Source organism: Eleutherodactylus coqui, chromosome 7 (assembly GCF_035609145.1).
Source record: "Eleutherodactylus coqui strain aEleCoq1 chromosome 7, aEleCoq1.hap1, whole genome shotgun sequence".
NCBI classification, from domain to species: domain Eukaryota; kingdom Metazoa; phylum Chordata; class Amphibia; order Anura; family Eleutherodactylidae; genus Eleutherodactylus; species Eleutherodactylus coqui.
The window spans coordinates 107,667,602-107,739,690 of NC_089843.1; the positions used below are offsets into that span (position 1 = coordinate 107,667,602).

Sequence of the window (72,089 nt, forward strand, 5' to 3'; positions counted from 1 at the left end):
TTGGACGCTAATTCTTTTGCACTTAGAATTGAATAATCGAGTTGGGACCCATTACCTTTTCCTATTTATGACATATTCAATGCCCGTGCCAAATTTTAAGTTTCTATGTGAGAAAATTACATTCCGTACGTAAAATTGGGACGCTAATTCTTTTGCGCATAGAATTGAATAATCGAGTTGGGACCCATTAGCTTTTCCTATTTATGACATAATCAATGCTCCTGCCAAATTTCGAGTTCCTATGACACCGAAAGTGAGAGAATTAGATTCCGTACGTAAAATTTGGACGCTAATTCTTTTGCGCATAGAATTCAATAATCGAGTTGGGACCCATTAGCTTTTCCTATTTATGACATAATCAATGCTTCTGCCAAATTTCGAGTTTCTATGACACCGGGAAGTGAGAGAATTAGATTCCGTACGTAAAATTTGGACGCTAATTCTTTTGCGCATAGAATTGAATAATGGAGTTGGGACCCATTCGCTTTTCCTATTTATGACATATTCAATGCCCGTGCCAAATTTTATGTTTCTATGTGAGAAAATTACATTCCGTATGTAAAATTTGGACGCTAATTCTTTTGCGCATACAATTGAATAATCAAGTTGGGACCTATTAACTTTTCCTATTTATGACATAATCAATGCCCGTGCCAAATTTCCCGTTTCTATGACATTGGCAAGTGGGAGATTTAGATTATGTACGTAAAATTTTGACGCCAATTATTTTGCGCTAGAATTGAATAATCGAGTTGGGACCCAATTACTTTTCCTATTTTGGAGATAATCTATGCTTGTGCCAAATTTCATGTTTCTACGACATCGGGAAGTTGGAGAACTTTTGGCGAGTCAGTCAGTCAGTGAGTGAGTGAGTCAGTCAGTGAGTCAGTGAGGGCTTTCAGCTTTATATATATAGATGTGCCATTTATTTGATCGCGAGTTTAATGCACGATTGTGCAAACAATCAGGTGAAGAAACTCGTGATCAGTTAGAAGAGCAGTTCTCTCTCCTTTGCACTGCGGTCCATATGTACCATTTACTGGTGGTGAGGGCCGGCGGAAACTGCTGCTGCTTCCCCGCCTTCACCAATCAGATTCTTCCCTTTCTCCTGCCATACACAAGCACTGCTGTGACATGGAGCTCCGGTGTTTCAGACCTCTACTGCACCTTCTGCTCCGTCTCCCTGTACTGTCCCTGGGTGAGTTCAAAATATTTTTTCCCAATTTTTCCACCACTAAAACGGGGAGGGGGTGTCTTATAGTCCGGTGGGTCTTATAGAGCGAAAAGTACGGTAGTTTTACGAGATATGGAATAAAGTTGATTTTTCCTAACACCCATTGGCTTATGTCAATGCAGACCAGCTAAGTAGAATGAAGCTCCTACTATAGCCTTTTAAGGTTATTTGTGAATTAGTAACCATATAGCAGGTGACTCTTAGTTCTGTAGCCAAAACAATTCAATCCAAAATAGTATTATAGTTAATGCTGATATAACAACACGCTCTAGAATTACAATAAAAGCCTGCAAAAACTACCCCCTGATAAGAGTTTAGCGTGCTACGTTATGACCTTGAACCGACCTCTATTCTTTGAATGCCCGTCGTATGTTTACTTTTTGATTGAGAACAGCTTGTTATCAAAGAGAGTCAGGAAAATGCAGAAGGAAAGCACTTATCTTGAAGAAAAACGTCTAGTGGTTAGAAGGTGTGGCAACCGTCGTCAATTTGATTGAACAGTCTGTCCTAAAATGCTTCACGTCTCTGCTCAGAATGTACTGGTGTGAACCTACCATTGTTTAGAGAAGAAGCAAGGAGAACATTTGACGGGTATGAACGCAGAGAATATCATTAGTAGGGAAAATTGGTGGTTGTGGGATTTTATGTAAATACTCTTAATTGTTTTCTGCACGCTTTGTACGCCTGGAATCAGAATTCCTAGAGGACTGAGGTAATTGTTCTATTACACATTAGGCCGGACTGTGTCATTTCAAGCTTCCCTATTTATTCCACAGCTCAGTATCTCATTACGTTCAGGGAATGTTCTTTTAATGTGCCAGTTGTACAAGCTAGATATTCTACTTCTGAAGAACATGAGAGAACAGGAAAGGCAATACTGTTCAGCCCCTGTGACTACTAGTGCGAACTGTTCCAGCAAAAGGGAAATTTACACACCAGATTGTGCTCAACAATCCGGTGAAAGTCCAAAGAAATGAAGATTGGCAAATTTGTTCTGGTTTTTTTTCACATTGGGAACAAGTTCCACAGGAAAAAATATTTTCCATTGTAGCAATGTAAATTCCGTCATGGTCTGTAATCGGGGTCTTTCCTGAGGTCGTCAGCTAAATGTTGGATACAAAATAATGGCGTTATTGCCAATAGAAAAAAATTAAAGTCAAATACATTTTCTAACTTATTGAACAGATTGAACGTTCTTTTCCATTATGACCTGTTGTTCTGACAGTGCAGCAATAACCACATTTACTGTGTGTGGATAGTGCGCTTTAACCATTTAAAGTGCACCCACACTTTCAGGGCTTAGTCACACGGGCGCATCCGGGCACTGATGCGCCTGTCTTCCTGCAGGATAAGACGGCCGCACTGCAGGTGCGGAGAAAGAACACATGACTGGCTCCATTGCCGGTCATGTGTTCTTTCTTCCGGCGCTGCGGAGAGTCATACGCACCTGCAGTGCGGCTGTCTTCTTCTTGCAGGAAGACGGGCACATCGGCGCCCGGATGCGCCGGTGTGACTTAGCCCTCAGGTAACTTTAGAAAAAGCTGCTATGTTTGTACACAAGTACTAGGGCCGGCTTCACACGGGCGATAAAATCGTGCAAAATTTGTGGGTTGCGAGACGCACAAATATGAACCCCATTCTCTTGAATGGGGCCATACACATGATGCTATGCGGGAAACAAATTGCGGCATGTTCTGTCCTTCTGCGTGCTCTTGCGGTGCCTATTTGTTCAATGTCCCGTCTGAACCATTTTTATGCTGCCCATGGTTTAGGTAGCATGAACCTGGTGACAGGTTCATTTTAAGAATGTGGCTAATTTTGGCCTTCAGCATCCAAGTTTCTTCTTTTATTTGACTGCTTGTGATTTGCACTTTGAGGTGCATTTTTATGGTACAGTTTGCCGCCATGACAATTTGACCTTGCAGCAGAACTGGCATGAGCCGCCTGCTGAGTATAAAATAGTAGCACTAAGGTGGACAGTTGTAGCATTACTATTGTTGTCTTCCAAGTGGCTCATAGCAGTGCTGTTCAGTGGTCAAGTGGTCTTAGCAAGTAGAGGACAAGAGGTCATCTCTGAAAATATGGATACTCATGATGTAATTTCGATATCATGAGCCCATCACATCAACCAAAATGTGAAAGTTTTCCTGAATTTGGGCTGCAACTCTATACTTATTAGGGAGGACTTATAAAGGGCCGTGAGACAGAATTCTAATGTAAAACAGTTGCATATTTTTGTGCATAAAACAGTGTCATTTTTGTTTTATTTTATAAAAAGTGGGCAGTGCTTACCTAATGGGCAGAGACATTCACGTCCTGACAAATTTACAATAATTTACATAATAAATTGCCCGCAAATCCATGCCACTTCATAGCAGGAGTAGATTTAGCTATTTGGCACATGGACATCCAGTGATGCACCAAATTTACTAAGAAGTGGGTGCCTCTTAATAACTTGTTGCATCTTGCTCCAGCAGGCATTGCACAAAGCCCTGTATATGAGCCACCAGTCTTATTAAAGGGGTTGTCTCGCGAAAGCAAGTGGGGTTCAGCACTTCTGTGTGGCCATATTAATGCACTTTGTAATGTACATCGTGCATTAAATATGAGCCATACAGAAGTTATTCACTTACCTGCTCCGTTGCTAGCGTCCACGTCTCCATGGCTCCGTCTAATTCTGATGTCTTCTGGTGTTTTTAGACGCGCTTGCGCAGTCCCTGCTTCTGCCTGGTGAATGGGGCCGCTCGTGCCGGAGAGCTGGTCACCGCGTCGTCATCGTAGCTCCGCCCGTCACGTGTGCCGATTCCAGCCAATCAGGAGGCTAGAATCGGCAATGGACCGCACAGAGCCCATGGTGCACCATGGGAGAAGACCCGCGGTGCACCATGGGAGAAAACCGCAGTGCATCCCTGGGAAAGGACCGGCGGCCATCTTAGGGAGAAGATTTTTAAAACTTCATATTTCGTCAGATCGGTAAGTAGCAAGCGGTTTAAAAATCGCTTTAAATTGCTATTTTATGCCAGGGGGGTGACAGGGGGAATGGGCTAATGTTAAATTTTGATGTTTGCCGCGAGACAACCCCTTTAAGTGTGCACCATTATCCATACTGTACATGGTTTTCAGTACATTTTGTGACATAGAGCTGATCATTTTAGACAAACCAGGTCAACCGAACCTCTTTAATGGCACTTATGTATGTTTTCGTTTCTATTTTGTTCCATTGGAGTTACGTAAATAGCTAAGTAAGGGCGCTTGGTTGTTTTTTCCATAGAAGTTAACACAGAGGACAGGGAACGGAAAAGCCACACATTCATTTTCCACCTGGATGCAGTGCCTGGCTGCCACCTCATCAGGTGGGAGAGGATCAAGGGACCCCCATTCTTATCATAGGTGTAAGTTCTAGCGGTATGACATCCGTCATTTTTGACATATCCTGTGGCCACTAGATGACTATTACCTGATCTGTATGCATATTCCATTGAGATAACCATGCATGATCAGGAGAGCCAAGCATTCCTGTTAATAGTAGAATTGGGAGAAATTGCTGTCAGCTGAAAGTATACATGGCCAGCTTTAAGGCTTCTGACCATGGATGGTTATTTGCTGCGGAATCTGTGTTGGGCGTCCGCACCGTGGGTCCACAGCGGATAGCACTCATAGCATGCTATAGGAAATCAATTCTTCCTGCATACTTGCAGAAACCACTTGAGGTTTCTGCAAGCGGAGAAAAAATCACAGCATGCTCCTTTTTTTCCACGGATTCCACACAAACGGCTTCTGTTGAAGTCAATGGAAGCTGTCCGATCTGTGGCCCTTCCACAATGCATTTGTGGAAAGGTCGCAGATTCCACGGGAAAAGCAGGAATTTAAAAAAAAATCTGTACTGCGCATGTCCGATGGTGAGCCGTGTGGACCATCCACAATACAGATGAAAAGAGAAGACAACAGGTACATGCGGGTGCCTCTGCTGGCAGAGTCGGATTCTGCATACCGTGTGCAGGGGGCCTAGGGAAAAAGTGTCAAATAACTCATCTCTGTTGGTGAAACTTATTAGGTATGAGGCAAAAGCAGACGAGAAAGGAGCACTTTGGAAGACAAGCTATTTTTATTTACATGGAGCAATCATATACATATACAGCTGAATAATCATTGGCAGTCCATCTATGTTGACAAAGGGCGATGCAGTGGGGATAACAGACTTATGCGCAACAAAAAATAAAGATGTGACCACCAAACCACCAAGTTAATTTGTAGGTTGGCCAATCCCATCTTCACATGGGGCAATAAATGGGTGAATGAACATTTGTTGCTGATTCAGCCCACATAAATGGGCCATTAAGGTTTCTGATTAATTACCAACTGTCTAAGTGGTCTCAAATGTTACCGTACATGTTCACCTGCATACTGAGAGCAAATGGGCACAGCTTACACTGGTAATAAAACTGATATCATGCAAAGCGTAGTAGAAAGGTTGGGTATAACTATTTTTACGCGTAGTAAGAACTTCACAAGACCTAATTCCAGGGCTTATCTCTGGATATGCATGTCTACATTACATAAAGTAATACATCTTATATCATTGTTACAATAGACCATCCTGATGATAGGATAACCTAAGGTTTCCTTCACAACAACAGATTGTCAGGATGGGAACAGACCTCAAATCTGCACACTATGCTATTACTAACAACTACTGTACTGATGACAGTAGCTGACTGAACAATCAAACATTTTAGGACATCCAGTACATTCCAACCAAGAATATGTTGGAAAAATTAGAGAACGAAAGCAGACATTTTTATTACATTAAAGGGCCACTCCAGCAAAAACACATTTTTGTATCCCTGCCCTCCTCACCTGATTACCTGTCACACTCTGAAGGTTTCCTCTGTATATCACAGCGACTTCCATGCAATGCAGCTGCCTGACTGATGCTTATCAGGCACCATCTTCTTAATGAGATTTTTAACTTTCATGTTCACATTAATTCCAGGATGCATCAGCACAAAATTAGCTAGAGTTTATACCATTTCTGCCTGCTGGGGGGAACAGTTTAAGTATCATTAATTACTATATTCACCTGAATACAACATTGTAAGACCATAAGCACACAGTCAGGAGGCTGAGCTGTGATTTCCTCCATTATAACTGCATGACAGGAACTATGTAATCATCAGTAACTGTGATAGGCGTGCCTGTGTCCCCCTCTAGGCAGTTTCTGCGGTAGATTCCCTGTAACAGCATAATACACACTGTGAAATTGACTAGTTTCAGAACACATGAGCCCAAGTAGATCTAAGCTGGTCAGCACTCAGAACACATGCCCATCTGAGGAAAAAGAGGTGAGGAGTTTCAGATAGAAAGGAATAACTAACCAAGGCAACACCAGCTCACTTATATATACTGAGGGGATAGCTGTGTGAAGAATGAAAAAAAAATCTGAATGGCTCTTGAAGTGCATTTCCCCCTTCTTGACATGTGAGCATTATACTTTTGTCAGAAGCCACTGTTTCCCACTGATTCGTCCTTCAGTTAAGTCTTAACTTTACCCTACAGCTGACGATGGGGAACAACTCCTGCACTTTTTATACCAGTATGACAGTATGCTTTTTTGTAAACCAATCATGATGGGGCTGATTGAACAAGATCAGGTTTTTTAATAAATATTTCATTTAATCTATTTTCATTATATACAGTTTCACTGGACCAAACCCTTTCCATATGTCCTAATAGTGTAAATATGTATGTATATATAGTATCTATGAGTGAGAGCCAAGATCTGCTCAGTACCAGCAACCCTCGCCCTCGTGAACTCAGCCACCTGTTTTTATGCAGATGCAGTGACATTTGCAAGGAAAATCTACTGTATGACTGGCCACAACTTCCCCCACAATAGCAGCTGACCCAACTTCTTAATTTCAAAAAGGGACTTTCAGTAGCACGAGAAGAAAAAAGTAAAGGCCAATTTTGAAGGACATTTTACAATATTCAACAGTTTTAAACTACATACAAAGTTGAGTAACTTTATGAACACTTTGCCTTAACTGCTCTTGTGCAACTATTTAATTACATGATGTTTTACTAGCTATTCGCAGAAAAAGTCAATTCAGAATTCTGCTAAATTCCTGATACCAAAGAGCAGTACATTATGGTAGCTTAGATTGCACAGATAACTTTGTTATTGATAGGGATGGTTCACTGGAGTTAAAGTTTGAAGCCTCCATTGAAGATCTTTAGTAAAGGGATTCTATAATCAGGTTCATGCTGTTCTAACCATGGGCAGCATGAATCCAGCACAGGTATGCCCATTACCATAGTGTATATTTTATTCTGAAATGCTCTACTTTTCCAAGTCATACTTTAAAGTGTGTTTTTCTGAGACACCACAGCATTTCAGAATAACACATACACAAGGACATTAGACATACCTCTCCGGCGTCCATGCTGCCAATAGTTTAGGCAGTATGAACCTGCTGACGGAATTCCTTTATAATTCAGGATGGAATGGCACAACATGCCGCGCTATTACCTCCAGGAGAATCGCAGAGAGCAGAAATGGAAGTCAAATGGACTGAATAAAGTCAACGGGGTCAATTCAGTGCCATTCGTTTCTGTCTTGAGATGGAAAGGGCTTAACATTTACATACTCTCTTGATGGAACAGGAAAGCGGAAACTCTAGGGCTGAATGCACACGGGCGGAAATTCCACAGTGAGATTTCACGCAGAATTTCCACCATTGCACACTGCCATAGGATTGCATTGGTTTATGCAATGCTATGCAGACAGCTGCAATTATGATTGTGGAAAACTTGCGTGATAACAAGATCGCGGCATGTCCTATTTCAGTGGCCCTAATCTTATGTCTGGATGCACAATGGGGCCCAAACCGAAAGGAGCCCTTGAGTAGCCAAAATGACAGAAGACCCCCACAAATGACCCCATTTTGAAAACTAGACACCTTAACGAATTCATCTAGGGGTGTACTGCGTATTTTGACCCCACAGTTTTTGAATGAATCTAAGCAAAGCAGAAGGAAAAAATTATGATTTTCATTTTAAAAAGTTTTTTTGTACAGCACACATATGAATGAAGACTTGTGCCCTGTTTGTTCAGAGACATACCCATTGTGGCCCTAATTTTCTGCCTGTATGCACAGCAGGACCCAAGCAAAAAAGAGCAACCGATAGCTTTCAGAAAATAAATTTTTCTCGAAGGTATTTTAGGCCCCATTGCCCACTTGTAGAGTCCTTGAGTCCCCAAAACGACAGAAAACCCTCACAAATGACCCCATTTTGAAAACTAGACCCCTTAATGAATTTATCTAGGGGTGTACTGACCCTACAGTCTTTGAATCAATTTAAGCAAAGCAGAAGGAAAAAATTACAACTTTAATGTTTTCAACTATGTTGTTTAAATAACAAGTTTTTTTGTACAACACACACATGAATGAAAACTTGCGCACCATAATGGATACCCCCGTTTATCTTGAGTTCAGAAACATACCTATTGTGGCCCTAATCTTCTGTCTGTATGCACAACAGGGCCCAAACTGAAAGCTTTCATGTGGTTGCCATTATCCATTGGATAACGGTGATCACGTGATCGAAGACCGCTCAACACTGCCCTCGGTCACTGCTCCAAGCTCTCGGCTACCTTTAATAGCGAGGAGATTTTAGATTTCCCGGATTCTCTCAAGCTTCTGCGCTTATGTCCACCATTTTGCCAACAGGCCCATGTGCCGAAGTTGGAGAAAGGTCCGTGAGTAAAGATCCTGTCAGGGGACATCATCAGAGGCCTTAGATAAGTAATTTCATGTCCGCTCATGAATTGGATCCATGATGGAAGGTAAAACTTTAACTTTTTTTTACTTTTATGTGATCGCCATTATCCAATGGATAGCAGCGGTCATGTGACCAGGGACCACGTACTGCTGACCCCCGTGAAATCTTCAGACTTCTGGCTACATTTGGTACCCAGGAGCAGGGAGATTTTTAATTACCCGGGCAATCCGTGGTTTTTGCGCATGCGCCCGGCACTTTGGCCAAGGGGCGTGTGTGCTAATCTGGGGTAAGGTCTGCAGATAAATGCAGGGGACTTAGGCACATAATTTCATCCTCCCTCATGGATATGATCTGTGAGGGGAGATGAAATGTAAACTTTTTTTTTCTTTTTTTTTTCCCACTTTTTTTTTACTTTACATATTTGCTGCTATCCACTGGATAACAGTGATCATGTGACCGGGAACCGCATACAGTGGTTCCCGGTGATATCTCTCTACTCCCAGCTACACATTCTAGCCAGGAGCAGAAGGATTTTAAATCTTCCAGGGCACGAGCCCTCCTGTACACGCGCCCAACAGAAGACAACGTGAGGGCCTGGAAGGACCAGATCTCCACGGGACATCACAGAGGACGGGGGTGAGTATTTTCACCTCCCCTCATGGATTCAGTCTATGAGGGGAGCTAAAACTTTAACTTTATTTTACCTATTTTAACTTTTCCAATGGATAGCGGCGATCACGGGCCTGAGGACCGTCCCCGGTGAAATCTCCTGCCTCCTGGCTACTGAAGGTAGCCAGGAGCCAGGAGATTTCAAATGTCCCATGACAATTTGGTCTTCTGCTCATGCATCGCAATTTTGCCTTTGGCGCGCATGCACAGAAGACGGCCAAAGGTACTTTTGGGACCAGATCATCGCGGGAAATTGCGAAAAATGGGGGTGAGTAGTTTCAGTGCCCCTCATGGATGCGATCTTTAACTTTTTATTCACTTTTTGCTTACTTTCATGCATGACGGGGGTCACATATCCCGGCCCCCCATGACAGCTGCAGGTTGTCGGCTACCTCCGGCAGCTGGCAGCATGGAGCTGTCACGTCCTCAGCCCGTGTGGTTGTAATTCTCAGAGGAAGCATGTTTTTACGTTACTGTATATAATAGGCCATTTTCTGATAACACTTCCCCTTTAAGTTATAAATATTTTAATTTAAAGACAGCAGGATCAGGCATTTCTGCGATCTCCCAGTCAATTCGTTTATGATGATACATGCTTTCATTTTGTGATTAATTACTCTTTGCAATGTTCTATTAGAGGCTCTTGATGTATAGAGTTGTTATGTGTTCCAAGCTACAATATCAGCATACTACTGATTCAGCAAATTTTAACTTAATTGCTGCGTCGAGTGTTAATTTAAAGTTTACTAAATTACGGTATGTAACAGCTTAACTGTCAAATTGAAGTTTTCAACATCTGTATTAGCAAATTGCTGTTTTGAATATAAAAAAGTGCAAGAATTTGAAATAAATGAAGTTTGTTTATTAGCATCATATTGTTAATTGATTTATATTAAACATTTCAGTAATTCATGCTAGGGTTTTAGGGTTACATGCTCAGTGATGAATATAAATTAAACATTAAGATGTTTGGCCAGAGAGGGACAAGCTTACTTGATGCTCAAGAAAGCCCCCTCCCCCCCCCCCCCCCCCACACACATAGTCCTCATCTCGACCTTGTGGTTTCAGATATTATAAAACTGAATTTTATGACCCAAGATTCTGTTCGCCTTAAGAGGAATATCTGCTACTTTGTTGATAATCAATCATTTTGATAATGACTTAATGCTTTAAAAGACACCTAAAAAGTAGATACTCCATCGTATACATAAATCAGTGTTAGTTCTGACATTCATCTTCCATCTTTAATGTTACCAATAGCTTCTAATAAGTCACACAATTCCACCAATGCAATATCATTCAAGGGGCGTTGATAATAAAACCAAAACTTTATTCTTCTATTATAAAAATAACTATCCTCCAGCTGAATGTGACCTTGCTAGACTTTCACAACAATTTCTGGAATGGATGACCTTTGCAACTAAAGGTACCTTTAAACGGGACGACTATCGGGTGCATTATTTTCCCTGCCCTCCAAACAAAGCTTCTAAAAGTTATGCAATATATTATATGTACCCCCAAAAATCACACCGATAAAAACTACGGCTCACCACATGAAAAACAAGCCCTCATATGGCCATGTTAACAGAAAAATAGAAAAAGTTATGGCTTTTGAAAAGTGAAGATGAAAATCCACCCAAAATTGTGACGTTTTTAGGTACAAAATAGAGGAAGTGAAGGATGGAAAAATCCGGCGCTGCTGTGGAGGAGCAGTTCAGACCCCTAAGGCTCCAGGGCCCAGGTGCAGCCACATCCCCTGCATCCTCTATAGTTATGCCAGTGGGAACAAGGGACCAAGCACCAATGCTGGACACAACAGGAGGGCGCAGAGGTGAGTATATCACTATTTATTACTGCATGGGGAAGGGGTTGTACTAAGATCTTACAACTCAGACAACCACTTTAAAGGGATTTTAAGATTAAAATGTATTTTTATTTTTAAATTGTGCTGATCATGCTGAAAAATAATAAAAAGGTGTACTCACCCCTCCCAGACCCCCACAGCTCCAGTACCTCATCTCTATTCTCTCTGCCAGTCGGTTTACAGCCTACAGTCATCCTGTTTACAGAACATTGTAGGCTGCTGTAGCCAAACACTGAACTCAGTGGTCCATCTCATTGGCTGCAGCAGTCTGTGATATTCCATTCGCACACTGAGGGCCCGTTCAGACGAGCGTGTTTTCGCGCGCATATACGCGCGCACAAAACTGCGCTCCTATATAAAACTATGGAGTTCCTATGAAGTGTTCACATGGGCGTGTTTTTAGTGCGTGCGAACGCGCGCAGCAACGAATAAAGGACATGCGTGGCAGTTTGGTCCGTACTGCGCTGCTCTTAACATTGGCTCCTATGGGACACGCTGCACGCGAGTCCGCTCATGTGAACGACCCAATAGACAGCATTGTAAATTTTTTTTTTTTTATGCTAAAGCTAAATGCTTTTGTGTCTTTCCCTTTGCATAAAGCACTCCATGTTGTGTTCCGGATGTGTTTGGTTGTGAACACCAATAAACGATGTGCAGCCTGTTATATAAAGGAAGAAACTTAGTAATCCAAAGTCCGCTGGGGCGCCAAAGAAATCGTGTGTCTCACAACTATCAATACTTAAAATACTGCCGCCGTGTATATTGGCTGGGATGCTGATACAGCTCAAGGTATGAAGAGCATCTACATGCGCTCCATGCAGCCAACATCACATTTGCTAACACGCATATGTAAAGCACGGACCTTCGTTCACGCGCATTTTTGCGCGCACGTTCAAACGCGCGCATGTGCGCGCGCATTAGCGCATACGCTCGTCTGAATGGGCCCTGACTCTGCAGTTTGAAAACAGATCCAATGAGGTGAACAGAGATATGGTGCTCAAGTTGCAGGAACCCTGGATGGGTAGTCATAAGCTGTTATTATTAAATACACAGAAAATCCCTATCAAATAACAAAAAAAAAACAGTAAAGAGAAAAGGATAAACAGGACAAGCAGACATGTTACACAGACATTTAAATGCATAGCAAATTGTGATAAGGTGTCCAAATGCATTATTACAATTTGTTTCAATAGTGAAAAAATCAGGATATGCCAAGTTTAACAAGAATAGACTTTTAGTTATGAACCCCCTCACCTAAACTAGACTACGAAAAAAGGATGTACTACCATAGATTGTCAGTGATACTGGTATCCAGTTGATCCAGGGATAATTCTGATTGCCAGACATGAAGACAAGCAGGAATTTTTCCCTAAGGCCTCTTTCAGACAAGCGTGGTTTACACGCTGCTACAGCAACATGTAAACCACGCTTCTATAGCAACCAATAGGTTGCTATGGAAGCGCTTACATGGAGATTCTGCGCTGGTAAAAAAGATGGGATAGCAAGTGCCTACTAGCCTGTCTGCTCCGTGCTGCGGCACTGTCCATGGTCCTGACAACAGGCGCCCATGGGAGCCGCGGCAGCACTCTGCCCTCAGCACGCACATGTAAACAGGCTGCTCCATGGAGCATGGAGCAGCTCGTTCACTGCAGAATTCCTGCATGTCAACAGCGTGGTTTGCACGCTGCTGTAGCAACGTGTAAACCACGCTCGTCTGAACGAGCCCTTAAATGAAGAAAATTGGTTTTTACGTCATTAGGTTTTTTTGCCTCTTTCTGGATCAACATTAGGGGTTAATAGGCTGAACTAGAATGACATGTGTCTTTTTTCGACCTGCATGCTATGTTACTATGCCCCTTTCACTTCCTTAGACCAACGGTGAAATTTTAATTAGTGTGATATATTTTTTCCTACATTTTGAACCTGGGGTTCATCTTATAGTCAGGTGCATCTTATAATCCGAAATACATTGCACAATAATACTTTTATGAATGTTCTATACCAATTTGTGATGTGTACCTGTATTTGCATGTAATATTCTGCATACAACATAAACAATCACCTTCACATCTGGAACCTGGCTTAGCATATAAAGTTTAACAGATTAGTCTACGTGTCGTATTATAAATCTCAAGAGCGCACAATGACTTACAGCACACAACAATTGAACAGCATATTTACAATCATCTTCATTCATAACATCCTTCATATTTCTACTTCAAGACGGAAAACACAGTAATTCATCACTGAAATAAATTACAGACATAAAATAGATGCAGTATTTCTTGGCAATACAGGATATAAATACTCCCAGTGAGATATGAGTCATGTCTGAAGCGTGCAGAATATTTCTATATTAATATTAAAATGCATATTAAACATTTCTACGTTCCCACTGCATACACGGAGTATACAACAGAAAATAATTTGTACTATCATGATACTGCATAATTCATTCACATTCTCAGAACTTATAGTATATGAATCACATCCTGAATGGGACACTTGATGCACAATATGTTCCTAAACTGTCAAAATGAACCAGGACACAGCACAGCTATATGGCAATCGCAGCTCCATGCTCACTTTAGGTACCCTCTAGCGATGGCACGAAGAACCAGTCATCCTTCCAAGCAGTGTACATGAATGTATTTTACATTCATATAAGCTGTGCATCGAGTTTGTAAAACAGACTGCACCTGCCGCTACGGGCGATTCCGATGATTATGTTTTATAAATAATTTAGAAATACACAAAGCTAGAAACAATATGAATGTTCTAAGTACTAGAAATGCTGAGTTACTTCTGCAGCAAAACGATGACTTTTTAATATATATATATTTTTTTAATTCATTCCCTGAAGTGATCATGACCCCATGACTATACAGTTGTTTTTGCTTAGACATGTATTAAAATGCAACTTGACCACCACTAAATCGACAGCTAGGTTTTAAATATAGTAGTCTCAATATACTGTCAATAGCCTGAAAAATCCCAGCCACAAGACCTCACTAGTTAATGATCATTGGTAGAATCTAGGGTGTAACTGGGGGGGGGGGGGGGGGCAGGCGGGGAATGTGCCCTGGGCATAATGAGGAAGGATGACAGATAAGCATCGGACCAAGCAACAGTCAAGAGAGGCAATCAGCTGATTCTTGCAGGAGAGAGCAGAGGAAGACACTGCCTTTAAAGATGCATTTACATGCAAAGATAATCGCTTAAACGGTAAAACAACTTAACAAACTGCCAACATTTTTGCATAAAATAACACATCCCGTTAATCGCTGTAATCATCTGTGTTTTCCTCCTCGAGTTGTTTGCTCAGCTGGGCATGTGTTAAGGCGATTGTTATTACATAAATACTTTGTCCAGCTGAGCAAACATCTGGTTGGCAGATTACATTGTTCTCCTGGAGGCAAGGTAAATATTGTACTCATTGAATATGAAAAGCAAACAAAGCCATCACTTAGCTGCTGGAAAAACAGAATGAACTGCATTTACACTGAACAAATTTCGAGCGGGCAAACAATGGATTTTATGCCAGCCCAAAAATCTTGGCTAACGATAGCTGAAGGAATAGTGCACAGCTGCCAGCGTTTATGTGTAACAATTACTGCTCATTTTTGGCCGTTTGACCGAATTTTTAGCAATAACCGTTGCGTGTAAAAGGGCCTTTAGGCTGAAGGAGCTACCATGTGATTATCATGTCACCAGTCACATGTGTTTGGAAGGAGCCAGAGTAAAAGCTGTGCTGTCAGGAGAGTTTCTTGCAATTTCCTTTTGAATGCAGAAAATGAGGATGTACCTGTGAGCAGGTAAGAGAAATCGAACAGTGTGGGAGCACTAGTATTATTGAGAGGGCAAAAAGGAGGACACTATTAGAGTAGGAGGCACAAAAGAAGACACTATTACATTGGGGAACAGAAATGAGAACACAATTACTGTGAGGGGCACAAATGGGGGATTATTACTCAGTGGGAGAAGGAGGGGTTACATCCATATTAGGGATTGTGACCATGATTTTTTAAGACCCTAGCAATACCCCTGTCTGCCAGCGCTGTGCTAATGGGTCACATAAGACCATGATCACATGACATTTTTCACCACAGATATAATATAGAATCCACACCATTTCCACATCAAATCCACTCCGAAATCCACATCGGAAATTTCTCATTAATCTTAATGGGAATCCATGCATGCAGAAAAGAAAGACACAACATGTTACTTCTTAACGTGGATGGCATGTCAGACAATCTGCATGCTGATTGTGCCCACTGACTGCGGTAAATCCAAGTGTAGATCTGCAACTCTCGCAAATGAAGATTTATGTCAGAATCAGAATCACTTACAGAAACCAGTGAGTGACAACAAGACCAATAGTGACAGAGAGCACTAAAGTAGACCTCATAACAGCTTTATTACAAATGTCAATCAGGCGGCCTCCAGATGCAGAGAGATTGCTTCTCATAGTCCTTATACTGCCAGTGTGTATACAATTCACAGGTCCAGGTTAACCATAGTGCAAATATTGTCCCACATGATGCTCTCGTATTCCAGGAGGATTGACATTTAACCCTTTCCAATCAGAACATATCCAGCAGGGTATTCTTACTGTATATTACTGGCCGCTCTATTGTCGGAGGCCTCTCCAGCAGGTCCCATACCGCAGCACTGGCTCTAGCCAGCAGATGGTGCTGTTGTATAAGGGCAGAAAGAGAAAAAAAACCTAGGAAACCCTGAATCCAAAATTGGATTGCAAAGGGTTTATTGAAAAAAGAAAATTCAACTTCTCTTTTAATCACCAAATCAAAAATTTCACTAGCATGCGTTCACACGTCGCTGATTTTTTCTTGAATTTTGGTGCAGTTCTGAAGCAGCTTTTTTATCAATACAATTTGAATTCAATTGAAAGTGTGAAATCTGCTGCAGGTCTGCACCAAAATCTGAAGCAAAGGGTGTGAATACAGAATGCCATTCCATCAGCTTGCACCACTCTAGTGCCACAATACTGCAGGTATGTAAGAATTGGCCTCCATTTCTATAATAGATAGATTTAGTTCTGTCTAGCACTTTCCCACATTGAGGCCTTATTCACATGACTGTATATATGCAGCTAATTTACAAAATCGCGACCATCTGAAGCATCGGTAATAATGGGATATCGGTGACCAAAAATGGCAACCGATTTTATATGGAGCATGAAAAGATAGGTCTTGCCCTATCTTTTGCCGAGATATGCTGGAGGCTCCCATAGGGTTCTATGGGAGATGGAAAAAAAGAGAGGAGCATGGAGCTTAGCTGCGTCCAACACTGGGAAACGAAGACAGCTGCCTCTGTTTAAGCATTAGCAGTGATTCTGAGGATTTCTGCCAAATGAGGGATTTCCGCACTGCAGCGCATTTTTCTGCCGATACCCCACAGCTGCTCGTGTGAATGGATGAGAAAACGCAGCTAAAGCATGGAACTTGATCGCAGCTATTCTTTATTCATGCAATTTTCAGCCGCGATCAGCTGAGCGTAAAAACACATACGGTCATGTTAAAGGGGCCTTATACTCTGCACATTCATGTCCTGTGTGATCCATATTATGCTCTGTGCTTTATTTTCAAGACAACTAGAATATAATCACTAATTCCCCTGACTACTAATCTATAGATACTGATCTATCTTATAACTAATCCAAACCATTTAGACATGTTTGGTAATGTTTGCATTCTTTAGTTGAAAGTATCTGTAATTTCTCCCTGTAATTGTGGTTGTAATCCTATACTGCCACCTAGTGGTAGAATCTGAGAATAAACTCAAATTACAAGTGCAATATAAATGTGTAGGATTATTGTCCCCTAATTGAATTATAGGCATATTATAAATCACAAGGGGGTCTAAAAGTATAATGTAAAAAGAGGCAAACTGTTAGGTATACAGTAGTGACACGTTCTGATACTAGAATGTGCCAGTTATATAAGGGATTGTTCCATAGAGAAAATCCTTATCCATAAGTCTTAGATAATATGGATATCAAAGAAGGGGGTCCAGTATGATCCAGAATGGAGAACTCCGACAGAATGGTCGGCAGGAATTAACCCTTTTAAAGGGAACATGTCGTCACTTTTGTGCGCAAAACAGCTTTACCGGTAAAATAAAGTGTTGTAGTTTACAAAATGCATTTTGATAAATGTTTTGCTCAACCTTGAAAAATAGGGCATAAACTGTTCCTGCACTGCATGTAAATTCACAGTAAGCGGTCTAGTGGGCTGAGAAACAGTCCAATCAGCCCCCTGGAGACAATATGGCCCACCCGCTGGACTATTCACTGGGATTTTACATGTGGTGCTGGGAAAGTTTCTAACATCTTTCTCAAGATGTGAGTTGATCAAATCTTTTACCAAAATACATTTTGTAAAGTACAATATTTCATTATTTTACCGGCATATCCTGTGTTTCATTTTCAGAGTAGGCTGCCATGTGTGTACATGAGGAATAGCACTATATCTAGGCATTATATGACTTGTATCCTGCATTTTCCCCATTTTACCCTCTGCAGGGTGTATGTGTGATTCTCCGTTCTTTCAGGACTGGCGGGAGGAGCCTGGCTACTATGTTCTATTTACTGCGACAAAGAGAACTGCAGATCCTGCTCTCTGTCTGTAACACACTTAAAGAGACATTACATCGTCATGTAGGAGTGTACGGCGTTACTGAGCAGTATGTATGTGAATAAACTGCAGCAGATCTGTGTGCGTCTCCTCCTCATCCTAGTCTCTGCTGGTTATACAGTTCAATGAGGATGATAGTTCATCCCCCTCCTGCATATCCTGCCTGTGGTTCTGTTTCTTGCCAAACATGTGACAGCAGGCAGTAGCTAGCAGGAAGGGAGACCCCTAGTGGCCAGCACTTTAGAAGGACTGTCTCAACACATAAAAACTATTTTAGGTAAATAAAGAAAATAGCAGTTTTGCTAGTTATCACACTGACTATTATATAAGCACAAGTTGTTTAAAACGTTATTGGCCATTTCATCTACACCTAAAATATTCAGTCATTAAAGCATTAAATTGGTTTCAGTTCATGGTCATTACAGGGTAAAAATACGCCAGTCATGAAGTGCTCAAGGCCGTTTTCACAGGGGCATTGCGATTTTCGGCCGCCCACATCACGGCCGAAAATGGCATGCACGGGTGAAAGCCACGACCAAGTCACAGCTAAATCTCCCATTTTCTCGCCTGTTCACATGGCCAGGCTGCAGAGTATATAAGCCACAGCCCAGAATTCTGGGGGGAAAAGAGACCCTTAGTGTTGCTAAAGTCTCTCCCCCCTCCTTGCTGGTTGATAGTGGCAATAGAAGCTCCCATAGAAGCCTGTAGGAGCTGCTGGCAAGGGGAGGGGGAGGGACTTTAGCAGCGCTTGCCATGCTAAATTCCCTCCCCCTTCCCTTTTCTGACAGCTCTCATAGGCTCCCATAGGAGTCTATGAGAATGGCTGGCATATTCCCACAAAACATTGTACTATCTTTTCCAGCGGAGCGTAAAAGTGGCCAGCCGGAATGCGCACCATATGTGCTATCTTTTCCGGCCCAGCGGATTTTACGCTCCGGACAATCGCCCATCTGAACAGATGCATGGGAATCCAATGCTTTAAATGGTTGTGATTTTCAGCCGGCATTTTATCATGGCAAAATAGTTGCGATAAAACGCTGGTGTGAAATAGGCCTAAAGGGGTTTTCAGCCAGACAGTCATTATAAAAAAAGTGTCCACCATCTTTTTGCCCAACTCTCTCCCCCCCAAGATACTTTATGAGTTCTCCACTGCTCCTGCTACATACAAAAGAATGGGGTTCATATTCATGTGAAATAGGTGCGTCTCGCAACATACAAATCTCACGCAATTTTCTCAGTTGTGTGAAAGCAACCTTAGAAGCGGCCTTGAATCTTTCGCGCAATGAGCGATATTTTCCCACAAACAAATCGCAGCATGTCCTATCGCTTCACCTTCCTTGAAACACATTGCCCATTGATTTCAATGGAGCCTTTAAAGGGGTTGTCCCGCGCCGAAACTGGGTTTTTTTTTTTTCAACCCCCCCCCCCCCCCCCCCCCGTTCAGCGCGAGACAACCCCGATGCAGGGGTTAAAAAAGAACACCGGACAGCGCTTACCTGAATCCCCGCGCTCCGGTGACTTCTTACTTACTGGTTGAAGATGGCCGCCAGGATCTTCTTCCTCGGTGGACCGCAGGGCTTCTGTGCGGTCCATTGCCGATTCCAGCCTCCTGATTGGCTGGAATCGGCACGTGACGGGGCGGAACTACACGAAGCCCCATTGAGAAAAGAAGAAGACCCGGACTGCGCAAGCGCGTCTAATTTGGCCATTAGACGGCGAAAATTAGACGGCCTCCATGGAAACGAGGACGCTAGCAATGGAGCAGGTAAGTGAAAAACCTCTTATAACTTCTGTATGGCTCATAATTAATGCACAATGTACATTACAAAGTGCATTAATATGGCCATACAGAAGTGTATAGACCCACTGGCTGCCGCGGGACAACCCCTTTAATGCATCGCATGGCTCTCACATACCCTGCGATGTGCACTTGAGTGCGATGTGAGGTTTCACATTAAAATCAATGGGAAATCCTTCCGACCCTCTATTGTGCATGAAACTGGCGGGAGGAAGCTGATTTGTGGTGGTGGAGGAGCAGCAGCAGTTCTGGGCGGCGCTCACCATCAATCAGCGGTACATACAGGCAGCAGTGCAGAGGAGAAAGAGAACCCTTCTCCCCCCTACTATGTAGCAGACCTGGCCGGACGTATAAACCTTTCAGCCCGCTTGAATTTCAGCATGTTTGCTCTATAGGATGCACTGACTTTTGATGAAACCTACTTTCCTCTAATCGTAGCAGATGCCCTCTTGTTACAGTCGCAGTCCTGGGTATAAACAGATCCTGGGAGAGATCCTTGTATTGTCCCCTCATGTACTTATACATAGTTATTTGATCACCTCTTAGCCGTCTTTTTTCTAGAGTAAATAATCCCAATTTGGATAGCCTCTCTGGGTATTCCAGTCCCGTCATTCCATGTATTAGTTTAGTTGCCCTTCTTTGAACCCCCTCCAATACCGTAACATCTTTCCTGAGCATCGGGGACCAGAACTGTACGCAGTATTCCATGTGGGGCCTGACAAGTGCCTTATATAATGGAAGGATAATGTTCTCGCCCCTCGCCCCTATACCTCTTTTAATGCACCCCAAGACTTTATTTGCCTTTGCAGCAGCTGACTGGCATTGGTTACTCCAGTTCAGTCTACAACAGCAAGCAGAATTGCTGAACATAGTGAGAAATCCATGTTATGTAACTTTTACTATCACAATGATAAAGCCTTAGTTACATAAAACTGGCTGAAATGAATCGGGCTTTGGCATCAGAAATTCGACAAGGAAAGCCTGCAGATTCAGGGCTGTGATCACATAGATGATATAGCCCTCCGGGTTCAAACTCTGCACCTATATTTAAAGGGGTTGTCCCGCGCCGAAACGTTTTTTTTTTTTTTTCAAACCGCCCCCCCCGTTCGGCGCGAGACAACCCCGATACAGGGGTTAAAAAAGAACACCGGACAGCGCTTACCTGAATCCCCGCGCTCCGGTGACTTCTTACTTACCGGTTGAAGATGGCCGCCGGGATCTTCTTCCTCGGTGGACCGCAGGGCTTCTGTGCGGTCCATTGCCGATTCCAGCCTCCTGATTGGCTGGAATCGGCACGTGACGGGGCGGAGCTACACGGAGCTACACGGAGCCCCATTGAGAAAAGAAGAAGACCCGGACTGCGCAAGCGCGTCTAATTTGGCCATTAGACGCCGAAAATTAGACGGCCTCCATGGAAACGAGGACGCCAGCAACGGAGCAGGTAAGTGAAAAACTTCTTATAACTTCTGTATGGCTCATAATTAATGCACAATGTACATTACAAAGTGCATTAATATGGCCATACAGAAGTGTATAGACCCACTTGCTGCCGCGGGACAACCCCTTTAATAATAGTATAATGGGGAAGAAAACTCAATGCTTACATTATCATGACAGGCGGCATCTTAAGATGAATATCCCATAAAAGATCCCAGACCTGCATGTGCCTGAAATAGAGCTTGTAAATCCTACGGTGTTCGCATGTTTATATTGCAGTTGTGCTTAACAACTTCTCCATCATTCCTACAGTTTTCTCTCTAGTTGTTGATGGGAGTTTTGCTTTGACGGTCTTCGGGACAGATCACTCCTTCCCAATAATAAACTTGAAGTGCAATCTTTTATAAAATGCTCTAGATTATAAGTTTCACAATAACAGAGTCCATCTTCTGCCTCGGTAATCTCTCCGGAATTCAGAGGGATGATCTATAGAAAATATGTTCTGTTTCTTGACCCTTTCACCAGAAGCTTAACTTATGGAATTCCTACAGGTGTCTTTTGTCATTCATCTGTATTATGAGTGCATGGAGCCACTCAGAATTGCTTACTATTCATAAAGCCTGATTCTATAGAGCAGTGCCGTACTAGAAGACATGACTATAGGATAATTGCCACCAGAAACATTTTTGGCCTCCAAATAACATCTTTGTTTTATTGTCCTTTCGTAAAGCAGCCCCCCTGACGATAATTGTTGTCGGCCCAGCTACTAGAACCCTGTCCGGTCAGCTGTTTTCCCTGGGAAAAGCTTCCTTTGCTACGGAAGGAATGGAGAATCACACAACGTCATTTGTAATCAATGGGAAACAATGAAGTATATAGTTGAAGCAGGGTAAGCAAAGCACTTCGATGACCAAGCACAGATCAACGACATTGGCACTCATCTGCCCGACCTTCATAGAGACTTACTCAGACTCTATTAGGAAATGGATGATCGCTCTTACGGCTACTCTTCCCCTTATAGCAGCATCACTGTCAGCAGCACAACCCCTGTTTTCAGTCATTGGGTGATCTGCAACACATTCAGGCAGGCCATTTATTGGTCATTTGAATATTTGGGTGAACATTCATGCCTAATAATCAGCATATGTAAAAGGCCCTTAAGACCCCCTTTGGCAGTGACCTTCTACTCATATGAACATACATGTTTTACTGTGCCAAACGTATTAGTCTTTATGGGCCATTCTTTCTTATGGATATCATAAGGGAAGGTCCCCAACTCAGACTGCCGTCAATGAGCCAAAGGTGAGAACTGCTACACAGAATGGATTTGGCTCTACAGTACATCACAAGGTCATCCATACACTTGCATGAATAGCGTGCAATACCATATTTTCCATGTAGTAATCACTGGCATCTTCAATTTTGAATCAGTGTTATTGATCTGCCCCTTCCCAATAGCCATTTATACTACCCTGTTTCCCTGAAAATAAGACATACCCTGAAAATAAGACATAGCATGATTTTCCAGAATTTTTGAGGATGCAAAATGATTTTTCAGGCTTTTTGAGGATGCTTGAACTATAAGCCCTACTCCAAAATTAAGCCCTGCTAACAGTTAATTAAAAAAAGTCAATTTAAATAGTGTCCAGGCAGCTATACATGTAAAAAAAGTTAAAACTTTTTGAACAAAAATTAATATAAGACACTGTCTTATTTTCGGGGAAACACGGTACTGCTGCCTTCTGATACGACAGAGGAGTCTTTAATTCCCCCAGACAGAAGGGCCTGCGTGCACCTCTTTACCTTCGTGGCTACACCACTGTTGACTGAACTAAAGTACAAACTGATGTACATTTACATATATTTGCACCATATATATTCTACATACATACATACACACACAAGACATATTAGGTCTCCTTTATTTCAATACTCCCAAAGTGTTGATTTTTTTTGGTAATGAACAAAGGAAATTTGATGATGTATTAAAATTAATACGCTGTAATGCACATCTATATCTATCCATGGTCAGTTAATAGATACTACCGGGTGATTCTCTCGCTAGGTAATCGTAACATTACTCAGTAACCCTTTGTTTTTGTCTGTTTCCCTATGAAAATTGCTGTGTGTATTTAGGCCTTAGTCAGACGGGCGTTTTTTCGCACGATTTGCGCATCACATGTCGCATGCGCATGCGCAAATCGCGTGACCGGCGGTGAAAAATCGCGGGAAAAATCTGCACCTAGCCGCGTTAATCGTCGCAGCAAAACGCCCGTCTGACCGGAGAAAAATCACCGTGCGCATCAAAATGCGCATGAAACTTAGACTGACCGGCGAAAAAAATGATTTTGGTGCGCACATAAAACGCTGAACGCAGATAGGCGCGATTTGCGAATCGTCGTGTCCTATAATTTATCGCATATCCGCATAAAAAGCGGACATGTGACCGATACCATAGCGAACCATTGGTTCTATATATGCGCGAATCGCATGCGCATGCGCAAATCGCGCGAAAAAACGCCCGTCTGACTAAGGCCTTACTCTGCATGTTGTAAAACAAGGCCTATCTAGAGAATATACTAAAAATGGCTCCTCCAGCATCCAAGCACTTTGTCCATTGGCAAAGACATCAGCTAATGTGACATCGGTAATGGCAGCAACCTCCTGTCATATTGCGATTTTGAAGGCATTAATTATTTACAGCTTATTGCTGTATATACGGCCCTACAGTAAACCCCACAAGAAGAAATCTGGTGGCATCAGGACTCTTGATCTTGGCGGGCACAGATTTTTTTCAAATGAATAATAACTAGAATTACTTTCAGTTTTTTTAATTGTTCAACGGAGTACTTGTATGTGGCACACTAAGTCAAGCGCTTGTTTGGCGGTTGCGTCTCAATGTCATGGGTACAGTCTACTTCATTCAGAGGTGTGATAGTTTGATAGACATAGTGGGAGGTTTATAAAACTTTCCAAAACAAAAATTGCCTTTCTTGCCTATAGCAACCAATCACAGCTGAGCCTTCATTCCTCTTACTGCTCCTGGAAACTAAAAGCTGAGCTGTGATTGGTCACTGTGAGTAATAAAGGCAGTTTTTCTTTTTGGCAGCTCTCATACCTGATCCATAATCTCCCGTCATGTCAATTTTCATGGAGAACCATACAAGAAAAGGTATTAAGGGATGCATAGGTATCCTAGCTAAAGAATCACAGGGCTACTATTCCACAGTTCACCCTGTATTTTGGCTATATGAATAATAATACTTTTTTTTTTAATGAAACATTGACCGTGTCTATATTTGTTATAGAAATTCTATCTATCTATCTATCTATCTATCTATCTATCTATCTATCTATCTATCTACCCATTAGCTATCTATCATCTATTGTCAGTATCCGTCTATCTCATATCTATCTATCTATCTCATATCTTTCAACATATCTATCTATCTCATATCTATTTGACATATCTGTCATATCTATCTATTTATCTATCTATCTATCTATCTATCTATCTATCTCACATCTATCTCTCTAACTACAGTATCTGCTCTAACTATATACTCATTAGCTACCCATCATCTATTGTATCTATCAATTTATCTCATATCTATCTATATATCTATCTATCTGAGCTATCTATTATCTATTGTCAGTATCTATCTATCTATCTATCTATCTACCTCATATCTATCTATTTTATATCTATCTATATGTCTATCTACCTCATATCTAGCTCTCTATCTACAGTATCTGCTCTAACTTTATACTCATTAGCTATCTATCATCTATTGTATCTATGTATCTACTATATCTATCTATCTATCTATCTCCTATCTTTCCATCTATCTCATATCTCTCTATATATCCATTTATCTGATGTCTATCTATCTCATCTCTATCTCTCTATCTACAGTATCTGATCAAACTATATCCCCGTTAGCTATCTATGATCTATTGTCAGTATCTATCTATCTATCTATCTATCTATCTATCTATCTATCTATCTATCTATCTATTTATCTATCTATCTATCTATCTATCTACAGCATCTGATCTAACTATATACCCATTAGCTATCTATCATCTATTGTCAGTATCTATCTATCTATCTATCTATCTATCTATCTATCTATCTATCTATCTATAGTATCTGATCTAACTATATACCCATTCGCTATCTATCATCTATTGTCAGTATCTATCTATGTACCTTATATCTATCTACCTTATATCTATCTATATATCTATCTACCTCATATCTATCTGACTATGTACAGTATCTGCTCTTAATATATACTCGTTAGCTATCTATAATCTATCTATCTATCTATCTCCTATCTTTATATATCTATTTATCTCATATCTATCTATCTGTCATATCTATCTATCTATCTCATATCTATCTCCCTTTCTACAGTATCTGATCTATCTATCTGAGCTATCTATCATCTATCTATCTATCTATCTATCGACAGCATCTGATCTAACTATATACCCATTAGCTATCTATCATCTATTGTCAGTATCTATCTACCTCATATCTATCTATATATCTATCTACCTCATATCTATCTCACTATCTACAGTAACTGCTCTTACTATATACCCATTAGCTATTTATCATCTATTGTCAGTATCTATCTATCTCATATCTATCTATATATCTATCTATCTGATGTATATCTATCTCATATCTATCTCTCTATCTACAGTATCTGATCTAACTATATACCCATTAGCTATCTATCATCTATTGTCAGTACCTATCTATCTACCTCATATCTATCTATATATTTATCTATCTCATATTTATCTCACTATGTACAGTATCTGCTCTTACTATATACTCATTAGCTATCTATCATCTATCTATCTATCTATCTATCTCATATCTATCTATCTATCTATCTATCCATCTCATATCTATCTATCTATCTATCTATCTATCTCATATCTATCTATCTATCTATCTATCTATCTATCTATCTATCTATCTATCTATCTATCTATCTCATATCTATCTATCTATCTCATATCTATCTATCTATCTATCTATCTATCTATCTATCTCATATCTATCTATCTATCTATCTATCTATCTATCTATCTATCTATCTATCTATCTATCTATCTATCTATCTCACACTTCCCACTAGTAATGGTCTAATAAATTCCTTTAACTTCCTAAACAATGATATTTACATCTCTCCATAATTTATTATAGGGTAAATCTGTTTTCACAATGTTTAATGCCAGAAAGAACTAAATGCTAAACTTTATCCAATTTTGCAATTTAAGGGAAAAAAAGACGACTGCCACATACGTGCACACTGATCATTTGTGAAATTGCAATGAACTACCATCCTGCTCCCAAAACCTGTAAGACAAGAGGATCATGTGAGAAAATATCCTGGATGAATGAAGGATAACCTGCCTGCAAAGGAAACATTATTTAAGATAAGCCGCCACATCTGGTCCTCTGTCTTGTTACCAACACATCCAGAATAGAATTCTCAGCTGATCTATATTTCATAACCAAATAAGACGTACAGGATGTAGATTCCATTGTCTCTTTATCCAATAAACCATATGTGTTATTACATGTGTATTCATTCAGGCTGTTACCACAAAATATATGCTTTCTCTGAGTAAGTACATGGGATGAAGAAAAAAACTGCAAAATTGATGTCAATGTTTCTATATTTTTTTTCCAGGAATCTGACAAAAACAATCAATTGAGTGCAACTAAGTTTTAGGCATAATGGAAAAAAGAGGGTACTTGTATTCATGAGAAATGAAGCAGCACAAAATAAGACAATTAAAGGGGTTGTGCAACTGTAGTATGGGATAAAATATTGATAGGAAATGCCATCACTGTCTTGTTAGATAGATATCTTGTTAGCAGCCTTGTTAGATTTTTTTCAATATGCAACCAACTCCCAAAAACATTTTGTGTAGGATCTGCCATTTGGCTATATGAACTTGAATCAGACTGTGTTGCAGTTATTTGTACAGTGCCTAGTCTTGACCCCTTAATTTTAAGGATTGGCAGATTGTTGGGAGTCCCAGAGCTTATGTTCCCTTTAATCATCAAGTGGTGGCAGATCCTAGCAGGTTGCCATCACTTACTGTGGTTGGAAAACCATTTTAATGCCCACAGTTGAGTATAGAGTTAAAACACGGATTGATAAGTCCCCAGGTATGCAAACAAAATCCAGGAAAACAAAACAGCATCCAGAAGAATTAGCAATAGTAATGAGACAATTTTTGAAGAGATCAGTTTGGCTGATTTGCCAAACTTTTTCAAAAAGTGTGGTTCGTTGTGAATTAGTTCAAACCAAACCGTAAGTTCACCAACACCCCTAAAACTGGTTTCTAACTCTGTCTATGAGCCATAAAAGCCTGTACAACATTTTGAGAGGCATTTATGGCTCTTAGACCGTGTTATAAACCAATGTTAAAGACTAGTGTTGAGCAAACTGAACCAGTAGTAGCCTGTTTCGGGTAGAACGTTGCTAAAAGCTTGGTTTGGGCTTGTGCCAAACTGAACTTTTAGCAAAGTTTGACCTGAAACAGGGTTCTACTGGTTGGGTTCACTCATCATTTATTAGCAATATTATTAATCAGGCAGAATGGGGCATTGCATGGTACTAGACTCTTCCTGACATTAGCAAGGACAACATACCTCACCTTGTAACTGTCCGTCTCATCCCTGAGCAGTCACAGCATCATGATCACACAACAGTGCTACAATGTACCACAACGTGCGGTCAGCCAACCTGTAAACAGAAGAACACATATACTTTTAAAGTAAAAGTAACTCAATAAAAGTTCAGAGTGCCGTCCATTATCTGCAAAGAAGGGTATCTGATTCAAGAGGGGTATCTGATTCACCCCTCTTGTACATCCCATAAGAGATTAAAAAATCATTGCAGAGTTATACTTCATGCCTTAAATATACTTGAAATGTCTTTATATCTCTACAAGTCCTTTATTTATCTTGTGCTGCTTCTTACTTCAAAAGGGGTTTTACCAAAATTGACTTCTATCACCTATCCACAAGATGGGTGATAAAAGTCTGATCAGTCAAGGTCTCACTGCTGAGACCACCACTGATCCAAAGAACATAGTTTCTGAGTACCCTTCTCCTTCTCTCTGCAGGCTAACAGTAAGAAGATTAAAGGTAGTTGCGGCCATGTATACATTGTGCTGCTCCATTCATCTTCAATGGAACTGCTGGACATACTCGTTACTCATACTCAATTTTTTATGTGCAATGTTGTTCAGAAGTGTTTCATTTTAAGGAACAGATATTTTATCTTAATAAACAGATCAATGTCCTAAGTCAAGTCAATTACAGGATAAATTAAGTATCTATTACAGCAAAGTATCAGAGTGTAAAAGTATAAAAGATGTGCTAAAAATATACAAGATATTTAGCTTGCCTGGAAAAACAGACTTGAAGTATAATTCCTCCACTATGAAACTTGGTAGCGCACAAACTTCTGGAAACCCAACCTTTTGTAAAGCTTGTATTGCCTACGATTTCTAGGCTCGGTTTGTATTTACTTTTTTTTTCAGTTTTATTACTACACAATAAAAGCACTAAAGGGTGACAACTAATCTGACACATGACAAAAATTTTGTTACAATGGTAGACTCCTATGACTGTGCCAAAACATAAGTCACTGCGAATGACACAGTATGACTGCTGTTGTTTTGAATATGCAGATTTCATGGCCAAATGCTTGCACATCTCAAGGACATAACCGAATATAAAGACAGACCATTAGAGATGAGCGAGCACGCTCGGTTAAGGCAGTTACTTTAGTGAGCATCACTCTTCTCGAGTAACTGCATACTCGTCTGAGAAAATTCAGCGGGGCAGCGGGGGGGGGGGGGAATTGAGAGAGATTTCTCTTCCTCTCCCCCCTGCCGCCCCCCTGAATTTTCTCCAACGAGTATGCAGTTACTCGAGAAGAGTGATGCTCACTAAAGTAACTGCCTTAATCAAGCGTGCTCGCTCATCTCTACAGACCATGCAGCTTCTATGCGAATCTTAAAGAGAGGAACCCAAGCTTAGTTTATCAAATTCCCTTAGTTATTGGGTGGCAAGAATCTGTGTGACACTTCCTTCTCTATAGAAACTGCATTATTAGCTAAAAATAAAGATGTCAGGAAAATGTCCCAAGGATCATAGGTTGGAAGTAGCCCTTCTGTCCTGGGTGGCAAGAACTGGCACCAGACTAGAGGAACCACTTCTATCTTTGATGTACCTAAAATGTCCATATGCTTGTACAATAAGTAACTTCAATTAAGTAGAAATGTTATATCTACTATGCAGACCTCTAGTAATATTTCATTTGCTCTATTAACAATAATTTCTTTCTGTTTCAGGTATGAATATTCTATGAATAATTTAAAAGGCTTCTGGCTTTTCCACAGTATTTTAAATTTACGTTTGCTAAACTGTGAAGAAATTTCCATTTCTGCTATACGTCAAAGATTTCCTATTAGAAGAAAATAAAAGTTAGGAATAGAAATACATTAATATATTGAGCTCCTTACGTCTTAAAATTAAAGACTGATCCTAAGTAACCCCAGAGGCGGACTGGCCATATAGCTCACCGGGAAAATTTGACACCCGGAGGAAATTTTTGATGAAATGTAAAAAAAAAAGTTTTACTCACCCATGTTGCTCCTCCCGCTACCGCCCTCTGCAGTCCAGGCCTACGCTGTTCACCTGTAGAATTCCAGGTAGAGTAATTACATGACACATCTCATGATGGTTTTAACTCGAAAACAGCAGGTGAACAGTGCAAGTGCCATTGTGGCCAGCAGCTGGAAGAACAACACAAGTGAATATAACCTTTTTTTTTTTTTTTTGAAATGGGCATTGCTACTAAGTGGGGGGACTGGGACCTATGAGGGGCATTATTACTGAGTGGGGGCTTATTTAAGGCATTATTACTGAATGGGTTATAAGGAGAGCATTATTATTGGATGGAGGAATTTTACTGTCTGTTAGACACAAAAAGTGGCAATTACTATGGGGGGCCCACAGAGAGCACATAAAGGCGGATACTTTATGTGCTCTCATTACTATCTGGGAGACTTTGGATGGGAAGATTATGTAGAAGTTTAGAAAATGAAGCCAGGTCCCTGGAAAATTGAGGAACCAAAGATGTTTGTGTCCAATTCTGGAGAAATAAGTTGTGATAGGGAGAAGTCATCATGGTGGTCTGAGCCAGATGAAGAAAAAAGGAAAGTGAACAACTTCAGTAAGAAGCTGTGTCACCTGTGATCACTGTAATCATTTATACATTCTGCAATGCGTCTGTATAGATCTAGTATATACTGCTATATAGTCACTGTATTGGGGTGTAGTATTGATCTTTGTATACTGTTTTTATTTTTCAACAACACTGTGGTGGTATTATTTGGTCATGGTGTGTGGGTATTGTTGGGCCCTCATATACTGTTATTATTGGTAGTATTGAACTTTGTAGTGGTCTTTATTCAGTTACAGTATGTTGGTATTATGTGGTGATAATATGATGACTGTATGGCGGCATTATCTGCCCCTTATATATTGTTATTATTGGTATTATTGGTCTTCGTATAATTGGATTTGTACAGTGATAGTATGGAGGTAATTATACAGGCTATGATAATTACAGTGATACTGTGTGTGTTTGTAGTTTATTTCTCTTAACTTCTATAAAATAAAGAAAAAAATGTTTTTTGAGGCCTTAGTCAGACGGGCGTTTTTTCACGCGATTTGCACATCGCATGTCGCATGCGCAAATCGCGTGACCGGAGGCGAAAAATCGCAGGAAAAATCTGCACCTAGCCGCGTTAATCGTCGCAGCAAAACGCCCGTCTGACTGGAGAAAAATCGCCGTGCGCATCAAAATGCGCATGAAACTTAGACTGACCGGCGAAAGAAATGATTTTGGTGCGCACATAAAACGCAGAACGCAGATAGGCGCGATCTGCGAATCGTCGTGTCCTATAACTGTGCAAATTTTTAATAAACTTTAACATTTAACTTGTTATTTATTTTAGACCCACTAGGACATCACAGTGTGATCTTTGTATACGTACTCAGTACTGCAAAGAATTATTCCATGAGGGTAAAAACCTGCAAAACAATCTGTTAGGTTGTGCTGAAGGACCAGCCTAATAGTCATACAGCGGTGGCATACCTGGGGGTCTTTCTTAGCCCTCTGGCTGCTATTGTTACCCATCAGCATCCTGAAATTGAATTTGTGGGGGCCGATGGGGACAGAGGGCACACCTAATTTTTCTTAAATGGAAATGTGGATATATTTCTAATAAGAGATGATGACTATGGATTTATTCTCACCTGTTTAGAGTTGACTGCCTTCCATTGATTCTTACAAATGAGATGTAGAGATAAATGAAATAAATTAAGAGTCTATCCTGCTGAAATAACTGCATGCATATAGTAGAATCAGCATTATATTTAGCTTCAAAATCAGAGGCGTAACTTGAAGCTCCTGGGCCTCAATGCAAAATCTGTAATAGGGCCCCCAACTATAATGCTTTATCCATAGTACTGGGCTCCCTATATGGAGAAGAGAGGCCTTATGGGCCCCCTAAGGCTCCTGGGCCCGGGTGCAACTGCATCCCCTATAGTTACACCAGTGTTCGAAATCTCTTTATTTTTATTGTTAGAGCTTCCTGTACTCTGCAGACTATATTACGCCTCTGCACAATGCACATAAACTGATGAAATCAAGGCAGGATACAAATGGGCAGCAGGCTGATGTGAAGTGTATACTGTATCAACTTTATTTGACAACTTGTTTCAGGACTGCACCCGTCCCTTCATGAGGTCTTGAAATGCTTTGTCAAAAAAAAGTTAATATATATTTGAGCTCAGCCTGGAGCCAATTGTATCCTAACTTTATATTATCATTTACTGCAGAAGACACGGCTTCACATAGAATAAAAAAATCACTATGCCTTCTACTTCTGTGCACATTTTGGGCATTCATTGTCTCCATATAGCATGCCTTATAGTGAATATAGAATGGTGCAATACAGTGGAAAAATACAATAACATTACTATGTAATCTAAAATATGAAACAGATGGTATCATGTTTAGGCCATGGGGAAATTGGGTGCAGGCAATTAACCAATATGCCTATGCTAGATTCCTGGATCTTACTTGCTGAGATATAACTAGTATTAAATGCTCAGACCAAAATATACGTATTTTCTATGGCCAATGCATGGCATGATACAACATATATGCATAGGCAGTGAACAATTACTTTATATACTAAGGGGTTGTCCAGGACTTTTTGGTTTTTTTCTTTATTGATGACCTGTCCTGCTTCCTGCATCTTCCACTGTCCGCACTGATAGCAGAGCCAGGAATCAGCTGATGGATGGGTATCCAGAGTAGCAGACTCCCACTAATCGTCTATGGATGACCTGTCCTAAGTACAGGTCATCAATAGAAAAAAATCCAAAAAGTCCCAGGCAACCCCTTTACACTATTGCCTTCCAATATTGCCAAGCAGGTGATGCCAGGTGCCAAACTAATTTAACTACCTAGTTAACTAGTTTGTTGGTTTTAAATAAGCTTACAATTATTAACGTGCCCTTTAATTAAACACCTTGTTCAAGGCTTGTTGGCACCCCTGGCATCTAGCACAGAAGAATCACCCTCCCACATAGTGTTAGCTCTGGAATACAGAGCACATTAACAATATTGTGAGCCGACCCTGGAATTATTTATGACATTAGGCACAATTGTTTAATTTGGAAAACTCAGTTTATAATATTTTAACAATACTTTTCCTCTTCCATTATAACATAAACTCTGATCCTCTACTGACAAGGCTGGATAACTCTTTACATGCAAAGATAAGTCAATCTAACATCTTCTGGGTCACGTAACCCTTTTTTGTGATTTCTCTTCTTGAGGGTATAATGCATTTATTATTAGTATACTGTGGATTGAGCCTACAGACTATAGACGTGTGCTGTGCCTACTAATGTCTTCAAGATGTCTCACCTTGTGGCTAAAATCAGGAACATAGAAATAAAGGCCACCCTGCAGCATGCATTGATAAAAGTTGTAGCGCTGCATGAGACAAGGAAGACAAAATAAGATCACTATTTATTAAGCCCAACTGTAAACCAACCAGCAGATTTCTCTCTATCTCTCCATGAATATCTATGCAATACTATATAAAAGTTCTAGTCAGGTGTGGAAAAATGCAGCAAAGTAAAAATGTTTTTCAAAACTAGGAGGCGTCTGATTGACTGCAATTATTTTATGCAGCAGAACAACAAGCCCAGCCAATGTCATGAAAAATCATGGTAGTGATTACATGGCCCCCACAGAGCCCTGATCTCAGCATCCTCAAGTCTGTCTGGAAGAGACAGAAGGATTTGAGGAAGCATACATAAGGCTAGTGTGGTTAATTCTCCAAGATGTTTGGGGAAAAAAACTCCCTGCCGAGTTCTTTCAAGAACTGTGTGCAAGTGTGCCTAAAAGAATTGGTGCTGTTTTGATGGCAGAAAGTGGTCACACCAAATATTGATTTAATTTGTATTTCTCTTTTGATCAACCGCTTTGCATCTTATGAATTGACAAAAAAAAACTGCTAACACTTCTATCTTTGAAAGAATTCTTACTTTGCAACATTTTTCCACACCTGCCTAGAACGTTTACACTGTACTGTATATATATATATATATATATATATATATAATTGTGATAACTAATGCACATATTGTAGGTACTTGAAGCAGTTTATTTCCCTTCTCGAAAACTTTACCTCTTTAAAGGGCTTTCCCACCAATTAAGGACTGCTGTCTATATGGCATACTGTGGCATTTATTAGACCATTCACACGTCTACCTTTTTATTACAGTTTCAACAGAAGAAGCAAAATTTATTGCTTGGTTTCTGAAAATGTGTCTGGAATTCTTTAGTAAAATGTCTAATTGTTTATTACTCTATTTAGAAATCTCTGTTTAATGTTTAATGATCTGAATCCTGTACAGTATTATAATACAAGGTGTTTTAGGGCAGTTCACTGACATGTTCATTTTAACATTGTATTGCTTGACTGGCTCATGAAAAGACAAGAACTCAATATATCTAATAACTAGTGTATAACTTATTAGATGTATAGCATGCATGCACAATAGGTACAAACTGTATATATTTGCTCATAATTATGTATTAGATAGATATGAGATAGATAGATATGAAATAAATAGATATGAGCTAGATAGATAGATAGATAGATAGATAGATAGATAGATAGATAGATATTAGATAGATAGATAGATAGATAGATAGATATGAGATAGATAGATGAATATCAGATAGATGAATAGATAGATAGAGAGACAGGTAGGTAGATAGATATTAGATAGATAGATAGATAGATAGATAGATAGATAGATAGATAGATAGATAGTTGGATAGATAGATAGATAGATTGTGGGATAAGTGTATTTAATCTTGAGACAAGTTACACCGAAACACAATAATCAAAATGCATTTGATTTAAGACGTAAGGTCACAGCTTCAGGCGAATTCCTTCCTCCTTTAACAAGGTTGATCTCTGCTGCTCTGGTGGTCTTGTAGCTGTGCATTGTGTAAATTATGGCCCTTGTACTTCTCTATGTTAGGCCTTTGCATTTCTCTAATAATCACCCCATTACTTGCTAAGCACCTTCAGGCCCATGGAACTGTTTTAAGAAAAGGCCTAATTAATTTAAAGGTAACCCTATTAAAATATATGTCAAGGTAGCCCAAGAGAACTAAAACATGCCAGCCAATAAAACCCTACATATTGGCCATATTAAAGGTAGGGAGCACAAAGCCTCTAATTATCAGGCGCACTAATAGACCACCTACCCAGCCCAGGAAAATCTGAAATGTGTTCACCATTATTCTAAGGCTAGCAGCGGGATTTATCTTAGATGACAGTATTCTTTTAAGTTCATGAAACTACTCAGCAATTTGTTGAAACGTATATCAAGTACTGTACTTAAGTGCTCTTAGACTTCTATTATACATTAGGTTTATATAACTGAAAAAATCCATTAATGTACACTTAAAATATGACTATTCAGCCGAAGAAATCAGGGAAAGAGAAAATAGTAAAAGCTTAATAAGAACTTGATATTTGGTTAAAAAAAAATGTGCTGCGTAATATTCTGCTTAATCTAAAGACGAATCTACGCTGAATATATGACAAAATGCTTCATAACTATGGGTATAAAAATAACATACTAAAGCACACACAATCATAATAAAAAATACACATAGAGCTGATATCAGTTTGCAACTACATTTTTAAACAGTTTTCAAATTTTCAGCATTACAGTAAAGCAACTTATAACTGTCAGTGAAAAGACCTGTCAGAGTTACTCATTAATATGCATATTTAGCCCCTAATGTAAAGTTGAGCTAATACCTCGTGTAGGTAACTGTATTATGTATCTACATTGTATGAATCTGCAATATGATGTTCATTGACTGCTATAGGCCTAAATTTACGTCTGCATGTTTCCACTTTCATACAGTGGCACATAAAGAGGTGTTCTCATGCATTCATAGAGAAGCATTGTTTCTATATAGTGCAGCCTCCTGTATGACACTTATCAGGTATCATCTTTATGTTTAGATCTCTCTCTGCTTTCTCTGTCTCTATGCTGTGTTAGCAATCTCATGATGCATCAGTACAGCATCAGAATACCAGCTAAATCCAGTACCATCTCTGCCTGCTGAGAGGACAGTGTCACTATCATTAACCTCTTTATTCTCCTAAATAAACTACAGATCATAAATATAAAGTCAGGAGGCTGACCTATTATATCTTTCTTTATAACTGTTATAGGAGCCTCTTATTATCAACAGCAACTGTGATAGGAGATTCTGTCCTGCCCTCCTTTAAAAACCTGTGTGGTACAGTCCGTATAATATCAAAAAAGAATTCTAGTATCTAAAAAAGTAAGTTCTTGACAGATCATAAAGCCAAGTAAATCTCAGAAGGTCCCAATGACATCAAATGACTCACTTGAAGAAAATAACTCCAGGAATTTTCAGATAGAAAGGAACAACTAAATAAGGTAATACTAGCTGACATTCATTTACTGGGAAGCTTACTACATAATGAATGAAGAAGAAGAAAATCACCAGAGGCATTGTCTAAAGAGTGCTAATATTCTCTAGTGTAGTTATAAACAATATGATTAAACATATTGGGGCAGATTTGCTAATCCTGTCTAATAGGGCTCATTCCCACAAGCGAAGGCATTTTATGTGCACCCGCAGGTGCCGTAGAAACACACAAACGGGTGCACAAATCTAACGTCGAAGCTGCAATTACCATAACCTCCTCTTCCCTCCCCCTCACTGGATCACCTCTTCTCTCCTTCCCTCCGGCTGTTTGCAATGGGAGTGGGCAGGATGCGGGCAGAGCTAAGCACCTGCCCGCTCCCCGCCCCTTTTCTGCAGCCAGCATTGGAAAGGACGGAGCAGGATGGAGTTTAGCTCCACCCCGCCTCACCCCCACCCATTACAAACAACCGGAGGGAAGGAGAGAGGGGGAGAGAAGGGTAGGGAGTTTAGCAGTCATGCTGCTAAACTCCTTCCTACCTCCCTTCTCTGGACGTTGTCTTTGGCTCCCATAGGAGCCTATGCAACAGCTGATGTCTTCCGGGTAGAAATATAGTTCCAGGACTATTTTTGCTGCCTAGTGTAAAAGCGTCCGGCGCTATATTGACCGTCCGGGCGCTTTTACACTAGGGGGAATACGCCATGTGATCTGATGCATTGGAATCCAATGCATCAGATGGTAGCGTATATTGGCTATACGCTCGTGTGAATTAGCCCATAGTTAGACAGTGTAAACATAGACTAAACAAACGTGCTAAATGTATTAAAGTGCTGGATGATAAATTTGGCGCACCTTTAGACACTTTTGTCTTACATTATAGCATTGATTGGACATCTTAGTCTGCAATTTTGGTGCATATTGTTGCTTTTAAGCCACACTGTTTTTCAACAAAGTTGTATCCACTTGTCAAGCAAAGCAGAGCAGATTATTCATTTTGCTTCATAAATGCCTAAAACTTGATGCATCTTATGCAATGCACCAGAAATCCTCAGAATTTTGGGAGATATTGCAACAAGGTCTAGGCACAATCACATGAGTAAGTCTGGCCAATTGTCATGCTTGGTTAGAGCACTTCACAGTTTTTGCATATTATTATCCATCCTTCTCTTACCAGGATATGTTTAGTAATTAAGTCCAATTTATTAGAAAACATAATTAGGCTCTATTTACATAGCACTCTGTAACACTTGATTATGTTAGTTATATATTAAAATGTTTTCATTTTTGAGAGGTTAAGGGCTACTAAAATTATTCTGACAAGTGGAGGTCATTCATTGTTCATTACAAATAATGGCTAAGGATGGTAATTATGGCTCTGGTTATTCTCTGATCATGCACCTCATCTAAAAATGTAAATACATTGAGCCCATAGTGAGAGACACTTACTGCTGCACCTAATGAAAACAGGAAATTCTGTTTCCCTTGCTAAGTCGCTGTGTGTGAGACTACAATATCAATAAAGCCATGGTGGATTGAAACCTGCATTCTTGATTATTTGTGGCTCCAAAGCAACTAATAACCCGACCATGGAAAATCATTTTTGTCATTTTTCGCAATATATATAATGGACATTCTTGACTCGTCTATTTTTGGAGCACAAGAGTAACTTGCCAGAGATAAATATCCTTCTATAATCAACAAGGAAACACTACCAATCTGCAAAAAAATCTTACTATTCGCAGCCTAAAATGGGCCAAAAGCGAACCAGATCTACAGCTCTTCGGAAAATTAGTTGAATCCACAAGTGGAGATGTGGATTCATATAATCACAGCTCAGAACCAGAACAAACAGCAGAAGCTTCTCAAGAACAGAGAAACAAATTACAAATGAACCCAGCGCTCCGAGTGTATATGTGGGTGATTTACAGAGAAATACAGGATGCACTTACTTGGATGAGGAGTTCACAGACACCAGTAAGCCTCCTCATTTATCCAGGTTTGCTTATAAAGTAGAAGACTTTATTCTGATTTCTTGGAAGAGTAGGAACATTCCATGGATACAGGACAAAGAGTACAGGAATCACAAAGAAAGGGCTTATAAACAGATTTTCCTCCTTTTTCAAGCATGGAATCTGGTGATATAGACACATCAGTGTAAATATACTTATAGCTGAATCCGAGGGTTGAATCAATACGAAAACCCATTTCAAAACCGTTCATGCGGACATCTACTTTGATTTCACAAGCTGTCACACAAAGAAATGGAAATTAAATATTCCCTAAGGGCACTTTCAAAGAATCAGGAGAACTTGAACCACAGACTCGGAATTTAATGAAGAACCAAACATTCTTAAAAAACACTTTAAAGAGAAGGGGTACCCAGGGGGGTTACTGAATTCGGCCATATCAATAACATAACAGCAAGATCACCAGTGGACCAACAGAAGCCCAAGAAAGCAGGACCACAACCCAAAAATACTGTTTATAATTCATTTTAATTAACACATTGGGGAATCCTATGGGGGGGGGGGGGCGCCAAAGAAATAGACCTCTCAAAAACATAATAGCACCTTCTTGCTCCCACAAAGGAAAGATCCATCTCATACTTCAACAAAATCCATGTGGAGTGGACATATTCATGGCACCTTTAGATGCGGTATACGGAATTGCAAATGTTGCCTAAACACCTGCCACAACACCAAAGAGATCTTCATACAAAATTAAAATAAAAATTACACTATAAGAGATTTTCTGAACTCTGGGTTCATTCATGTTGCTTATTTGCTTGAATGTCCATGCAGTTCGAAATATGTTGGCTGGACAATAAATGCTCCAAGAATACAAGCTAACAAACACCGCTCAAACATCACAAGTGTCTTTTTAAACTACGGTGTCCCTCGGCACTTTTTAATGATCAAACATCACTTATGCACTTAACCCCACTGAAAAAGATCTCTTAGGCTGGGTTCTCACAGGGCAGATTCTTGGAGGAAATCTTGCGGTTTCACCGCAGCGAAAAACCGTGAGATTTCCGCCGGGAGAACTACGCGGCAGCTTTGAACGGCCCGGCCGCTCGCTCTTCCGCTGTGGCCGGCACTCCCATAGAGGAGAGCACGGCTGCAGCGGAAAAAAAATGGACATGCTGCAGTCAGCAAATCTGCGCTGCAGCGGTGGCTTCTGCCGGCTTAGCCGCAGTGGATTTGCCGACCGGTGTGGATGAGATTTCTGAGAAATCTCGTCCACATCGCTGTCTAATCCCGGGATTAGCGGCCGCATGCGGATTTCCACGGCAAATCCGCCTCGTGTGAACCTAGCCTTACAGTTTCTAGTAACCCCACTGGAAAAGATCTCTTACAGAGAATTTACAAAATGATGCACCAAGGAAATGTTTTGGATCTCTATCTTATCGCCCAGGGCATTGAATAAAGCACTTGAGCACATACAAAGAATTTTAAATAAATTATAGCTTTAAATTCTCCTGGTGCTACCATACCCCTCCCCCCCACACACACACACTCCTCCACCCCACACACACACACACCTTTTTTATGGTCCCTTGTCTTTTAATCCCCCCACTTATTAATCATGTTTTCCATAAAAACATTCCTAATATATATATTTCTTACTCCCATATTATATTATCAAATTGAAGTCCATTCATATAGCAGCCTGATAAACCACATTTATTTATCTTCTATATATATGTTATATATATGTTATTCTTTGCTGTTCAAAAGATATAATATCCCAAATTAATCAAGCCTTATATATTGATATTGGTGCTGGTTCAATAGAAAATCACACACACAATAGCCGTCCAGTGTGCGTGCATAACAGAGCATGCACACAAAATTGTAATCTCAACAGGTCTTATATGTAGGTGGTTTAGGTCATTTCATAATTACTGTCTATGAGATTAATAATACCCCTTTCACTTTAGTGAATGTATATTTCCCGTATAAGCGGCAAGCTAAATTTTTTTCAAATTTTGAAAGAAACTGCTAAGAAACTAAAGAGCACTAAGTTAATTGGGGGTAAATTCAATTTAGTTATGGATCCAACTCTGGATTCCACTTGTGGATCTAGATTACCTTCCCCTATAGTCCCGCTTTTGCAGAGAGAGGAACTGTGTGATGTTTGGCGCTGTCTTTGTGGCTCTGAGAGAGACTATACTTTTTTATTTTTGCCTCATTCCTCCTTTTTAAGAATTGATTTGTTTCTCTTGGATGCCAGAGGATTGAGGGAGGTTTTACTAACTGAGATCGGAACCACTACATGGTCATATCATGCCCCAGGGTCTTTATCACTGCATGAGAAGTTTCCCTCCTCTCTTTCCTTTCCTTGGAGACTTAACCCATTCCCGCTGCAGGGCGTAAGTTTACGTCCTGGGAGCGGGGTACTTCCCGCAACAGGGCGTAAACTTACGTCCTGGAGATAGCGCTGGATCATATGTGATCCAGCGCTATCCCGCAGCGGGAGCCGGCTGTCAGTCACAGCCGGCGTCTCGCTGCAGCAGCGGGGGGACATCGGAGATGCGCCCGCCACTTTTAACCCCTTCCCTGCCGCGAGCTAAGTAGATCGCGGCAGGGGAAGAGTTCACAGCGGGAGCGCGGCTCCCTCTGTGTCTCCGGCCGGAACTCGCGATGTCATCGCGAGAGCCCGGCCTGTCACCATGGCAACAGGATGCCAGACACTGGCGTCCTGTATTGCCTATGCCTGAGATCGCTGTATGAGCGATAAGGCATGGGAGAGCAGTAGCTCTGCCATGCCTTATGACAGCGATCATCAGGGCAGTGATTAAAGTCCCTCAGAGGGACACAAACAGTGTAAAAAAAAGAAAGATTTAAAAAATGAATTAAAAAAATGTAAAAAAAAAGAGTAAAAAAACCATTTTTTATGCTTTTTCTCAGATTAGCATAAAAAAAAGGTAAAAAAAAAATGAAACCCCACATATTTGGTATTGTCGCGTCCGTAACGATACGTACAATAAGTTGCACATGCTTTTGACTATGCACCGAAAAAAACGCTAAAAAAAAAGCTAAAAAACTGAGGCAAAATGCTCATTTTTAGCATTTTGCCTCACTAAAAACGCAATAAAAGTGATCAAAAAAGTCGTATGTACGCCAAAATGGTACCAATAAAATCTACAGCTCGTCTTGCAAAAACTAAGCCCTCATAGAGCTCTGTACATCAAAAAATAAAAAAGTTACGTGACTTTGAATGCAGCAATTTAGAATAGAAAAAAGATTTCCAAAAAAAAGGGTTTTTATTGCAGAAAAGTGGGAAAACCTAAAAAAAATGTTAGAATTTTGGTATCGTTGTAACCGTACCGGTCTGCAGAAAAAATGGAAAGTCTCATTTATGCTGCATGATTAACGGTGTAAAAAAAAAATAAAAAAATCTATGGCAGAATTGATGCGTTTTCTCTCTCTGCTATAATAAAAAAAGAAAAAAAAAATTTACAATATAGTCTATGTACCCAAAATTGGCATCAATAAAAACTACAGTTCGCCACGCAAAAAACAAGCCCTTATACGGCCGCGTCCACGGAAAAATAAAAAAGTTATGGCTTTTGAAAAATGGAGATGGAAAAATACCAAAAAATCGCTTGGTCCTCAACGCCAAAATAGGCCATATCATGAAGGGGTTAATTAATAAATCCTTTCCCACCTAGAATATGAATTTAACTTGAAAACCATATTAGAAATGTTTTTACCATTAACTCTCTGTCAGTTTCTAGTGTCTTTTCAGTGTAGAATGCCCACAAAGCCTATATTAGAGGTTTATTTAGAAAATATTGTTTTAAGGTGCAAAGAAAGAAAGAGGAAGAATTAGCTTCCTTGATGTCTCAAATTAATACCATTGACTCCCTTAAAGGGGTTGTCTCGCGGCAGCAAGTGGGGTTATACACTTCTGTATGGCCATATTAATGCACTTTGTAATATACATCGTGCATTAAATATGAGCCATACAGAAGTTATTCACTTACCTGCTCCGTTGCTAGCGTTCCCGTCGCCATGGATCCGTCTAATTCTGATGTCTTCTTGCTTTTTTAGATGCGCTTGCGCTGTGCGGTCTTCTTCCTGGTGAATGGGGCCGTTTGTGCCGGAGAGCTGGTCCTCATAGCTCCACCCCGTCACGTGTGCTGATTCCAGCCAATCAGGAGGCTGGAATCGGCAATGGACCGCACAGAGCCCACGGTGCACCATGGGAGAAGACCCGCGGTGCATCGTGGGTGAAGATCCCGGCGGCCATCTTGGTGAAGGAAGAAGAAGGAAGACGTCGCAGAGCGGGGATTCGGGTAAGTAATATGTTTTGTTTTTTTTTAACACATCCCTTGGGGTTGTCCTGCGCCGAACGGGGGGCCTATGGAAAAAAAAAAACGTTTCGGTGCGAGACAACCCCTTTAATATTGCCAATCCCACACCTCAAAGAATGGAAGAAATTTAGGTTGTGGTCCAAGTTTTTGGTGGTAAAACATTTTATTCTTTTTTCAAAAACTTAAAGGGGTTGTCCCGAGGCAGCAAGTGGGTCTATACACTTCTGTATGGCCATAATAATGCACTTTGTAATATACATTGTGCATTAATTATGAGCCATACAGAAGTTATAAAAAGTTTTTTACTTACCTGCTCCGTTGTTAGCGTCCTCGTTCCCATGGAGCCCGACTAATTTTCGGCCTCCGATGGCCAAATTAGCCGCGCTTGCGCAGTCCGGGTCTTCTGTAGTCTTCTATGGAGCCGCTCGTGCCAGAGAGCGGCTCCGTGTAGCTCCGCCCCGTCACGTGCCGATTCCAGCCAATCAGGAGGCTGGAATCGGCAGTGGACCGCACAGAAGAGCTGCGGTCCACGAAGCAAGAGGTTCCCGGCGGCCATCTTCACAGGTAAGTATAGAAGTCACCGGAGCGCGGGGATCAAGGTAAGCGCTCCGGTAAGCTGTCTGTACGTCCCTGCATCGGGGTTGTCTCGCGCCGAACGGGGGGGGGGTTGAAAAAAAAAAAAAACCCGTTTCGGCGCGGGACAACCCCTTTAATATGCAATTTTACACACATGGTAACCATACTGGGGCGCTATTGGCCAAACATCTAAAAAGTCTTAAATCTAAGGAACGGATTACATATCTTTTAGACTCTAACAGGCATAAAATTACTCCTCCCCAAGAAATTACTAATGCCTCATGTAATAAATATGCATCAACCCCAATTGAAAGAAATTAAAAATGTTCTCCAGACATTAATATCCCATGTCTGTTGCTTAATCAATCAGCCACTCTTTCTACACTGATCTTAAGGTCTGAAGTTATAGAAACCATCAAAACATTAAAACCTCTCAAATCTCCAGGCCCAGGTGGCTTCTCTAATGGTTATAATAAAGATACTCTTCCCTTCTGGTCCCCTATCCGGTGACTGTGTTTATTGAAGCAATGGATAATGGTTCCTTTCCCTCAGAAATGTTAGAGGTTTTTATTGTCACTTAACCCAAACCTGTCAAAAAACTATTCACCCAGCGAATTTTCCTCCTATTTCCCTATTGAATACTGATGTAAAAATGTATGCTAATATCCTCAGAATCAGATTTTTTTCTATTCTCCCAACATTGGTTGCTGCAGATCAAGTAGGTTTTGTCCCACAGAGACAGGCTCCTGATGGAACCTGCCATTCCCTGAATCTCATTAAAACTGCTGAACTTGGCTGTATACCTTTTATATTCCTAGCCTTAAATGCAGAAAAGGCATTTGATCTGATTCACTGGGGTTATTTAGAGGGTACCCTAAGAAAATTTGGTTTCTCTTGTCCCATTAAATCTGCAATCTTCTTGTTATATTCAATACAATCTGCAGGGTTTTTTTCATCTGGGTGCATTTCCCCTTTATTTACAATTTCTAATAGTACTCGGAGGGTTGCCCTCTCTTGTCCCTTATTTTTGCCCTACTTGTAGAACCTATAGCTGGAGAGATGAGAACAAATAATAACACAAGAGGAATTAAATTAGGATATTAGGGCTATATGCAGATGACATCAATTTAGCTTTAACGGATCCAATCTTCTTTAAAACAGGCCCAATCTACAATTTCTGATTTTGGAAAAATTTCATATTATAGGGTAAACAATACAAAATCTCAACTGCTAGGTGTTGGTATTGATGATAAAACTAGGCAACATATAATTAATTCCTTCCCATATGTATGGAATGACCATTCCATACCTTATCTATGTGTTTATTTAACAAGCCTGATCTCCTATACATTCACCAAATATTACTTGCCCAGGGTTTACTACATTCAACAACTCTTAAATAAACTTCATTGACCCCTTTATTTATTCTTTCTTTCTATGGTATTCCATGATAGTGGACATTTTACTAATACTATTATTATATTTAATCTTTACTCATATCTTTTTGTTAACTCAAGCAATTATTTTAAATGTACCTAGTGTCTTTAATACATGTTGTTCCCATATTGTGCTATGTGTATGGAGTCTTTGTTTTAGCCCCTTTTGTTATGTTAATTATTTCAAAATAATTTCAATAAAGAATTATTTAATTATTAAAAAAATCAATACATTGCTATGAACTATGAATTCACACTACTAAATGACTACATGCATAAACTGTAGAAGAAAGTATTGTATAGAAAAGACAAATTTTATTTCACATTTTCAGACAACTTCAGTGCAGTAACCGTTATAAAATCCCAAACATTGAGTTCCATAGTCTCACTGCTCTTGCAGGAAAAAATCCTCATCCATAATGATGGTGAAACCTTCTATCGTCTATATGCAGTGTAGTGTTATGGGCCAAAGTATAAAAAGATCAACACATATCGAAATACAGTTATTAAGTTGCACCCTAAGGCCTTGGTCAGACGGGCGTTTTTTCGCGCGATTTGCGCATGCGCATGCGTCCGGCGATTTTTTAAAACCATTGCTGAGCCAATCAGGGGGCAGGTCTGACTCACACCCCCTTCACACCCACTGCAGGCCGGCCGCGCGGAACTCCGGCTGCCAGGAGCAGGTAAGTATATATATATTTTTTATTTTAACACTTTTCTGGATTAATTGCAGGGAAGGGCTTATATATTTAAGCCCTTCCCGACAATTTATCCCACACTCGCCCGCAGCACATTGCTTTCAATGGAGTGGGCTGTATTGCCGGCTCCATTGAATGCAATGCGCTGGACAGCTCCGGCCCGTTTCTAATGAAACGCGGCTAGGAGCAGATTTTTGGGCGATTTTCGGGCACCGGTCACGCGATTTGCGGATGCGCATCCATCATGCGATCCGCAAATCGCACGAAAAAACGCCCGTCTGACTAAGGCCTAAGTCACTTTTTCCAAATTAAATAATCCCAAATTATTCCTTATTTTTCATAGAACACACTTTATGTTTTTATCTTTTTGTCAACACAAATAACCCAATGTATCTCAAGAATTAGAATCACTGAAATAACTTCTTTCTGAACCTACAAATGAAGTTTCTTGCCTGAGCTATCACAATACTCATCTGTTGCGTCCAACCGGACATGCAATATCCAAAACAAACAAAAAGGCACCCCTGTGCAAAAGAAACATAAAAACCTCTCCCTATAAACCCCTAACCCGGGAGGGGGCCCTGCCTACTCGGCGGGCCGATCGCTCCGATAGGTGCGGACCCACACTCATGCCTGGGCCACTGACAAGTCCCTATCAGGGAGCCCTAGAACCAAAAGAAAGGGAAACAGAAAACCAAACAAAACAGATATCGGAACTTAGCTAGCATGGAGGAGCTTCAAGCAGGATGTGTTCCTCAGCAGCTATCCAGCGGCAACTGAAGCATTGACCAGCACAGGGGTCAATACTAGCACTGCTTAAATAGGAGCAGAGCTACTCAGCACCAGGTGATGACTGACATTACTCTTGCAACCACCACATCCCTCAGCTCCAGGAGAGGTAGGAATACTGCTAAACTCTGGTCTGGCCTAAGAGCAAGGTGGGAACCTCTGAACGGCTGCAACACATCTGTCTCAAGCAGTGGTCTACAGTAGCTTGGAAGATCAAGCAAGCTAGAGAGCCACAAGTAGCAAACACCATTTTTTCCTTTTGAAGGGGTATTCCCATTTTGGCTTTTCATGGTTGAGATGGGAAACCCCTACTATGGCTACCTATGGAAAGAAACGAGCGCTCAATGAAGTGAATGGAAGCAACAGAAACCGCATTGTGCTAAGTGCTTTGTTCTTTCCAACAGGTTGTCGGAACAGAGCTTCCGGGTTTTCTCTTCTCAGCTATGAAAAGCCGAGATGGAAATACTCCTTTAAATACTTACAACCCAGACAGTTTAGAACAACATGCACATTTTTTTAAGTAAACAATGCTTGTTGTCTGTATAATGAAAAGTCATGCAGTTTTCTAATATTTTTATACCCTTTTATTCACACCATTTTTTTAACCTTCTGAAATGTATCCATTTTTCTACTTATTGCCCAAATGTATGCAAAAATATGCCATCTTTGTGTAATTCATCAAGGATCTCTCTTGCAAAACTTCTTTGTTGTATTGTTCAATGCAAAAATCAAAATGAATCAGCAGTTGACTAAATTTGTTTTTTGCATTATGCATTGGGTGGTTGGTGATGATGAGAGTTAACTCTAATGTTCCTCTAACATTGAGCGATTCTGAATGTGAATCATTTGCACAAGTGAATGAGGTGGTGATGTCACACCAGCTCATTCAAGCTCATGCAGCCTGTTTAGAGAGCCAAATTCATCATGGAGAATCATTCACTTCTCGTTCTCTTGTTCAGTGTTTCACATTCCTTTGTGAAACACTGAATGATCAGTGTTTAAACACGCCGACAAGTGAACGAGCCGGCGCTGATTTTTATGCCGGCTGAAACTGAACGACGAATGAGAAACAAACGATTCTTGTTTTTCATTTAGTCATTGGCTCGCGTTTAGACTGAACGATTATCATTCACTTTTGCTGTCATAATGCAGCATTAGCCTCAGCAGCTACTGAGTGGAGCTGTTAAGGAGCTGGACAATTTTCCATCAAAGGTGGGCGATCTGAAAACTGAACATGTAATGTATTTAATTGTTTTTGCCTCCTAAGAAATGGCAGAAATTTAAGTTTTCATTTTTTATACATGTTCAGGCACTACTTATGACAAATACATCATACAATAAAACAGAGTTTTGGGCTCAGCTTCCACATTTCTAAGGGAAACAAAAAACTAAATACAAAAGAAAGAAGAAGTACTAGTTGTACCTTCACACCATCCATTTGCATCCATTTTTGGTTCAAGAAACCACATCAAAAATTGTATGTATGATTTCAGCTTTAGACTTTCACTCTCTATTTCCATATTAACAATCTTTGTGAGAGGTATTTATTTTGTCACTAAAATTGAATTTTCAATACAATGTTGTAAATTATTCTTTTATCAAGTATAGTGTAGTGCTTTGAAACATTTATGGAAAAGTTTTCTTCTAGTGTATATTTACACACATAAAATAACAGTGTCAGGTTGGCAAGTCGACCATAACCTGGAGCAAATTATCCAGCTGTTTTGGTTTCTTTAACATAACACTAAAAGAAAATTCTTATTGGTTGCTATAGGTTACAGCATACTTCTCCCATTTTATTAAAAGAGCCTTAAGAGGTCGGTTGTAACCTTAATATTTCATGATCAAGAGTATTAAACATATGTCATACAGTTGTGAATATGTAAGTATATAAGTCAGAAGGAATACTGATTTATTGAGCATAAAATGGGAATCTAACTTTGAAAGTCCTCTCTTCCCTATTTATTTTTTGACATTCATTTAAGGTCGTTTGAACTGGAGGTAAGCAATCCATTAACTGTTACACTAACAAGTGTTAATGTAGTTCCTGTCTTTCCTCTAAAGGCCCATAAAACCTTGGGGCTTTTAGGATTTACACATTCTCATAAATCTTGTATCCAGGTGTTTCTAAACCACTTTCCGTAATCAAAAATGACACTGGTGTTGCCCAAATCTGGTTGAATTTTTTGCAGAGTGCATAAGATGTTTGCATAGGCCAATTCTCTAAAGGATGGGCGTCATGACTGAAAACAAACTTTGTGACAGGTTTTCTTTCAGGCTCGTTGTCTAATGAACCATGAAACAGGGCTAAGACATACAGCTGTGAAAGGCCTACAAAAATTGTAATAAATAAGAAACAAGCACCGTCTACAAGTATGTGTTCTTCTGGTTGAAATATTAGAAAAGATTTCCAAGGTTACGGAACAGTAAGACCTTTACTTAGAACAAGAAATAATTTAACTCAATAATGTTGTGTTAGAAACTTCTTTATTAGGGCGCCCACCCACTGGCATTTGTGATTTTCGTGCGTGAAAAACGCAGCGTTTTCCGCGGCGTTTTTTGCCGCGTTTTCGCGGCATTTTCGCGGCTTTTCCATTAATTTCCATTGACTTTCATGGGTGCATTAGGAGAAAAATAAGGACACATATGCAACTGACAGTTCCTATGTTAAAAAACGCAACGCAAAAAAAAACGCCAGTGGACAGGAGTACATTCAATTCTAATTGCTCTTGAGAAAAAACACAAAACGCAAAGAAAAAAAATTGCCAGTGGGTGGGCGCCCTTATATTAAATAAATTGAGCTTTTATATATTCGCTACAGCTTGACCAACTAACTATCTCACATACTAAAAAGATAACCAGATTGACAGTTTTTATTTTTCTAACCCATTTTTATAATCTCTAGATTTTTAATCTATAGTCTATAAATGGCTATGGAGACTGCCATCTTACCTTTGCTACAGAGATATGATTTACCACCTCTTTTACAGATATACTTTACAGCAGTCATGGTTAGGAGGGAAAGCATTCACTTCTTTAGGAAACTGCTCTAGGCATGCTCTGTGATCTGGGCAAATGTCATTGTGTAGTAAGGGGGAGTAGATAAGCTGTTGTCATCCCCTATTCTGAATGGTGGATCATGTTTTATCTTTCATAGTAATAGATAATAAGTGTTATTTTTCAAAGTAATACTGTATGTGATGATAATGAGATGACTGCTGAAAAGTTTACTCTACATAACAGGGAAGTATTAGGTCAGTGTGAAAATTACAGGATTTTAGAATTGTTTGTAAGGATAGAGAATGATGTCGAAATAAAAAAAGCAATCACAGAAAAATGGCCGTTACTTACTGACTGAGGAGTGCATATAGATGCATCCTCCTCTCACCATGCAGGTAGCTGACTAGCAATGTGGTTCACTGATGGATATGCAGGGCAACCTGCCGAATTATCATGGCATCATTATTAGGTTGCTGGTCTGCATGGTGAACTACATATATCAGAATGGTCTGGCACCCTGTATCCACTATGTGTGGGAGTTTACACCAAGCATCCACCCCCCTCATTATCAGGAGGCAGTGTGAGTGGGTGTTTTATCGGTGCCTTCACAGGTGTTATTGGCTCCTCCATTCGGTAGTCAGCTACCTGCATGGTGAGAGGAGGATGCATCTATATGCTCTCCTCAGTCAGTAAGTAACGGCCATTTTTCTGTGATTGTTTTTAATTCTTGATTTCCCCTTCTGTGATGCGAAATAAAAAAAGTCACTAAAAATCATGTTTATTATAAAAACAGAATTAGTTTAGTATGTCTCCACCAGAAATGTGGGTTGGCTGGCCTCAGCTACAGGTAATGCCCAGGTCATCCCCAAAGGTCCTGATTGGCTCCTACAGACACACGTTCACAGCTCCACAACTGCACTTATACCGAATCCATGTCACATTCTTTGTGAATATACCTGAATGTTATGGATTGTGACAGCCTGACAACTGATCAGTGAGAATTCTGAGGTTGCTTTTCGATTACTATTCAGTCCAGCCATCATTGTGTGCCTGGATAATGGATACATAATAGTCTCTACATCTATGATCTGGCTAGCAGAATTACATTTTCTTGCACTCCTCTAATCCAGTAATCGCATACAATCACTAGGATGAATCTACACGTCTGATGCTCAAAACACTCCTGTTGAATAGAATTGCATTCTGTTACTTTCTAGGAACCCCTCAAAGTGCATGAAAGGGCTTCTCCAGCAGTTGGATTTGCACTTCAGTCTCAGAGATGAGCGCAGTGCCTGCACAGACCACCACCAGCAGCACCAGGATCATTGTACAACTGCCGTCATCAAACGCTCCAGCTCTTGGGTGCCAGCAGATGTGGCAAAGCGCTGACATGACTTCTGCCGCTTTAGGAACATTTCCCTATGCTGCTTAGGCTGAAAGGGTGTGCAGGGTGACAGATGAAAAATCCTATTGTTCAATAGTGTAGTCAGCTGGTCAGTAGGTTGTGAACAGCAGCCAACCCATACTTCCGGTGGAGACATACTGCACTAATATCCATAACAGCATGATTCATATAAAAGGTAATTTTCTTATTACACATTTCCTTTTTACACATTCACTTTTACTTTTGCCTGAGCTCAGAAAACATTCATTCATTTTCTCACGATACATAATGACATCCTATAAATGAATCATATAATAAGGGTTAAGTCACAGTATTAAAGACACCTATCCTATCAGAATAAGGTACAGTATGTGGTGATATGCTTCATGTCCAGCTAATGAAAAGAAATGCTAGCATAATGCTAATTATCCAGAACCTCGATTGATCATGCAAGCACTAAGCAATAGAGCAAGGTACTAATTCACGTAGTTAATCATTAGCAGAGATGTCAAGGGATAAAGTAGTTTATACAGCACATAAATAAAACTGTAGTTATGGGACCCATATGACAGCCGGAAAAAGGTGTCTTTTCATAACAGGCTTAGTCCTAAAATGTACAGAATTGGCCCAAATTCTTAATGGAAGTGTGTCACCTCGGTTTAGCATTCCCAACTAATCCTATCATGGGATGTGGGATTAACAGATAAATCTAACTGTACCTTTTTTTTCTTCCTCAGCAAGTTCAATCCCAAGAAGTGCAGAAAAGCAGATATTTTGGAATTGAACTCACTGAAGAAGTTAGATTAATCTGTTTATCCCATATCTTGTGATAAGATTAGTTGGGAATGCTGAATTGAGATGACAGACGTTCTCCAGCAAAATTGTTTACTAATACTGTACATTGGTAATGCAGCAGTTAAAGATAGAGAAAGTGTACTATAACTTCTTCCAAGTCTCTTTGTCCTCTTCCAGTGCTCAGTTTAATGCCAATTTTGCTTTGAGATAAAGACCTCAGTAATCTAAAATTGGCCATACATGTAAGATAGTCTGACTGACAGCTACTGTACCTCTCTCAAACCCCCATGATCATATACACCGCGCTGTACAGAGTGAGGAGACAGGAATAAGAGGCAGTCAGATTATTTCTTCAAGAACTAAAGAATTAGGCATGTTGAAATCCAAACTGCCCAATCCTTACCTCTCCTAATGTCTTCTGTCAGGGAAGAGTTGGTGGATTTGTCTGACATTAACTTAATACTTATACCCAGCTTAACCCTTTCATGATCAAGGGTCATTGATGCTCCTGTGTTCAGGTGACATTCTGCAGTTCCGGTATCCCCACTTTCAAAAAATCATAACTTTATTATTTTGGGTTTGACATATCTACATCAGGGCTTGAACTTTTTCAATTGCACCATTTACTCTACCATATAATCAGGGGCAGACACAGAGTGCAGAGGGCCCCTGTGCAAAGAATTGCCCTGGCCCCCTTATCCCCCAACAAATTAACAAAACATATACATGCAGATAAAAACATACCTTTTTAATAAAGGAAGACTATGGAAATCTAGAGACCACACTGTGATCACACCAGTAGTTTGTTTCTTTTTAACTTATTTATCCAGGATAAATAATACAATGAATAATTGTAATAAATTGGACCTTTATTAGTTTTGTTTTAATTTAGGTTTCCTAAATTTCTAATGATTTTAGTTATTAATTAGGTTTGGTGCCATGCATACAAAGACTGTTAATGCAAGGATCCATTATTGGTCATGTGATACAAAAAATAATTTAGTTCATGGCCAGACTTAGGCTCTGTTCACCGTTCCGCCAATGGCTCCATTTGGAGCATCTATTAGCAGTCCTCTTACATTTGAAAGGAAAAATAACACTGCTTATAATAATAGACTTCCTGTCAAAACAACAGAAATTATGACAATCCTGAAAATTCAACGAGCTTTGTCTGATGCCAGTGGAATCTCTCGTGTTGGATCCAGACATACATCATAGTTTTTGCCAGAAAATGTAAACAGAACCTAAAACAGACATCTAGTCTTACAAAATTGGTTAATGGTAAGCAAGCTCTGACTGGCCCACTGGTGGGCCCCTGGGCCTAGACGTAGATCTCTGTAGTGCCGACCAACCAGATGCTTTGCCCATCCCCCACCCTATTCGCACATATACAGATGCATCAAGCAACATCTGTTGGCAGACTCATCTGTTCCCTCCATGGTCCTCTTGTACAGTGCTGCCCTCTCCTCCCCAACCATTCTTCCACTCACATCTACTTGCCACTGCGAGAGCACATCAAACTGAGTAGGTAGTGTGTATATCTTTTTTAACAAGTGAAGTACACAAAATGGCCTGCAGGGGGCTTTAGAACAGTCAGGCTGAGTTCTAATTAGAAGGGACAGCTGTATGGATGTAATTGGAAGAGTTAAAACATCCAGCCACACTGCTGCTGAAAGCTACTCCCTGAGAGAAAGCTGAAAGCCTGATGTCTGTTGCAGACCAGGCTGTGGATACCCCGAGTCTGACAGGGAAGGACACTCTCTAGACTGACACCCTGGTTGGGTATGGTATTATGGACATTGATATGCCATATTGAGGTGCTAGGCCATTGTAATAGCTAGGATGGCAAGCCTATGTGAGGTAGTAACCAGATGGCTAGGATTCATGTTATGTAATGCATCTGTGTACAGTGACTAAGAACAACAGGGAGAAGATTACCTATTATTGCTGCCAAAATAAATTGACTTTCTAAGTTTTACCACAAAATCTGGGGTGGACCTGGGTTACTGAGGTGCGACCACCCATATAGGTGGAGGAAAGATGGCAATATTGATGAGTGACTAATTCCCTATTGTCACAGTATATACACACACAGTATATTTGTATGCAGGCATGCCTTGGTTTATATGTAAAAATCAGTTACATTTTCATTTTCATCTACATCACCGTCTTCCGTTTCAGAATTCTATCACAAATGTTGACAGCAACATTGAGATAGAAACCTGGACGAAACTATTGGGTATAATGTGTTAGATGGAGCCTACCTTTGTTTCTGCTTTATAAGGTTCCCATCCCTTTCTGACTTTTTTGGAGAACAGAAAAGCATATCTGGAGAGGGATGGAAACCTTGGGAAACCGAGACAAAAGTGATCTCTGTTTTATACATTATTGTCTATGGTTCCGTTCAGGGTTCCTTCCCAATGCCATCTTTGGCATTTGAGGCAGAACTCTGAATTGGAAACTGGAAGCAAAGTCGTCTCGCAAAAAACAAGCCCTCATACAGTTAGATCGATGGATAAATAAAAGAGTTACGATTTTTTAAAAGGGGGGGAGGAAAAAATGAAAATAGAAAAAAACCCAAAAAAGCTTGGTCACTAAAGGGATATGCAGTTTTACGTATGCACATTAGTGATAAGTGAGCATACTCGCTAAGGGCAATTGCTCGAGCGAGCATTGCCCCTAGCGAGTACCTGCCCGTTCGAGAGAAAAGGTTCGGGTGCCGGCGGCGGGCAGGGAGCTGCGGGGGAGAGCGGGGAGGAACGGAGGGGAGATCTCTCTCTCCCTCTCCCCCCCTCTCCCCCCGCTCACCCCTGCTGACTGCCGCAACTCACCGCTCCCCTGCACCGGCACCCGAACCTTTTCTCTCGAGCGGGCAGGTACTCGCTAAGGGCAATGCTCGCTCGAGCAATTGCCCTTAGCGAGTATGCTCGCTCATCTCTAATGCACATACATTTGTATCCACTTCTCATCTGCTCGATAGATCTTTTATCTACTTATAATGCAAGTAAATAAATTCTCCTGTGACAAAGGAAAACCTGGACTGTACAATACTTTCTGATATATGTGCCATTGATTTTCATTATACAAAAAGGTATACAATGGTTGGTTCTGTTACCGTATCTGTAATGTGAACTGCTAAACATTGTTTAGCAGGCACAGCCACCTACATTTGGTTGTTAGTGTGCAGACTACAGCAGATCAGTTCATTGCACTTGAATGGGACACAGCTATATTAGGCTGGATTTACACGGGTGAGCGCAATATCTGTCTGAGAAAATTTGACCTGTATTGCATTTGCGAAAATGCAATTTTCCCTGCAATTGCGATGCACTTAACGATAAAAATTGCATGAAAATTGCATGTTATTTCAAAAGGGAAAAAATTGCATCGCATTTGCATGAACATTGCATCTATATGTGTGTATGATGCATTTTTTTTATTTTTACTCCGATAGAAAAAAATAGGTGAAATCACCCAAAAAATAGGACATGCTGCGACGCTTCTATTTTGCAGCATCAGTGCTGCAGAAAAATTGCCCATGTACATTGACGCATTGTAAACAATGGGTTCTATTTCCATGTGAGTTTTGTGCGTCTCGTGATAAAATTGGCCTTACTAAGCACAGCTGCCGATATGAACGGACTGCTGTGTCTGTATAAACAATGAAGCGGATGTGGCAGACCCCTACCAATTAAAGTCCCGAAAAACCTCATTAAGGAAAAACTCACTGTGATACATCACATGCACTATGCAGTGTGGGATAATGAACACGTACATGAGACCTACAAATAAATAGCTAATGTTTGTATTTGACTATAGGGTGGGCCCTCAGAGTCAATTCTGTTGGTGGGCCCTAAGTAACCCAGTCCAACACTAATGGTTAGATGGTGATACCACCAGAAAAACAAAGGGTTTACTCCGTATTTATTAATGGTCCATTTACCCTGTGCAACATTATGTTTACTCAGGTTAAGAAAAAAGTTTAGATTTCTAAAAGCGAGAGGGAAGTTCATACATATGGTATAGCCGGTAGGCCCCCATCTCCTGTGGGCATCTGCACTGTCTTTCCTGTGAGACAACCAAGGCAACAATCCGGTATTAGAGCACGCAATCTCTTCCCCATCTGATTTGATGTGAAATAGTAAACAGATAATATAACTTGTAAGTATTGCACCTGACCAGTAAAGTGAGCCTCTTTCTCTCTGAACATCGGGTATGGATTCCCCATATTGTTCTACTTTGGTGATGCTCAAAAATGAAATTTTACACATGTGAGAACGATCATCAGAAAGCCATCTGCAGGAATGCGACGTAAAAGTGCATCTCACGGAAGAAGATAGCTTATATAACTTATAACTTATATTACTTCAGCTGCAGTGAGAGTCTGAAGTTATCACTGCTGTCATCCGATGTCAGCCTAGCTGAAGACAAAACGCTACTAAACAGACATTTGTGAGACTGAAACATATGTTACCCAATAGATGGTAAAATTCCACTAATCCAGCACAACATAGCCTCAAAATAGATTGGAATCCACAATATCTTCATGGTTCAAAATAATACTTGTAGCTATAAGAGCTGTAGAGCTAGGAAATTATACAAAATCCAACAGCCGAAAAAGAAAGCAGGAGTATTACACCATAATTTAGTGTACACTATTTGCAATCATTGTTAAGACTTGGTAAAAGGTCCCATTGATTTAAAGAAATGCTGCCATCCAATAGGTGGCGCTGCAGAGGTATTGTTCCATCTTCCTTGCTTGCATAAATTACCTAGAGGAGTTAGCATGACCTTATAAGTCTCCTCCCTTACCTTCTAGGTGTCCCCACACCCCTGTTGGTGCTCTCCTTGGTGAGAGACTATGCCCCTCCCAACCCCCTCACCTCCCAGGTGTCTCCCCACACCTTCTGGGTGCTCACCTTAAGGAGACACGACACTCCTCTTGACCCACATCACAGGCTTCTCACCAGCTAAGCCAGAAGCCTGCTGCACACTGATGAGTGGGCAAACACCTGTCTGTACATGGTTTTCTATTTCCAATCATTGTAAAGACTTGTTAAAAAGTCACATTGATTTGAAAGAATGCTGCCATCCAATAGGTGGCGCTGCAGAGGTATTGTTCCATCTTCCTTATTACCATAATTTAGTGAAACAATGACTGCTTCTACATGTACAGTAATGTAATCGTTATAGATGGAACTATCTCATTAAAGGAGTAATCCTAAAATCTAAAATGATTCCCTATCCACAGGATAGAGGATACCTTTATGATTAGAGGGGGGGTCTCAGTGTTAAGATCCCCACCGATCCTGAGAATGTAAGTCTTGGATCCACCCGCCCAGTAAGGAGGAGATTGAATGGAGAGTCCATTCACTTTCAGTTGGACTGCCAGAAATAGCCGAGTCGAGGTACAAGCACTCGGCAATTTTTTGTCAGCCCCATTGAAATGAATGGAGCAGCAGATGTGCATGTTTGGCCATGGCTCCATTCAATGTAACATCACTGTGGGTGGGAGAAGCAACCCTACAGTAATGAGAAGAGGGTGAAATGGGACCCTCATACTCAGGATCAGTAGGGGCCTTAGTGGTGAGACCTTCACCAGTTATAAAGTTATTCCCTATCCTTTAGATTCAGGGATAATCCCTTTAAAGGGAGCCCATCAGGTCCTATGAGCACAATAAACTAAGATTATGGGCTCATAGAACAGGGGCTGCTGCGTTTGGAGATGTTCTGGGGAGTGGGGGGTGCTTTTTATAATCACTTGCTCCCCCTTTCCTTCACTCTCACTGATCTAGAAGGAGCTTACAGGAATTCATATACTTTCAGCCAAAGCAACCCCATTCAAGTGAATGGAATTGATGGTAAATTGCAGGAATTTCTGCAATAAATCTGAGAAGTGTAAATATACTCCCAGAGTGATGGATTTCAGCAGGCTCCATTTAGGCAAATGGAAAAGTTGAAGAGACTTCTGTAGAAAAAAAGTCTGCCATGTGTGAATATACCTTTATTATATAATAAGGCACAATGAATTGTTACTACTCCCCTTGAAATGCAGCTCAGTACTATTCAAGGTAATGGGAATCACAGGACTATAAAGAACTACATGTACAGTATTAGTACTGAAGTGGTCAGTGTATTACTTGCATAAAACCCCTGTTGCGACGGTTCTGGGATCTGCTCCTTTCTAGTGATCAGGTTCAGGTCTTGTATTTGTTTCTCTTCATCTTCTGCCTCTGGTGGGAGTGGTATTAGGTGAGACTTGCTTGGTCTCACCTGTGGGTATCTGGGAGGACTATTACACCCGGCCTTGCGCTTAGCTCATTGCTGTTTAATTCAGTCTCCCTCTGACTGTGGTGGAAGTTAGAGCTTGGAGCTGGATCTCCTGTTTTCTTTATTCTCCACAAAGTTAAATACTGTGGTTACTATCATTTTTATCTTATTTTCTGTGGTTTTCTCCTCTCCCACATAAGGTCTGCTAGTGGCCTAGGTAGCTGGTCAGGTTCACCCTTGTCAGGCTGGGTTATCTGTGTATAGGCAGGTACCTTTCTTGGGTAAAGGGTTTATAGGGACAGTATTTTCCTGGTGTCTGTTTTGTGTATAGTTGCAGTCTGTTTGCTCATAGTCAGTGAGTCTTTCAGGTTTTTGTGTCCAGTGGGTTCAGATTGGATGTGACAACTCCTTTAATAAAAGGAATCCAAACTGCACAATATGAATAAGTCTTCAGGATTATCTTACACTTTTCTTTTATATTTCTTTTGTAGCGTTCGAGGCTCAGTTCATAGCCTGCATCGCTGAATTCTATTTCAATTCTGAACTACAAGAGCACAGTATGCTGCACTGTTGCTTCCATGAAAATGCCAGATAGCTGGACAGAAACCAAATGGACTTCAGTATAGCTAATGGGATCGGTTCAGCACCGTTCAATTACAATATTAGATGGATCCATTCAGCCAGTGGATTCCGTTTTTCTGCTCCATTAGTGGAGCAGAAAAACGGAATGCATAACACTAATGTGAACAAAGCCCAATTAAGTAAAGGTGCTAGAATGTATTTATTTTTCTCACTTGTATAGTGCTAGCATATTCCACAGCTCTATATATTGCTTGTCATCACTCACACCTGACATAAGATTAGAACCTACTAAAAGTGGTCAAAGGAAAGACGGCTGGTGAAGTGTCAATAGGTCATGGGCACTTGAGGCTTATTAAGTCCCTTTGGTTTGATCCATCGCACAGAAGAACTACTGTAGCATAAATTTCTTAAAAGTTAATGCTGGCTATGATTAAAATAAAAAGGAGTCAGAACATACAGGGCATCGCAGCTTGCGGTGTACGGGGCTGTGCGGCCGCAGACTAGTCAGAGTGCTCATGCTGACCTCTCTCCACCACCCAAAGTACTACAATGGGCTTGTGAGCATCAGAACTGGACTATATGGACTAGCAATGGGAAAAGGTGGCCTGCTCTGAAGAATGTACTTTTCTTTTCCATCATATAGACAGCTAGGTGTGTGTGCTTCACTTACCTGAGGAAGAGATGGCACCAGGATCAAGAATCAGAAGAGGTCCAGCCATTGCAGAATGTGTGATGATCTGGGTAATATTCTGCTGGGAAACCTTGGGTCCTGGCATTTATGTAGATCTTACTTTGACACGTACCACCTACCTTAACACTGTTGCCTGTACATCCCTTCATGGTAACGATATTACCTGATGGCAGTTGTCTCTTTTAGCAGGATAATGCGTACTAATACTTTGAAAAAAAATTCTTCAGGAATAGTGTAGGAACCGGACAAAGAGTTCAGGGTGTTGACATGGCCTCAAAATTTCCCAAATCTTAATCCGATTGAGCATTTGTGGGATGTACTGGCAAAACAAGTCCTATCAATGGAGGTCCCACTTCACACCTTACAAAACGTATAGGATCTGCTGCTAACATCTTGGTGCCTGATGGCACGGGACATCTTCAGAGGTCTTGTAGAGTCTTTGATGGGTCAAGGCTGTTTTGGTGGCATGAGGAGGACGTGCATAATATCAGGCAGCTGGTTTGAATGTTATAGGTGTAAATAGAATGGAACTGTTAAATTGTGAAAAAATAGTTTGGGTTTTGTCTCTTATTTCAGAGGACCTGTTCTTTAATTCTGCTGATTGTGTTACTCTATTATACGGAGTCGAAAGCCAAGTTGTATATACCTATAAGTGTTATACGGATAAATACGGAAAAATATGTATTCACAATTCACACTGGAAGCATTAAATGCCAACTTGAACATTTGTTTAACATTTTCAGATGTGCCTGCTGCTATGGTAAACCACGTCTCCTATTCTGTGCTGATGTTATAATTGGGGGCTTTTAGTAGACAGCTTGAGTTTTATGTCTAAAGTTCAATATTTAAAAGGCTCACATGAGAAATGAAAAGAATAACATTTTAGTACGTACTTAAACGGGTTCTGGGATATAGAAAGATTGATCTAATCTGTAATACATACACCATCTGTAATTCCTAGCAGAACATAACACTGCAAGAGAACCATGGACTTATCTGAGCATATAAAGCATTTTATGGGTTTGCTGGGAAGCAGATCAGTGTTTAGGAAAGGATTAGACCTGGTCCCTGTTGGAGGTTGTAACTCACATCCATTTATTTGATGATTTGCTTTTTTTATTCATATAAAGTAGAACTCCAGATTTGTTATTTCAAAATTCAGTGTTTAAATATATTGGTGAGGAACTCAAAATTTTATTACACTTTAAAGAAGAAATTATTCGCCATTATTTACAAAAGGGATATAATGATTTTTGCCATGCACGCAACGAGGATTATGGGCTAGAAAGGCTCAAATAAAGAAATGGGCACATGGCACATAGCAGACAATATGTATAGCTTTCTACAGTATTAGTTTAGTAACGTGTTAATACAATTATTCACATTAAGGTATTTTATGCCAGTGGTTTTCACATATACTCAAAACACACAGTGGAATACTTTGAAGCATGCTCTAACTTTCTGACCATATGGGAAAAGTGAATTCTCTTTGGAAGCTCAGAATATCCTACTGTATTCTGCTCCGACTCTACTAGTTTTTGTTTTTTTTAAGAGAATGGCTTAAAGGGAATGTGTCCTTGGAAAATGACCTATTGTATAAAGAAAGTTGTTAAGTTTGAACCAGATGCAAAACTCCTTGTCTAGAAAGGACACAGTTGTAAACCAATTAAAACAGATATACAAACAGATACAGACTGGACAAAACTAAAGAGGGGAATGGAATATCAAATAAGGCAAAAATGATAACAGAAGTATGGGGATAGATATGTTACTACAGTATGAGAGAAGCCCTGCCTAAAAGAGGGTGATTGTCCCAATTAGGATGGCCCCATGACACAAACCTAAGTCTAAGATCTGTCCCTTGTTGGGAATAGGGAAAGAGATTACTGAAAGGGAAAAACCAAATAATACTTAGCGGAGGAGTATTTGCTGCTTCACCCAACACCATAGACAGGACAATAAACCGCACTCAGGAAGAGGCGGGACTAGAAAAAATGTACATCTAGCATGGGGAGGAGTGTCCCCTAGAGTCAACGAATCAGTCCATACAGAATAAGAACTCTAGTAACAGAGTATTACAGAAGACCAAGAATAGCACAAAAAAGTGGCAGCACAGGCAATAGAAGTCTAATAAAAATATCCTTTATGGGGGGCGGAGCCGGCCGATGGTGAAGCAAGTCGCTCACTGAGCAAGCTCCCGCGGCATCGGCCATTAGAAAGCAGCTACCGGCACAAAATCGCGGCGAAACGGACCAGCATGGGGCGGAAAAGAACCCAGAGCACCCCGGGACATCCGCTGGGGAGAGAGAGAGGCGGCTTAGCGCAGTACCTGCGGCCGCAGAGAGACGAGAACGAGCGGCGCGGCTCATCCAAGATGGCGCCGGCGGGACGGGAGGAGGAACAGAGCGGCGCAAGGGGGGGTGAGCGAGCCCTGCAGGCAGCGGTCGGAGAGGAGAACGCCGCTTCAGAGAGAAGCTGTCAGGAGATGGCAGGAGCAAACGAGCAGCAGGGCTCCCAGCAGCAGCAGCCACACAGCAGAGAAGGAGGGGAGAACAGTCCCCAGCCCCGGAGAAGGCTTTCATCAGACCTGCGCTCACCTCTGCATGCAGCATCCCAGAGAGCCGTGGAGCAAGAGTGCAGCCCAGCCAGCCATGAAGGGGAAAGGGGTGAGTCCATAAGCCCCCCTGACACTCCAGACTCCCTCCACAGACACTCTCATGTACCCAGATACAGGGGCAACCCAAAACCCAGCCCCATAGATACAGAAGAGGGGGAGGGGGAATGGGACTGGAAGGCTCACCTACGCTCCCTCCCCACCAAGGGAGACCTAGATTGTGCGGTCCACAAGCTGGAAGCGTCCCACAAAAAGGACATATCAGCATTGCAAAAGGACATAGCCCACGTGGGTCAGCGCCTGACAGAGGTAGAAGATATACAAGACAGGATTCTAGAGTCGGTCGAATCCCATAGAAAGGTTATTCAAATCCAGTCTGCACAGATAGCGGACCTATCTGCCCACTTGGACGATCTTGAGAACCGTCATAGACGGAATAACGTACGTATTAGAGGCTTACCTGAAAAAGTGGAGAATGCGCAGCTAGAAGCATGGGCCACAAAATTTTTCAACGAGATCCTTCAGAGACCGGCAGACAAAACCATTGAGATTGACAGGATTCACCGTACCCTGGGTCCGAGATCACCTGACCCGGCAAGACCGCGCGATGTCCTTTGTAGAATCCATTTTTTCCAAGAAAAAGAACTGATAATGCGCAAGGCGAGGGAGGCGGGGGAGCTAACCTCTCAGGGCTCCACTATCCTCCTTCTCCAGGACCTTTCACGACGCACACTGCAGCTAAGAAGAGCTTTGAAACGGCTATTAGTGGTTCTAAGAGAAAACGACATCCAGTACCAGTGGGGGTACCCCTTTCAACTAACGGCGCGAAAAGGAAACAGAAGGGTGTCCTTTAAAACACTGGGAGACTTGCCGGGCTTTCTGGGCTCACTTGGTCTCCCAATGACTGCTCTCCCAGATTGGCCCCGCCAGGAAGGGGCGCTGGCACCGGCTTTGCGCACTGAGTGGCAGAAAGCAGGAGAAAAAACGAAACGCTGACTCTAAGTGTTAAAATGCCATTTTGCCATATTCTGCAATGTTCTCTTGCATATATGCCTGGGTTCCTGTTTGCTTTATTTTTCAGGCTCCACCACGACAAGAACTCGCCGACTAAGGTTTAAGGTCTAAAGTTACTTGCCGGTAACGCTTCACTTTACATGTTATATCTGCGTCATTGGGCCGAGGCTGCCAAGGAGTGCGGCTTCTCTATTGGTTTACCCCGACCCCCCCTTAGGGGCAATAGCTACGTGCTATATAGAAATGTGTTTTCACATTCCATGCTTAGTTAAGTTAAGAGGCACTAAGCCTCACGTTTATTTGATTTCTTCCCCCCCTTTTTCTCTCCCTACCCCCCTCCCTCCCTACCCTAATGGGGTGCGGACCTTGAGAGGTAATAGGCTTTCGTTCAAGTACCGCAAAAATGACTAGAGTCTCCATGTGCACTTACAACGCAAAAGGGCTCAATACCCCAGAGAAGAGAAGTCAGATCCTGTATCATTTGCATCGGAAGGGGATCATGGTCGCCATGTTGCAGGAGACCCACTTTAAGGCGGGCGGCGTCCCTCGTATTTCATCTAGATATTACACCAAATGGTTCCACAGCCCCCACCCTGCGAAGAAGGCAGGGGGGGTATCAGTGGCGTTACATAAATCTCTACAACACGTCGTCCTTGACCAGGAGATAGATCAAATGGGCCGATTTGTTTTCTTAAAGCTGGAGGTCGCGGGAACAGTATTAACTTTCGCCAACATTTACTTCCCCAACCAGGGCCAAGTCGCTTTTGGGACGTCCACTCTGAGAAAATTGGACACCTTTGCCGCCGGTTCCAGAGTAATCCTGGGAGGTGATCTAAATATGGTGATGGACCCGGACATAGACACGACAACGGGTAAGTCTCCCATCTCACACACGGCACGGAGGGCACTGAAAAGGGAATTAGAAAGGATGCATTTGATAGATTTATGGAGGATTTTGCACCCGGGTGTCAGGGACTACAGCTTCTACTCAGCAGCCCACAACAGTTATAGTCGCATAGACCACATCTTAATATCGCATAGCCTCCTAGACCGTGGACCGGCATGCTCGATGGGACCCCTCCTGTGGTCAGACCACGCCCCAATCTACGGGGAACTCAAAGGGATGGGCAGACAGATTCACACAAACCAGTGGAGACTAAACGAGAACCTCCTTAACGACACACTGTGCATCGACGACATTAAAAAAACAATTGCGGACTTCGAGGAGACACACAGAGACGATACTACAGATTCCCCTATTAAATGGGAGGCCCTCAAATGTGTTTTGAGGGGGGTTTTTATCTCCCATGGCTCTAGGCTTAAGAAAGACAGATCTGCTAAACTCCAGAAACTTGTGGGAGAGTTGGCCATAAAAGAAACCCTAAACAAGAGCCACCCACTAGATGCAACCAAGGCGGAGATCTCCGCGATTAGACACCAAGTTTTGCAAATATTAGACCAGGGGTCGCTGGGAGCAAGGGATAGACTGCGCAGAAGTGTCTTTGAGTATGGGGACAAGTGCGGGAGGTGGCTATCTAGAACACTGCACCCAAGAGCCCCCATAAACCACGTCCCGAAAATTCAGACTCCAGGAGGAGTGGTCCACTCGACCTCCGAGATCTTGGAGACGTTCCGCTTATACTACAACAAACTATATAACCTAAAGCAGGAACCTGAGCCAACCAACAGCGCAGGGGATGACGGAACACAAGAATACCTCAATAGCTTCGCCCCAAAGCGGGTGGACCCGTCCGAGTTCGGAGACCTGGAAGGGGACTTCTCACTTTTAGAGTTGTCTACCCTAATAAAAGAACTCAAGACGGGTAAGAGCCCGGGCCCGGATGGGTTCACCTCCAAATTTTACAAAATTTTCAGAGAAGAAATCTCACCGCTGATGCTGAAGGCCTTTAATGAAGTGAACGAGGGTCGGCCCTTCCCATCCCAGGCGCTGCAGGCTCATATAGTGGTTATACCCAAAACGGGGAGAGACCCTACGGTATGCAGCAACTACAGGCCCATTTCACTTATAAACATCGACGTTAAGCTTTTCGCCAAACTGATCGCGACCCGACTCCAGCCCTTCATCTCGAGACTGGTCCACAAGGACCAGGTGGGGTTTGTCCCGGGAAGGGAGGGCAGAGATAATGTGATTAAATCCACATCTCTAATATCAAGGGTAAGGAGCATGGGGTCCCCGCTCTGCCTAATGGCTGTCGATGCGGAAAAGGCCTTCGACAGGGTGAGGTGGAGTTTCATGGAGGCCACCCTGCGAAGCGTGGGACTGGGTCCGCGTATGAGAGAGTGGATATCAACCTTATACAAGGATCCAACGGCTAGAGTAAGGGTCAATGGGATGCTATCAGATACCATTCACATACACAATGGAACAAGGCAGGGGTGCCCGCTGTCACCCTTCCTCTATATTTTAACGATGGAACCACTGGCCAACGCTATTAGGGAAAATGGGTCCATCAGAGGGGTCAAGATGGGACACACGGACCATAAACTATCCTTGTTCGCAGATGACCTCCTGGTCTATTTATCATGCCCAAATGTCGGAATCCCGGTTCTCCTGCAGGAGTTTAGCAGGTTCAGTAGGATAAGTAACTTCAAAATAAATCTGCAGAAGACTGAGATATTAAATGTTACCATACCTCGAGCTGAGGAGCTGAAGATGAGAGGGCAGTTCCCATTTAAATGGCAGAACAGGGCCATAAAATACCTGGGCATTCAGCTCCCGGCCGACCCCTCCCACACATTTGACCTAAACTATAAGCCATTTCTATCAAATTTAGAAAAAGACCTGGACAAGTGGAACCCCCTATTCCTATCATGGAGCGGCCGCATCAATACGGTTAAGATGGTATCGCTTCCAAGGTTTCTCTACCTTTGCCAGGCCTTTCCCATCAGACTAAACAGACACTACTTGATGCGTATAAGATCCCTAATTACCAAATTTGTCTGGCGAGGGCGTAGACCCAGATTAAAATATAGCACGCTAGTCAGAGCCAAAGACCGAGGAGGTCTCAGCCTCCCGGACTTCGCCCTATACTATAAGGCTAACATAGCCAAATGCGTTCTCAACCTCCTGAAACACAGCGGGTCCAAACTGTGGGTCGAGATGGAAAATGACTTGGAGCCGGAGGTAGTGCAGGGGATTTTCTGGATCCCGGGGGGCCTGCTCAAAGATTGCTCCCGAATGTCTCCCCTATTGAGGCAGCTGGCGGAGGCCTGGTCGAGTTTCGCTGGACGAAACGAGTTGGTCTCAATCCCGGGGCCCCTCACCCCAATCCTGGCCAACCCCCAATTTAAGGCCCTGGAGCAAAACAAAACCCTAATATTAACGCCTACAATAAGAACACCACGGGTGAGAGATGTACTAAATCAGTCAGAGATCAAACCCCTGGCGGAGTTTTTTACGGGAACACGGGTTCCGCCGGGAGCGTGGATGATATATTTACAGCTGAGGGGCTCGCTGGTCTCCCTGACACCCGGGTCGAGCTGGACTAAAGCCCTTACCCCCTTTGAGGAAGTGTGCATGTCGCCTAAATCCCCGGGACATCTAATTTCCCTACTATACAGGATAATGCTGGACCGTGAGATGGGGGACGAACCCCCGGAGTTCACACGAACCTGGGAGAGCGAGCTAGGTAAAGGTTTCTCGAGGGACCTGTGGCAAAAGTCTTTCACCCTGACACACAAGGGTACAGTTCACTCCAGGCTGCAAGAGCTGAGCTACAAGGTCCTGACACACTGGTATACAACCCCGGAAAAGATGCACAAAATGTTCCCTCAATCTTCCACCCTGTGTTGGAGATGTTCCGGTGGAAGGGGCAACATGCTCCACATTTGGTGGGAATGTCCTCCGCTGGCGACACTATGGAGGGACATTGAGGCGTTGTACAACACTCTGTGTGGGACAGGAGTAGTCCTATCACCCGAGATGGCACTGCTGTCTATGTTCCAGGGGCCTGTTGCCCAGGTGAGAAAAGGTCTCTTACGATTCTTTATATTAGCAGTGAGATACACTATCCCAAAGTTCTGGCGAGCCTCCTCAGGGCCCACTAGGATCCATTGGGTGGAGGCTATCAACATGCTTGCAAGATTTGAGGAGATGAGGGCAGAGGAGGAGGCTGCAGTGGTGGGGTTCTATGCAACGTGGCGGCCATGGTTAGATTTTAGATCATCCCCCAGAATGGGGGAATGGATCTCACAGACCACAAGAGCATCGTAGGCTGGCAATCCCCTGGACTTGCTCAGTGAGACAACTGAGGAGCGATACACCCCCCCCCCCTCTCTCTGACGCAGAGGGGAAGAGGCATTGCAAAAAGGAGGGACCGAACCCTCCCCTGGGAAACTCACCACACGCTAACGGGCTCAAGCAAAAAGGGAAAAAATAAGCAGAATAGCTCTGAGATGTCATAACCTCGAACTCAAGGTACCTCCCCCCCACACACACCCAACCCCCCCCCCTACTTCCCGCTCAATGTCCCCTGTTCCCCCTTTCTCTTTTTCTTTAAGTTTATTTTACACCTCCTCCTGGACACCTACTCTGGGGTGGACTAGGAAGGAGCTCCCCCCTTTATGGAAAATGGAAGTCAGAGAGAAACCTTCAGCAGGCTCCACAAAGGAAGAAGTGTTGGAGCCAGATCATTGGATGCACCGTGAGACGGTCATATGTTTTGTATGTTCTATAGATTGAAAAGCATTCAAGAATGTACTCTGTCATTACTCTCTGTCACAATAAAATCCGTTTGAACTAAAAATATCCTTTATTACTCCATGTTTTTTAAAAAGGCAAGCTACGTTGCGTCAGCAAAGGATATTTTTATTGGACTTCTATTGCCTATGTTGCCACTTTTTTGTGCTAGTCTTGGACTGCTTGTGGAGTCTTTAGGTTTGAACTCTATTTGTGGCTTGCATTTCTCCACATTACCTTGAGAAGGTACAATTGAGTGCAGCTGGACACTATTTGTAATAGAGTATTAGAGAAGGACGCTGAAGGATTTCTGACATATGACACAACAGGACAAGTTGAAAGTGGTCATGTAGGACAGAGCTGACAATGAGATGTCATCCTGATTGCAATCTCAGATTGTGCCCAGCACGATGCAACACATGCTTTTATGTTAACCCCTTAGTGACGGAGCTTTTTTGCTTTTTTCCATTTTTGTTTTTTCCTACTCCCTTTCAAAAAAATCGTAGCTCCTTTATTTATCCATCAACGTCGCTGTATGAGGGCTTGTTTTTTGCGGGACGAGTTGTATTTTTCAATGGCACTATTTATAGTACCATTTAATGTACTGAAAAACTTTTTAAAAATTCTTAGGGGAGAGAAATGGAAAAAAAAACGACATTCTACCATCTTTCGGTGCATCCTGTTTCTACGGCGCACAAACTGCAACAAAAACGACGTGATATTTTTATTCCATGGGTCAGTATGATTACTGCGATACCAAATTTATATAGTTTTTTTTTGCTGTAGTACTTGTATTTTTTTTTTAAGATATTTAATTTTTTTCAAGTATTTTCTGCGGTCATTTTGTGCGCGCAATAACTTTTTTATTTTTCTGTCGACATAGTTGTGCAAGGGCTCAATTTTTGCGGGATGTCCAGTAGTTTCCGATAGTATCAATTTGGAATACATCCACCTTTTTATCGCTTTTTATTGCATTTTTTCTGGAAGACAGGGTAACTAAAAAAGTGTATTTCTGGCATTCTTTATTTTTTTTTCGGACGACGTTCACCGTGCAGGAAAAATAATGCACTACTTTGATAGATTGGACTTTTACAGACGCGTCGATACCAAATACATATTTTTATTTTATGATTTAGATTTTTTAGTAATTGATATGGCAAAAGGGGGATGATTTAAACTTTTATAACTTTTTTTTTTACCAATTTAAAAAACTTTATTGATCTTTTTTCTTACTTTACTTTGAAGTCCCCCTAGGGGACTTTAACATGCGATGCTTTGATCGCTCCTGCAGTATGATGTAATGCTATAGCATTACGTCATACTGCTTTTTTACAGGCAGTCTATCAAGCCACCCTGTGTGGATGGCTTGATAGGCAGTCTGCTAAGGCAGCCCTGGGGCCATTCATTAGGCCCCCGGCTGCCATGACACCTGCACGGCTCCCCCAATCTCACCGCGGGGGGCCGTGCGGGACCCCCAAACAGCGTTCGGGGGATTTAAATGCCGCTGTCAGAATTGACAGCGGCATTTAAAGGGTTAATAGCCGCGATCGGCTGAGCACGGCTGTTGCCCGCGGGTGTCAGCTGTAATAAACAGCTGATGTCCGCGCTGTATGGAGGGAGATAGCGGCGCTACCTCCCTCCATACACGTCCTGCAACAGCAGGACGTAGTTTTACGATAGCGCCGTCACTAAGGGGTTAAACATTTTTAAAGAAATGTTAGTGTTTTTTGACTTTTCTTTAAACTTTAGATGTCACAATTTATATTTTAAAAAATCCTCAAATCCTACAGTTTGCATTTTAGCCACTACTGCAATAAATGTGACACTTCTTGTTCTGTAAAGAAAACTTTTCAGTTGATCTCTCATTATTATCACAAGCAGAATAAAATGAAAAGTAACGCCTATATAGGGATAATACAAGATCCAGCAGTCACAGTAGATGATCATCACAGCTCACCGCCTCTCTGTTCCTGCAGAAAGACCTCTAAACATGTTACAGAGCATGCCCATAAGGCTCTGCCATTGAAATCAGTGGGTCCCCTCCTGTCCATGATGTGAGTAGCCCATGAGTTCTGCAGTAAAGCATATCTCTAAATGCTATCAACTGTAGTTCAGGCAAGATGGTCACCCCCATACTCTTGTACAGACGATAGACTAAAACAATTGAAAATCAGAAAATAAAATATATTAAAAAGATGTTTCACTATCTGGTCTTAATTAGTAAAAAAAAAAAGGGATACATTTCCTTTTATCCTTGTTGAAAACAAATCTATGGCTTCAGAGCTTCAAGACAGAAGTGCTACCAAAAACCACCATAGCCCATTATTGACACAGCTGTACTGTCCTGCATTGCTAGTGACTCACTATAGCCCTGGTTGTTGCCCCCCCTGAGGACGCCACAAGGTGAAACATGTCGGGTGGCTATAGATTAGATTTTAATAGGGTTTTGGTGGTGCTGACTTATTAATTTCCACATAGGACTGGGTGGCCAACTTCCAAAAGCCTATGTTTTAGTATGTATGTGCAAAATTACACACGATACTAACTGATGACTGCCTGACACATTTAATTGCCACCACCATTTGCCCCTGTATTTTAAATATCATCTGATGTTGTATTTGTCTTTTTTGAATAATAAAATGCATACTTGGTACAAATAGTATGTTTATTACTTACTTTTATTGACTGTGGTTGCTAAGAGGTGCAGTGGGGTTTACCTCTATCTAAGGTAACATGGCAGTGAGGAGTATCCGCCTGGGTCACCATGTTGCTGGAGGTTTATGACACATGTTCCTCCAAGCTGACATATAATAGTTTTCTCAAGTCTCTGAAGGGGTGGTGGCCTTACAAAAGTGCTGAATTCATGACAGTCAAGGTCTTTTGATCCACAGAAGAGCAGGAGCTGAGTTCTGTGGGTAAGCTAGTGCAACGAGCTGGACTTGGGATCAGTTTGGGTTCATGGTGGCTATGATGGCCATCCAGCAATGTTACAAGTGAAAGTAATGGTGGTTGTAGATTGTGATGCCAATATGTAGCATGCCAGAGTGAGGGGCATCAACATATTCTGACTTCCACCCGGTCATGCTATAAATAAAGATGATGGTGGTTGTGCTCCTCGTCCCTGTAGGCCGCTGTAGTGTAGCTTAGTGCAGATGTTCCTATTGGGAAGGAGCTCCAGGAGATGAGGTAACAGTGAAACAGTATAACTGACGTTTATTTGGAGGTTCCAGCCAACGTCCAAAAAAGTCCAATTTTCCTTTATATCTGAATCCAGAGTATGGTGACTGGAGATACCGCCCCTATCGTAAATATTCTTGTAAAACACTTATGCGTCATATCTGGCACCTTTTCCTCCTTCCTCAGACTTAGAGAATAAGCTGTTTCTGGCTGTTCTTTATCCAGCTTCTGGTTCTCTAAACTTTCTTAATCTTTTAGCTTATTTCTTGCTTTCTCACAATACCTCTCCTTTACCCCTGCACTAATTCCTTCAGAACTTGCTTCTAACTGTTACTGACTATATCTACAACACCAACCGAACTCTCTAGAACTAGGCGGATGGGTCCTCCCATGAGCATAAAGCTCAGGGGCTAGATCAGTGCATGGGAAATCTGATACATTAAATATGCACTCTAGGTCTGTGGTTTTGGGCTTGATGGTTGTCCCATTATCAATTTCATTTTAGTCATATTAATCAAGTGAACATCACTAGATTACAAAACCATAATGCCTGCAAAACTATATTCAAATGTTATGTAGTGACAATTTCAGGTCACTACACTAGCACCAGGAGTCATGGAGCACACGTCCTGTCCTGTGCACTATTTCCTCTAGGAGAGATGCTAGTGAGAGCGGCAGTCAATTGCGAGTCCTGGAGACATCTCAAGTAATGCAGCAAAGTCAAGTGCAGAGCAGAATCTTATCGAAGCTGCAGGTCCATAGAAGAAGTCATGATGAAGTGAGGCTACACATAATCACAGGTGGAAAGTCCGGTTCCCTGCACCTCAAGCTTGGAGAGTAACTGTAAGAGGATCCTAAGCCTGAAAGAGCGGTTTATTGACAGTCGCTGTCCAGCACTAATTTGGGAGCAAGGAATTTAAATTGGAAGACCCACTTTCTGTCAAGAGTGCAATATGTACTGTAGCAGGCAGTAATTTGCCCACCTCCACATTGCATTATACTTGAAAGACTGCAATGTTCAAATATTTTGCCTTCTGTGTGAGAGACTGTATTCACAAGTCTGTTGATTGCTGTATATATATTTGAAACCACCAAGATTGAATTACCTCACTACTGAGTAAAAGTTAGAACTGGTGAATTTGAACTGCATGTCTACCTGGCCTTCATCAGCACCATTAAAGTATCTGTGGGGTGTCACCCCTGGCTGGTGCCACCAATATGGCAGAGCTACTATACAAGTTAGCTGAAGAAAGTGTTCTGTGGACTGTTTGGGCTGTGTGGAACTTCAGCTCACTCACACAGGTGTATGGGTGTCACGTATTACATATTTTAAACACCCATAGCCTATAATGGGCATATTACATGGATAACACGAACTAAAATAGAACATGCTGCATTTTTTTTTTCATGTACGTGAAAAGAAACCCTTGCCTGAATGGGTCAATGTTCATCAGTGGGTTTTTTGAACTGCATGTA

General features: G+C 41.4%; 1 long non-coding RNA gene across 1 annotated transcript; it reads left to right on the forward strand.

The window, feature by feature from the left end:
• Positions 1 to 1,694: 1,694 nt before the first annotated feature.
• Positions 1,695 to 27,043, forward strand: LOC136573373 (uncharacterized). The gene is made up of 5 exons (XR_010785877.1): positions 1,695 to 1,825; positions 4,506 to 4,626; positions 11,343 to 11,516; positions 22,174 to 22,332; positions 26,745 to 27,043. It is a non-coding gene; the product is annotated as an uncharacterized lncRNA (long non-coding RNA).
• Positions 27,044 to 72,089: the final 45,046 nt, after the last annotated feature.